Source organism: Rutidosis leptorrhynchoides, chromosome 4, assembly GCF_046630445.1.
Source record: "Rutidosis leptorrhynchoides isolate AG116_Rl617_1_P2 chromosome 4, CSIRO_AGI_Rlap_v1, whole genome shotgun sequence".
Classification (NCBI taxonomy): Eukaryota; Viridiplantae; Streptophyta; class Magnoliopsida; order Asterales; family Asteraceae; genus Rutidosis; species Rutidosis leptorrhynchoides.
Genome location: NC_092336.1, coordinates 246,477,408 through 246,549,496, shown reverse-complemented (window position 1 = coordinate 246,549,496; position 72,089 = coordinate 246,477,408). Strand labels below are relative to the sequence as shown.

Sequence of the window (72,089 nt, the reverse complement as noted above, 5' to 3'; positions counted from 1 at the left end):
TTACGGTTGGAACTAGAATTGAATAATTCCTTGAAGGTTTAGAGGTTACATAAGTATTTCTTCAATAATATTGAAATTATGAATCAATACTTCGTTATTTGTTGAGATGTGATGTTGGTTTTCGTTAAATTCTTGTGAACTTCGCAAAGTACGAATGATGTTATCTGAAAAGTTTCGGTTACATCAATGATGAAGTGTAAAATCAAATATATACTTGATTTATTAGGAATTGGAATTTATTGAATTGAGACAGAGATTGTAGTTAATGATGGTTAAGTCGCGGGTGAGGGACGTACATTATTGCATATTTGTAATATGAATTAACTGAGTAGTTAAGATTCACACACAATAGCTTAGCACGGAAAGATTTATTTTTTATTTCAAAAAAAAAACATATATATATATATATATATATATATATATATATATATATATATATATATATATATATATATATATATATATATATATATATAATATATATATAATTTCTTCAGAGGGAATGAGTTAATTCTTCATAACTTGTTGATACAATATACACGTTATTGATTCGTAATGATGTCCACAGTGATTCTTGAACTGGCGGAGTTTGTGATGTTATAGGTGTTGTTGATTCTGATGTTGACTGTACTGACGATGCTGGTGACGTTGACGGTACTGTTGATGCTGTTGGTAAAACAAGTTTAACTTGTTAATCACACACCATTTTTGTCAGGGTTTCTACTCTTCCTTCTATCATTTTGGTTCGCTTAACTGATTTATGGTTAGGGCTAGATTAGATAATCTCTAAGACTTTAGAGATTATATAATCACCGCGGATTGTTTCTCCAATGAAGTTATTAATTAATACTTCGTCAGTTATTGTTGTTGGTACTCCTTGGTATCTATGGTGCGTATGACGTTGATGCTCGTGGGACAGATTGTGAAGTTTAGGTTTACAACGCGGTTGTGGTTGGAGGTGGTAATGGTACTGTTGGCGTTGATGATGGTGGTACTGGTTATGCTGCTGGTGCTGCTGGTGTTTGTAATCTCTGCACCATATTCTCCAAAGCCACTACCCGAGCGCGAAGTTCGTTGACTTCTTCTATTATTCCAGGATGATTGTCGGTCGGAACAAGCGGATAAATAAAATCTAGAATTTGATGTAGTATATAATCGTGACGAGATACCCTGGAAATGAGAGAGAAAATGGTGTCTCGAACAGGTTCGCCGGTAAGTGCTTCAGGTTCTTCGCCAAGAGGGCAATGTGGTGGATGGAAAGGATCGCCTTCTTCTTGTTTCCAATGATTGAGGAGGCTACGAACCCATCCCCAATTCATCCAGAATAGATGATGACTGATTGGTTGATCCATTCCGGTCACACTGCTTTCGGAGCTTGAGTGAGATTCCATTTCGGAATCTGAGTGACTTGAACTGATGACAAATTCCATTTCGTACGATTGGATAAAGGATTTTCGATATAAAATGATTTTTCGGCTATCGGGTGGTATTCTATTTACATAGGATATCTATATATAGAGATCAAAAGATTTCATAGATTACGGAGGAATTTGCGGCGTATGTCAGGCAAAGTTTAAAGTAACAGATACGATAAGATATGATTTAGCAGATACGCTAAGATATGAAGTTTGTCTATACACTACTCATGCAATTAATGTAGCAAGACGTGTCTAGACTAATAATGATAAGCAGGTAATTTCCTATGGATGATAAGCAGATGATTTCCGACTAGAAATGATAAGCAAAACTTTTGACATGCAGACACGGTCGAAGTCCAGACTCACTAATGCATCCTAACGACTTATCAGTTAGACACACTAATGCAGACCTGGTTCGCTAAGACCACCACTCTGATACCAACTGAAAGGACCCGTTCATATACATTATAAACGATTCACAATAGTTGATTACATTGCGAGGTATTTGACCTCTATATGATACATTTTACAAACATTGCATTCGTTTTTAGAAGACAATATTTCTTTACATCAAAAATTGACAGGCATGCATACCATTTCATAATATCCACTATCCAACTATAAATTGATTTAATAATAATCTTTGATGAACTCAATGACTCGAATGCAACGTTCTTCGAAATATGCTATGAAAGACTCCAAGTAATATCTTTAAAATGAGCAAATGCACAGCGGAAGATTTCTTTAACACCTGAGAATAAACATGCTTTAAAGTGTCAACCAAAAGGTTGGTGAGTTCATTAGTTTATCATAATCATTTATTTTCATCATTTTAATAGACCACAAGAATTTCATTTCCAGTTCTCATAAATATACGTCCCATGCATAGAGACAAAAAATAATCATTCATATGGATTGAACACCTGGTAACCGACATTCACAATACGCATATAGAATATCCCCTATCATTCCGGGATCCTCCTTCGGACATGATATATATTTCGAAGTACTAAAGCATCCGGTACTTTGGATGGGGCTTGTTGGGCCCGATAGATCTATCTTTAGAGTTCGCGTCAATTAGGGTGTCTGTTCCCTAATTCTTAGATTACCAGACTTAATAAAAAAGGGCATATTAGATTTCGATCATTCAACCATATAATGTAGTTTCGATTACTTGTGTCTATTTCATAAAACATTTATAAAAGCACATGCATTCTCAGTCCCAAAAATATATATTGCAAAAGCATTTAAAAGGGGAGTAATGAAACTCACCATACTGTATTTCGTAGTAAAAATACATATAACGTCATTGAACAAATGCAAGGTTGGCCTCGGATTCACGAACCTAAATTAATTATATATATTTATGTGTTGGTCAATATTTGTCTAACAAATTAGGTCAAGTCATAGTGTACCACAATCCTAATGCTCGAGACTAATATGCAAAAGTCAACAAAAGTAAATTTGACTCAAAATAATTTCCTAAAATTTATACATGATTAATATATAGTTTAAATATCGTCGTTTTATATTTTTAAATATTTTTAAAAGATTTATTAGAGTAAATAATATAATTTATTTATTAATAAATAAAATTTTATATTATATTTATATAATAAAATATACTTTTATATATATTAAGTAATAAAATTTATAGGGTTCATTTAATATTATAAAGATAATATGATACGTATTATTAAAGTAAGTTATTACACGTAGTAAAATATGTTTGTATCAAATATTTATTTGATAAAATAATATCTATAATGATAGTAAGTAAAAGTTCTATTATTTTGTAATAATAATTATTATTATAAAAATATCAATATTTATAATTACTAAGATGACATTATGATAAAACGATAATTCTAATTATGATAACTTTAATATTTACGATAATTTTTAATATTATCTTTAAAATAATAATTCTATTTAAAATAATAATAATAATGATATTTTATAGTAACAATGACATTTCTATTAAAATGATAATTTTTGTTTAAATGATAGTTTTAATACTAACGATAATTTTAATAATATTAGTAATGATAAAAATAATAAGAACAATAATTTTATCTAAATCAATATCTTATAATATTTTAATTTCATCATGATACTCTTACCCATTATTTCCTAATCGTTTCGTTTAATAGCTTTTAATCGTCTTTTATATCGTGTTCGTAATAATGATAATAATAGTAATCAAAATAATTAGGTGTTACAAATATTTGTTTTAATTACACTAATATTAATAATGATAGTTACTATAACATTATTAACGATAATACTAATAATTATCTTAATGATAATATAGTAATAATAATAATAACAATAACAATAATCATTTTTAAATAATGATATATATATTAATAATGATAATAATAATAATAATAATACCAATAATAATAATAATAATAATAATAATAATAATAATAATAATAATAATAATAATAATAATAATAATAATAATAATAATAATATTTGGATAATAATAATAATAATACTAATTATAACTTTAACGATAATAACGATAGTAATAATAAAAAAAAAATAACAATTTTTAATGATAAATCCTTTTATTGATAAAGATAATAATAATAATAAGATAAAACTAGAACGACGATAATAACGACGATAATAATAATCATTTTTAATAATAATACAAAAATTCGATGGACTATAACTTCAAATCCGTTTATCGAAATCATTCGATATCTAAATGAAAAGTTCTTAATTTTTCGCTAGCTTTTCAACGACATGCATATCTTATACCTTATCTCAGTTGCATATATAACTAATTCAGGATTCAACATAACCTAACTAAAGGCAATATCAAAAGTACAAACATTGCATAATCCTATATACTCGAGCACTAGTCAGGGATACACTATTAGTATGTAAAAGTGAAATTATGAGTACTCACGTATCAATATTGAGATTCAATATTGCAGGAAAGGTACGTAGAAGCAACAGAGATGATAAACACTATATTGACCTCACGAGTATACCCATGAACCATATCAATCACCTCCATAGCTATAACCCATAATTTCCTTAATCCAATCCCACTCGAAAAACAATTTCGAAATCACTCGGACAGCACTCTAACGTAATATTTTATGTATATTAATAATATCTTGAAATAATACGGAGTAAATATATATATGTAAATCGATTGAGAAAGTTTAGAGAAAAATATTTTCAAGTTTCTATGAAATAATGAAACCTATTGAATTCTATTTATAATAGATTTTTGAATTATTAAAGTGAATTATTAAAGTATGAATTATTAAAGTGAATTATTAAAGTATGAATTATTAAAGTGAATTATTAAAGTATGAATTATTAAAGTGAATTATTAAAGTATGAATTATTAAAGTGAATTATTAAAGTATGAATTATTAAAGTGAATTATTAAAGTTAAAGTAAAGTAAAAATAAAGTAAAGGTAAAGTTTAAGTATAGTAAAAGTATAAAACTATGTACATATAATACGCGTATAAATATATATAATATTAATTTAAATCGTTATATATATTTAATAAAATATAAATATAAATATCGTTATCTTTATCATACTGGTTAAGTAATGAGTTATCAAAAGTGGTTCTAGATATTTATAAAAGTTATATACGTTTTAATAATAAAGTTCTTTTTAAACTGAAAACGTTTTTGTACGTTTGAAACTAAATCAAATAAATATAATAATTTTGTTTTCCAAAACCAAATATATTTTTAAGAATCATTTTGTTTAAAGGTTAAAATAATGGAAATCGTTATATCATAAAATGTTTTAAAAAAATAGAATCATATATATTCATAATAGGTTTCAAGTTTTTAAATTACAGTTTGTTGGTGAAGCATCAGATAAAGTTCAAAGGTTAAATAAACGTATGAAATCATCTTAATGAAAAATGTCGAGTTACTTAACTTGTCGATATCCAACATCTAAGTTATTTACACTTCACGTTCTTACTTATAAACCACTTTACCATTTTTCAAATGTTGTCAAAAAGAATAGATTTCTTAAATCACAGTGGACCTCATAACATAGACCCGTAATCATATCATAATGTATCTGATAAATCAACAATTTGATATTATCTTCTAATTCCATCGATAAACATATTGAAACAAATACGATCATGTAAAGTATTATACGTTTAATACTTTATTAATATTCTCAAGTTATAATATATATATATATACATATACATATATATACATATTTATTTATATATAACGGTTCGTGAATCGTCGGAATTTGGTCGAGGTTATAATGAATGTATGAACACAATTTAAAATTCTTGAGATTTAACTTAACAAACTTTGCTTATCGTGTCGGAATTATATAAAGATAAAGTTTAAATTTGGTTGGAAATTTTCGGGTTATCACAATAAGGGCACGTGAATGTGGTTTTCTCTTGATCTTCGGGTGCTATTGGAATTTGAAAATATCCGAAAAATCCATCTAGAAAACAATAGTAACTATTTCCGGCTAATCTTTCCAACCTTTGATCTATGAAAGGTAAGGGAAAGTGATCTTTTCTGGTGGCGTCATTTAATTTTCTATAATCAATACACACACGCCATCCTGTTACAGTCCTAGTAGGAATAAGCTCATTTTTCTCATTTGTAATGACAGTCATGCCACCCTTCTTAGGCACGCATTGAACTGGGCTTACCCATGGACTATCAGAGATTGGATAAATTAGACCTGCATCTAGCAGTTTAATAATCTCTTTCTTAACTACATCTTGCATATTAGGATTTAGTCTTCGTTGGCGTTGCACATATGTTTTATGACCTTCTTCCATAAGGATTTTATGTGTGCAATACGAAGGACTTATTCCTTTAATATCATGAATTTTCCATGCAATGGCTGGTTTATGAGCTTTCAACACAGAAATGAGTTGTGATTTCTCATTTTCAGTAAGAGAAGATGATATTATTACAGGTAATTCAGATTCACCATGTAAATAAGCGTATTCCAAATGGTTTGGAAGTGGCTTTAACTCTAATTTCGGAGGTTCTTCTATCGATGATTTATATCGATATCTGTCTTCTTCTTTTAGCATTTGAATTTCTTCTGTTGTTGGTTCATATCCATTAGCTATAAGTGTAGCTAACATTTCAGCTTCATCAATTGGTTCATTACCTTCTCCTAAAGAACATTCTCCTGTTCCTTGTAATTCTGGAAATTCTTCTAATAATTCTGCATGTGCATCTATAGTTTGAATATAATAACATGTATCATCTGCAGATTGCGGTTGTTGCATTGCTCTATCAACTGAAAATGTAACACTCTCATCCTCTATACTTAGGGTCAATTTCTTACCGAACACGTCTATCATTGCTTTAGCCGTGTTTAAGAATGGTCTTCCTAATATGAGAGGAACTTGAGAATCTTCTTCCATGTCCAAAACAACAAAATCTACTGGAAATACTAAAGTACCAACTTTAACTAGCATGTTCTCCATTATCCCTCTAGGATATTTTATTGATCTATCGGCTAGTTGTATGCTTATTCTGGTTGGTTTCAATTCTCCAAGGTCTAGTTTAGCGTATAGTGAATACGGCATTAGATTTATACTAGCACCTAAGTCTGCCAATGCTTCTATTGAACTAAGACTACCCAGAAAACATGGAATTGTGAAACTTCCTGGATCAGATAGTTTTTCTGTATCTTATTCAACAGCACTGCTGAACAATTAGCATTCATAGTAACAGCCGAGAGTTCTTCCATTTTCTTTCTATTTGAGATTAGATCTTTCAAGAATTTAGCATATCTAGGCATTCCTAAAATCACATCAATGAAAGGAAGATTTACATTTATTTGTTTAAACATATCCAAGAATTTGGATTGCTCGGCTTCAAGTTTCTCTTTCTTCATTTTACTCGGGTAAGGAAGTGGTGGTTGGTATGATTTAACATAAGGTTTAGCCTTAACTGTGTTATCTTCATTAACCTTTTCAACTACCGGTTCTTTTTCCTTATCTTGATCAGGTTGTGGTTCTTGTGGAGTAGGAATAGTTTCATCAGAAGTTACAGGTATTTCCGGTGGTTTAAGTGTTGTACCACTTCTTGTGGTAATAGCTTTAGCTGTTTCATTCCGGGGGTCAGCATTTGTATCACTAGGTAGACTTCCCGGTTTTCTTTCACCTATTAACCTTGCTAGGTTACTTACTTCTTGTTCCAGATTTTGAATAGAAGCTTGTTGATTTCTAAATGCTTGAGCATTTTGTTCATTGGTTTGTTTCTGAGATGTAAAAAACTGCGTTTGAGTTTCAACTAGCTTCGTCATCATATCTTCTAAATTTGGCTTTTTATCATCGGTTTGTTGTGGTGGTTTGTTTTGAAAATTAGGTCTTTGCTGATTGTAAGTATTATTGGATACTTGTTGATTGCTAGGACCTTGTTGGTTGTTGTATGGAATATTTTGGTTATAATTCTGGTTTTGATTGTAAATTGGTCTTGGCGGTTGATAATTATTCTGATAATTATTTCCAGGCCTTTGGTTTATGTATGAAATATTCTCTCTTTGTTCCATTGTTAATTCAATACTGAGACAATCTTTTGTCAAATGTGGTCCTCCACACTGCTCACAACTAATTCGTATTGAGTGAATATCTTTAGTCATCTTTTCCATTCGTCTTTCCGCAACATCTATCTTTGCGGAAATGGAATCTAAGTCATGGCTAGAATCGGCTCTAGCTGCTTTAGATGATCTAACGATATCTTTTTCTTGGTGCCACTCATGTGAGTGGGAAGCAGTGTTATCAATAATTTTGTAAGCATCAGTTTCGGTTTTCTTCATAATAGAACCACCAGCTGCTATATCTATGTCTTTCCTTGTAGTGATGTCGCATCCTTGGTAGAATATTTGTACTATTTGATAGGTGTCTAAACCATGTTGCGGACATCCTCTTAATAACTTTCCATATCTAGTCCACGCCTCATATAGAGTTTTGGTTTCTGTGTAAACGTAACAATTTCTGCTTGAAGTCTTACGGCTTTAGATGCAGGAAAGAATTGTTTAAGAAATTTGTCAACTAAAACGTCCCATGTATCAATCGCCCCTTCAGGTAACGATTCCAACCAATCTTTGGCTTCTCCCTTTAAAGTCCAGGGAAATAACATGAGATATATCTGTTCATCCTCCACTTCTCGGATTTTAAATAGTGTGCAGATCCTATTAAAGGTACGTAAATGTTCATTTGGATCTTCCTTCGGCGCACCACTAAATTGGCATTGATTAGTCACCATGTGTATAATTTGTCCTTTGATTTCATAATCTGGCGCATTAATGTCTGGATGAGTAATTGCGTGACCTTGGCCAGTGCGTTTAGCTCTCATTCGGTCTTCCATACTTAAAGGTTCCAGATTCTCCATAATTGAATTTGTTGAATCGGAATCACTAGAGGATTCTGATTTAATGGTTCCTTCCTCAACAATCTCTGTTTGAATGATTGGTGGTTCCGGAGGAAAGTTTAGGGGTTCATGATCTACGAACCGTTCCTGAATATTCTCCGGATTCTCAATTATGAGGTCGGGTTCAAAAAATGGGTTATCGGAAATTTGAACTGAAGTACTTGGTCGACTGGATGACGATTCTAAAGAAAAATCAACGGCGGTAATATTTGCTAAATGTCTTGATCTAGTTACAGGTGGTGAACGTACAAAAGGTGGTGAACGTCTTGCTCGGTGCATTCACTGAATATCCTATTAGTTTTTAAAAGGAAAGAAAAATTATAATAAGTTATCCAATTAATAGACTTTTCTGATTTTGCCCACGTTTCGAATAGCCAAAAGATGCAGCAGAGGGGCAGGATTCGTTTGGTCTCAATATAATTGAGGACTGTTTGGCTCCAATAACCCGGTCCACGTACAAATCCAACTATTACTACGAACCAGAAAATTTTGATGTCTATCAATTTAACCACTTAAAATAAATTTTCGTAATTTTAAGAAATTTAGATAAGAAGTAGAATAAAAATCTATGTCCTAAAACTAGAATAGCGAGAAATAAGAAAGAAAAAGAGTTCGTCGAAAAAGGTCGAAAAAGAAAAATGGTTGAAAAATAAAAGGTGACGGAAAAATAAAAGAAACTTATAAAAACTTAAAAATACTTGACTAACCTAACATTATTACTACAACTAACTTAAAATTATAATCGCAAATTGAGATTACTAATTGGAATGATAATTGATACATAGTAAAAGGTGTCTAAAAATATTAAAGCTTATAGGAAAAACTATATCCCAAATGGAAATAACTTAAAAAGAAACTAAAACTTAAAAAGGCGTCGCAAAATTCTAAAGCACCTAAATCTTAGTCTAAAGAAAAAGCACTTAAGGAATTCTACGGCAAAGCCTAAAAATCTAGAAGTAAAAATAACTATGGCAAAAACTAAGTTTAAAACTAAATATGAGCTAAAAATACAAATATTACGTTAAAACGATTGAAAAGGGACAAAATATAAAAATATACAAAAAGTTGTAAAAAGTACAATTTTTATAAAAATATTATTTTTATATTATTTATTTTATTAAACTATTAATTTTACAATTTAATAAAACTAATTTAACTAAATATATAAATTAATTAAAACTTAAATTAAATACTAAATTAATTAAATATTTAACCCTAATTACAAATTAATTAATAATAATTAATAATACTCCGTAATAAATGCAGGATTAGGGCTTCCTGTTGGTGTCAGGTCCCCTCCGCGAGTCGCGGTAATCAATGTAGAAAACCCCACGAGTCGCGGGGTTCAGAAATTCAGATGACAGCTTATTTAAATTCGACGCGTTTTTCTTTATTTATTTATTTATTTTTTTTATTTTCTGTTTTTAATTTTTCTGTTTATAAAAAAAAAATATGTGTATAATAAAAACTTATATTTAAAACTTAAATAAAAATAGAATTACTTTATAATTTTTTAAATAAAAATCTTAAAACTAGATTTATATATATTTTTTTTATATATGTTTTTAAATAAAAACAAAATACTTAAATAAAACTTATATAAAAATAAAGAAACTTTATAAAACTTAAATATTTAACAGAGTCTTAAAAATACATAATTTTTTTTTATATTAGCGTTGCGCTTCCGGCTTTTAAGAGAGTCCCCGGCAGCGGCGCCAAAAACTTGATGTCGTAGCGTGGGGGTACGAAATAGTTTATATTTTTACTAGGAAATACTATTAAATACGATACAATTTTACACAAGATATTTATTTATTTATAGAATGGATATACTTAAACCTTGCTACAACACTTATAGGCAGTGTACCTAATTGTACAGTAGTGTAGTTTTTAGTAAGTCCGGTTCGTTCCACAGGGAATCTTTTTTAAACAAAGCTCAACGCTATATTAGTTTACTTTTATAAAAATATAAATATATATATATAAATAATATTATTATTATAAAGGGGGGTTTTTACCGATTAATGACCGGTTTGTCGATTTTAAAACTTTAGTCGCAGTTAAAACCTAAATGTAAAATGTTAAAAATAAATGCAAGGCTTAAATTAAAGCGTAAAGTAAATAACGATAATGAAATTGCGAATAATAAAAGTGCGATAAAATAAACTTGCGATAATTAAAAAGTACGATAATTAAAATTGCAATTAAATACAATAACAATAAAAATGCGATAATTAGAAGTGCAATTAAATATAAAATAAAGGAAATTAAATATGAAATAAAAGAATTATGCTTATTTAAACTTCCGTAATCATGATGTTTGACGTGTTGATTTTAGTTTTATGCCCATGGGTTAATTGTCCTTTGTCCTGGATAATTTAATATGTCCGTCTGGTTTTTGTCCATAACACTCCATCAGTCATAAATATAAAGTGCGAGTATCCTCGACTAATTATCCTTATACCCGAAGTTAAATATTCCAACTAATTGGGGACTTAAACTGTAACAAGATTTTAATACTTTGTTTAATAATTACACCAGGATGTTGACTAAGTGTAATCCAAGGTTTTAATGTTATGTTATCAATTATACCAAGTGTCCTTGTACATAATTTCACCCCTGTTTTAATTATTCTAGTGGCTATTAATTCATTCCCGTGTCCGGTTAAATGAACGATTATTCGTACATATAAATACCCTGCCCATCGTGTCCGATCGAGTGTATATGGTAATTTATAGGGACGCCCAATTGTAAATCTTTATATTAACATTAACAAACTATCATTTAGTTAAACAAATATAAAGCCCATTAATAGCCCATAGTCTAATTTCCACAAGTGTCGTTCTTTTGGCCAAACCCCAATTATGGTACAAAGCCCAATTACCCAGTTTTAATAATTAGCCCAACATCATGATTACTTCGGATTAAATAAGCATAATAATAACTTAGCTACGAGACATTAATGTAAAAAGGTTGAACATAACTTACAATGATTAAAAATAGCGTAGCGTTACACGGACAGAATTTCGACTTACACCCTTACAATATTCGCTAACATACCCTTATTATTAGAATTATAATTAAAATTAAAATTAAAATATAAATATAAATATTTACGTAGTATTATGAGAGAAGAAGAAAAAGATTGATTATTACGATCAGAATGCGCGAGCTTTATAGGGAGTTTCTGAAATTGGGGTTCCGCGACTCGCGGCCTTTTTGGCCTTCAAACTCCGCGAGTCGTGGAGTTTACTTTTACAGCTCAGAGGAGTTTGGCTCTTTGTTTACCGACGGTTTAAAATAAATATAATATATTAAATAATTATAAGAATTATTTAAATATTATATTATATTTATATGCATAGTTGACTTGTAATTTTTAGTCCGTTGCGTCGAGCGTTGAGAGTTGACTCTGGTCCCGGTTCCGGATTTTCGAACGTCCTTGCGTACAATTTAATATCTTGTACTTTGCGTTTTGAATCTTGTACTCTTGTAATTTCGAGATGTTTCTTATCAATAATTGGAACCTCTTTGATTGTCTTTTGTACTTTTTAGCTTTTTGGTCGTTTGCGTCTTCAATTCGCCGAATCTGTCTTTTGTCTTCACCTTTTATTATTTAAACGAATATCACTTGTAAATAGAACAATTGCAACTAAAAGCTTGTCTTTCTTGAGGAATAATGCTATGAAATATATGTTCGTTTTTAGTATTATCATCTAGACGCATAAGCAATCACCTTCGTTCGTTGCATTAATACACAATTGAGACCTTGCTTTAATGCATCACAATAAATCACAAAATCATCATTCCCTTCAGGAAATGACAATATAGGTGCCGTAGTTAGCTTTTTCTTCAATAACTGAAACGCCTTCTCTTGTTCATCCTTCCATTCAAATTTCTTCCCTTTATGCGTTAATGCAGTCAAGGGTTTTGCTATTTTGGAGAAATCTTGGATGAATCTTCTGTAGTAACCAGCCAATCCTAAAAACTGGCGTATGTGTTTCGGAGTTTTTGGGGTTTCCCACTTTTCAACAGTTTCTATCTTTGCCGGGTCCACCTGGATACCTTCTTTGTTCACTATGTGACCGAGGAATTGAACTTCTTCCAACCAAAATGCACACTTTGAAAACTTAGCGTACAGTTTTTCTTTCCTCAATACTTCTAGCATTTTTCTCAAATGGTCTTCGTGCTTTTGATCATTCTTTGAGTAAATAAGTATGTCATCGATGAAAACAATGACAAACTTGTCAAGATATGGCCCACACACTCGGTTCATAAGGTCCATGAACACAGCTGGTGCGTTAGTCAATCCAAACGGCATAACCATAAACTCGTAATGACCATAACGCGTCCTAAAAGCAGTTTTTGGAATATCATCCTCCTTTACTCGCATTTGATGATATCCAGAACGTAAATCGATCTTCGAATAAACCGACGAGCCTTGTAGTTGATCAAATAAGTCGTCAATTCTCGGCAGTGGATAACGGTTTTTGATGGTAAGTTTGTTCAATTCTCTGTAGTCAATACACAACCTAAATGTACCATCCTTCTTCTTGACAAACAAACCAGGAGCTCCCCATGGTGATGTACTTGGTCAAATGAAACCACGTTCTAATAGTTCTTGCAGTTGGCTTTGCAGTTCTTTCATCTCGCTGGGTGCGAGTCTATAAGGAGCACGAGCTATTGGTGCAGCTCCTGGTACAAGATCTATTTGAAATTTAACAGATCGATGTGGAGGTAGTCCCGGTAATTCTTTCGGAAATACATCGGGAAATTCTTTTGCGAACATCATTGATGCTTTTTTCTTCAGTTTGTACTTTCTCGACGTGTGCTAGAACAGCATAGCAACCTTTTCTTATTAGTTTTTGTGCCTTCAAATTACTAATAAGATGTAGCTTCATGTTGCCCTTTTCTCCGTACACCATTAAGGGTTCTCCTTCTTCTCGTACAATACGAATTTCATTTTTATAACATACGATCTCTGCTTTCACCTTCTTCAGCCAGTCCATGCCAACTATTACATCAAAACTCACTAACTCTACTGGTATCAAATCAATCTTAAATATTTCGCTACCCAGTTTAATTTCTCGATTCCGGCATATATTATCTGCTGAAATTAATTTACCGTTTGCTAATTCGAGTAAAAATTTACTATCCAACGGCATTAATGGACAACTTAATTTAGCACAAAAATCTCTACTCATATAGCTTCTATCCGCACCCGAATCAAATAAAACGTAAGCAGATTTATTGTCAATAAGAAACGTACCCGTAACAAGCTCCGGGTCGTCCTGTGCCTCTGTCGCATTAATATTAAAAACTCTTCCGCGGCCTTGTCCATTCGTGTTCTCCTGGTTCGGGCAATTTCTAATAAGGTCGCCCGGTTTTCCACATTTATAACAAACTACATTGGCATAACTTGCTCCGACATTACTTGCTCCGCCATTACTCGTTCTGACACCATTTGTTCCTTTTGTTCTGTTAACCCCTGGTCCGTAGACCTCACACTTCACCGCGCTATGACCCTTTCTTTTACACTTGTTGCAAAATTTGGTGCAGAACCCCGAGTGATACTTTTCACACCTTTGGCATAGCTGCTTCTGATTGTTGTTGTTGTTGTGGTTGTTATTGTTGTTGGGATGATTGTTGTAGTTGTTGTTGTTGTTGTTGTTGTTGTTGTTGTTGTTGTTGTTGTTGTTGTTGTTGTTGTTGTTGTTGTTGTTGTTGTTGTTGTTGTTGTTGTTGTTGTTGTTGTTGTTGTTGTTGTTGTTGTTGTTGTTGTTGTTGTTGGGCCGTTTGTTGTAGTTACGATTGATGTTGCGATTGTTGGGATAATTGTTGCGATTATTATTGTAATTGCTGTTGTTGTTGTATTGGTGATTCTTATCACCGTTTTCCTCCCACTTTCTTTTGACTTGCTTCACATTGGCCTCTTCAGCCGTCTGTTCTTTAATTCTTTCCTCAATCTGGTTCACTAGTTTGTGAGCCATTCTACATGCCTGTTGTATGGAGGCGGCTCATGTGAACTTATATCTTCTTGGATTCTTTCCGGTAATCCTTTCACAAACGCGTTGATCTTCTCTTCCTCATCTTCGAACGCTCCCGGACACAATAGGCACAATTCTGTGAATCGTCTTTCGTACGTGGTAATATCAAATCCTTGGGTTCGTAACCCTCTAAGTTCGGTCTTGAGCTTATTGACCTCGGTTCTGGGACGGTACTTCTCGTTCATCAAGTGCTTGAATGCTGACCACGGTAGTGCGTACGCATCATCTTGTCCCACTTGCTCTAGATAGGTATTCCACCATGTAAACGCAGAACCTGTGAAGGTATGCGTAGCGTACTTCACTTTGTCCTCTTCAGTACACTTACTTATGGCAAACACCGATTCGACCTTCTCGGTCCACCGTTTCAATCCGATCGGTCCTTCGGTTCCATCAAATTCCAATGGTTTGCAGGCAGTGAATTCTTTGTAGGTGCATCCTACACGATTTCCAGTACTGGTAGATCTAAGGTTATTGTTGGTATGTAGCGCAGCCTGTACTGCAGCTATGTTTGAAGCTAGAAAAGTACGGAATTCCTCTTCATTCATATCCACGGTGTGTCGAGTAGTCGGTGCCATTTCCTTCAAAATAGTCAAATGGAACAAGTTAATCATACAGAATATTAAGAGTAGTCAATAGTATTTTGTAGCATAATATGAACTCATTTATAAAAGTTTTTTCTTCATATTAGCGTTTTATAAGTTTAAATTCGGGTAGTACCTACCCGTTAAGTTCATACTTAGTAGCTAATATACAATTCAACTACTACAATTCTATATGAAAAACTGATTATAATAATATTTCGCGTTCAAACTTTTATACAATATTTTACAAACTTACAATACCGCTTATTTTACATAAAGCATGAAATATAGCACACAATAACTTTGATACAAGATAGTTGTCAAGATAATTCTAGCTAGTACACAAGTCGTTCAGCAAAGGCAATAAAGACACGTAATTCATAAGTCCAGAAACAAGTCATGCATTCTGGTTTTACTAGGACTACTTCCCATCCTTGGTCTTGTGGAACATAACCGTTATGGCTGTTGATAAGACAGCGTGTTGTAACATCGTCAAAGGGACGAGGGTTACGTAATGACCAACAGTCTCGTAATAACCTAAAAACCTCATTTCTTACCCCAATTACTGACTCCGTCACTTGTGGGAACGTTTTGTTTAATAGTTGTAGCCCGATGTTCTTTTTCTCACTTTGGTGAGAAGCGAACATTACTAACCCGTAAGCATAGCATGCTTCTTTATGTTGCATGTTAGCCGCTTTTTCTAAATCATAAAGTCCTATATTCGGATACATTGAGTCAAAATAATTTCTTAACCCGTTGCGTAAAATAGCATTTGGGTTCCCCGCAATATATGCGTCAAAGTAAACACATCGTAACTTATGGGTTTCCCAATGTGATATCCCCCATCTTTCAAACGAAAGTCTCTTATAAACCAAGACATTCTTGGAACGTTCTTCGAATGTCTTACAAACTGATTTCGCCGTAAATAGTTGTGCCGAAGAATTCTGACCGACTCTAGACAAGATTTCATCAATCATGTCTCCGGGTAGGTCTCTTAAAATATTGGGTTATCTATCCATTTTGTGTTTTTATACTGTAAAATAGACAAGAGTTAGATTCATAAAAAAAAAACTTATTAATACAAGCAATTTTTACATATATCATAAAGCATAAGCACACTATATTACATATATTACACCACACGAATACAACTATCTTATTCCGACTCGCTCGTTTCTTCTTCTTCGGTTTTGGTTCGTTTTGCCAAGTTTCTAGGGATATATGATGTTCCCCTAATACGAGCTGTCGTTTTCCACAACGGTTTAGAAAAACCTGGTGGTTTAGAGGTTCCCGGGTCATTGTTACAACTTAAGGGCTTCGGGGGTTGACGATACATATGAAGTTCATCGGGGTTGGAATTAGATTTCTCTATTTTTATGCCCTTTCCCTTATTATTTTCTTTTGCCTTTTTAAATTCAGTTGGGGTAATTTCTATAACATCATCGGAATTCTCGTCGGAATCCGATTCATCGAAGAATTGGTAATCCTCCCAATATTTTGCTTCCTTGGCGGAAACACCATTGACAATAATTAACCTTGGTCGGTTGGTTGAGGATTTTCTTTTACTTAACTGTTTTATTATTTCCCCCACCGGTTCTATTTCCTCCTCCGGTTCCTCCTCTTCCGGTTCTGATTCTTCTTCCGGTTCTGATTCTTCTTCCGGTTCTTCTTCGGGAACTTGTGAATCAGTCCAATATATATTCGACTCTTCGTTATTATTAGGTGAGTCAATGGGATTTGTGCTAGAGGTAGACATCTATCACACAATATCAAACATGTTAAGAGATTAATATATCACATAATATATACATGTTAATAATGTATAGTTTCCAACAAAAATGTTAAGCAATCATTTTTAAAGAAAACACGGTCGAAGTCCAGACTCACTAATGCATCCTAACAAACTCGATAAGACACACTAATACAAATTTTCTGGTTCTCTAAGACCAACGCTTGGATACCAACTGAAATGTCCCGTTCTTATTGATTAAAAACGTTCCATATTAATTGATTTCGTTGCGAGGTTTTGACCTCTATATGAGACGTTTTTCAAAGACTGCATTCATTTTTAAAACAAACCATAACCTTTATTTCATAAATAAAGGTTTAAAAAGCTTTACGTAGATTATCAAATAATGATAATCTAAAATATCATGTTTACACACGACCATTACATAATGGTTTACAATACAAATATGTTACATCGAAATCAGTTTCTTGAATGCAGTTTTTACACTATATCATACAAACATGGACTCCAAATCTTGTCATTATTTTAATATGCAACAGCGGAAACTCTTAGTATTCACCTGAGAATAAACATGCTTTAAACGTCAACAAAAATGTTGGTGAGTTATAGGTTTAACCTATATATATCAAATCGTAACAATAGACCACAAGATTTCATATTTCAATACACATCCCATACATAGAGATAAAAATCATTCATATGGTGAACACCTGGTAACCGACATTAACAAAATGCATATATAAGAATATCCCCATCATTCCGGGACACCCTTCGGATATGATATAAATTTCGAAGTACTAAAGCATCCGGTACTTTGGATGGGGTTTGTTAGGCCCAATAGATCTATCTTTAGGATTCGCGTCAATTAGGGTGTCTGTTCCCTAATTCTTAGATTACCAGACTTAATAAAAAGGGGCATATTCGATTTCGATAATTCAACCATAGAATTTAGTTTCACATACTTGTGTCTATTTTGTAAATCATTTATAAAACCTGCATGTATTCTCATCCCAAAAATATTAGATTTTAAAAGTGGGACTATAACTCACTTTCACAGATTTTTACTTCGTCGGGAAATAAGACTTGACCACTGGTTGATTCACGAACCTATAACAATATATACATGTATATCAAAGTATGTTCAAAATATATTTACAACACTTTTTAATATATTTTGATGTTTTAAGTTTATTAAGTCAGATGTCCTCGTTAGTAACCTACAACTAGTTGTCCACAGTTAGATGTACAGAAATAAATCGATAAATATTATCTTGAATCAATCCATGACCCAGTGTATATGTATCTCAGTATTGATCACAATTCAAACTATATATATTTTGGAATCAACCTCAACCCTGTATAGCTAACTCCAACATTCACATATAGAGTGTCTATGGTTGTTCCGAAATATATATAGATGTGTCAACATGATAGGTCGAAACATTGTATACGTGTCTATGGTATCTCAAGATTACATAATATACAATACAAGTTGATTAAGTTATGGTTGGAATAGATTTGTTACCAATTTTCACGTGGCTAAAATGAGAAAAATTATCCAATCTTGTTTTACCCATAACTTCTTCATTTTAAATCCATTTTGAGTGAATCAAATTGCTATGGTTTCATATTGAACTCTATTTTATGAATCTAAACAGAAAAAGTATAGGTTTATAGTCAGAAAAATAAGTTACAAGTCATTTTTGTAAAGGTAGTCATTTCAGTCGAAAGAACGACGTCTAGATGACCATTTTAGAAAACATACTTCCACTTTGAGTTTAACCATAATTTTTGGATATAGTTTCATGTTCATAATAAAAAACATTTTCCCATAATAACAACTTTTAATTCAAAGTTTATCATAGTTTTTAATTAACGAACCCAAAACAGCCCGCGGTGTTACTACGACGGCATAAATCCGATTTTACGGTGTTTTTCGTGTTTCCAGGTTTTAAATCATTAAGTTAGCATATCATATAGATATAGAACATGTGTTTAATTGATTTTAAAAATCAAGTTAGAAGGATTAACTTTTATTTGCGAACAAGTTTAGAATTAACTAAACTATGTTCTAGTGATTACAAGTTTAAACTTTCGAATAAGATAGCTTTATATGTATGAATCGAATGATGTTATGAACATTATTACTACCTCAAGTTTCTTGGATAAACCTACTGGAAATGAGAAAAATAGATCTAGCTTCAAAGAATCCTTGGATGGCTTGAAAGTTCTTGAAGTAGAATCATGACACGAAAACAATTTCAAGTAAGATTTTCACTCGAAATAAGATTGTTATAGTTATAGAAATTGAATTAAAGTTTGAATATGATTATTACCTTGTATTAGAAATATAACCTACTGTAAGTAACAAAGGTTTCTTAATCTTGGATGATTACTTGGAATGGATTTAGAAAACTTGGAAGTAAACTTGCAATCTTGGAAGTATTCTTGATTTTATGAAACTAGAACTTTTGGAATTTATGAAGAACACTTAGAACTTGAAGATAGAACTTGAGAGAGATCAATTAGATGAAGAAAATTGAAGAATGAAAGTGTTTGTAGGTGTTTTTGGTCGTTGGTGTATGGATTAGATATAAAGGATATGTAATTTTGTTTTCATGTAAATAAGTCATGAATGATTACTCATATTTTTGTAATTTTATGAGATATTTCATGCTATTTGCCAAATGATGGTTCCCACATGTGTTAGGTGACTCACATGGGCTGCTAAGAGCTGATCATTGGAGTGTATATACCAATAGTACATACATCTAAAAGCTGTGTATTGTACGAGTACGAATACGGGTGCATACGAGTAGAATTGTTGATGAAACTGAACGAGGATGTAATTGTAAGCATTTTTGTTAAGTAGAAGTATTTTGATAAGTGTCTTGAAGTCTTTCAAAAGTGTATGAATACATATTAAAACACTACATGTATATACATTTTAACTGAGTCGTTAAGTCATCGTTAGTCGTTACATGTAAATGTTGTTTTGAAACCTTTAGGTTAACGATCTTGTTGAATGTTGTTAACCCATTGTTTATTATAAAAAATGAGATGTTAAATTGTTATATTATCTTGATATTATGATATATAATATATCTTAGTATGATATATATACAGTTAAATGTCGTTACAACGATAATCGTTACATATATGTCTCGTTTCGAAATCATTAAGTTAGTAGTCTTATTTTTACATATGTATTTCATTGTTAATACACTTAATAATATATTTACTTATCATTTAACATAATTAACCAAGTGTATTAATATCTTAATATGATTCATATGTACCTAGTAAGACGTTGTTATAACGATAATCGTTATATATATCGTTTTCGAGTTTCTTAAATTAATAGTCTCATTTTTATGTATATAACTCATTGTTAAAATACCTAATGAGATACATACTTATAATAAAATCATGTTAACTATATATATAACCTAATATATGTCATCGTATAGTTTTTAAAAGTTTTAACGTTCGTGAATCACCGGTCAACTTGGGTGGTCAATTGTCTATATGAAACCTATTTCAATTAATCAAGTCTTAACAAGTTTGATTGCTTAACATGTTGGAAACACTTAATCATGTAAATAACAATTTCATTTAATATATATATAAACATGGAAAAGTTTGGGTCACTACATTATTATTCTAAAACTTGATCGAATTCAGTATTAGGTGATACATTTTGACATATCTTACCAACTACCATCTCCAAATATCCTTTACAACATTCCAAAAATCGAATTCAATCAGGAAAAGGGAAGGAAACAGGAACCGGCCCTGTTCTTGCTCTCATTCTTTAAAAAACGCGACTTCTTAAGAAATTTTAAAATCTTTAAATGCAGTTAAGTTAGGAATCTTCCAAGTAAACTATCTGGAAAGTTTCAAGGTCCAATTTTTTCTATCAAGTTCGAATTTTGAAGTCAAAGGTAATTTTCAAAAAGTCAACAGTTATGTTCATCATAAAATTCGAGTGCAATTCAATGTTTTGAATTCAATTGAGGTTACAGAAAGTTTCTATAAAGGATTTAGAACAAATTTCATTTAGGAATCATAAGCTAAAATGTTGTAAATTTTAAAATCAAAGATCTAGTTGTTCATCGTGTTTTAAACTCACTGTTACTTTCGTTATATTTTTTTTGTTCTGTTAAATCAATTCAAGGAGTAACTAATTGTTTTCTATTGTATTTTCATGTCTTAATTAAACCCTTAAACGAATTACCTTGATTGATAAACGGGTTCTTGATCGATGGTTTTGGGAAAAAGGATAGCAAAAGCACGTGTTAAATATTTTCGGGTTGGATATATATTCAGATAATAGGCTTGCTCAGCTGGTTAGTATGTGTGTTAGTTTACGAGAGGTCATGGGTTCGAGGCTGACTAGTGCCAATTTTTTTTGAAACCTTATTCCTATTGAGGTAGTTACCTAATCCTTATTATTATCATTTCCTTATTATTATTATTATTATTATTATTATTATTATTATTATTATTATTATTATTATTATTATTATTATTATTATTATTATTATTATTATTATTATTATTATTATTATTATTATTATTATTATTATTATTATTATTATTATTATTATTATTATTATTATTATTATTGTTATCTGTTATCATTAATTATTGTTATTATTATGTAACATAAATATTATGGTTAATAATATTAACATTTTTGTTATTAATAAATATCACTAAGTATTATTATTAGCGTAATTATTAGTATTAATATTAATATAATTTTTATTATGAGTAAGATTATTATTATTTTTGTTAGTATGAAACTAATACAAACTAGTATCATTAATAATATTATTTGTATCATTTTTTGAATTATTATTATTATTACTATTAACAAGAGTATTATCATTAAGATTAACATTAGTAATAAGATTGATACAATTATTATTGTTTTTATGGTTAAGTTAAGTATTACTATAACTATCATACTATAAGTTATTATTATAATCATTAAAAATTAATATTAAGATTTCTATTATTATTACCACTAATATAATTATAAGTATCATCATTTATATTATCATGAGTATTAATAATATATATGATAAGTATCAATAACAATAAAATTCATATTTTACAATTATAATTACGATATTCATTGTCATTACCATAACCATTAAAATAATTAGTAACATTATTATCTTTATTAGTAATAATAAGTATTATCATTATTATCATTTCACCATTTCTAACATTATCATAAATACTACATTATTTTTAACAAACAAATTATTTAAAAATATATTCAATACATATAACATAACAAAATTTAATAGTTGTATATACAAAAATGAATATATAAAACATATAAATATATTATTAACATAAAAATGATATAACTAATACACTTATACATATATGTGTTTAATTACAACTATGAATATTAATAAATATACAATTGATATAGGTTCGTGAATCCGAGGCCAACCTTGCATTGTTTAGTTGTTCAATGTCGTTATATGTATTTTTACTACAAAATACAATACGGTGAGTTTCATTTGCTCCCTTTTTAAATGCTTTTGTAATATATATTTTTGGGACTGAGAATACATGCAGTTTTATAAATGTTTGACGCAATAGACACAAGTACCTTAACTGCATTCTATGATAGAATTATCTGGGATTGGGGTTGATTATTATGACTCGCATTAGCCCCCGATTTCCGTTAGAGCGTATGAGCTCCTGAGCCGGGAGGATGGTTTATTATTTATGACGTTTTGGCACCGGTTGTCCTATATTTTATAAACATGTGTTCAGCCGTGGGGTGTAAAGACCGGCACAGAGGTTCTATATTTTGAAGGCACATGTATTCAGCCGTGGGGTGAAAGACCGGCACAGATGGTTACTATTATATTTTGAATCCTCACCAGGTGTTCTTCATATGAAAGATATTTTTTTTGTGCAGTTGGAATGGGATTTCTGCACGTTTTATAATATTTAAAATCTTGTGGTCTATTAAAAATGATAAAAATGAAATGTTTACTATAAACTAATGAACTCACCAACCGTTTGGTTGATACTTGAAAGCATGTTTATTCTCAGGTTTGAAAGAAATCTTCCGCTGTACATTAGCTCATTTTAAGGATATTACTTGGAGTCATTCATGACATATTTCAAAAGACGTTGCATTCGAGTCATTGAAGTTCATTAGAGATTATTAAGTAAATGACGGATTAGGTCATTTATAGTTAGATATTATGAAATGGTATGCATACCTGTCAACTTTCGATGTAATGAAAGTTTGTCTTTTAAAAACGAATGCAATGTTTATAAAATGTATCATTTAGAGGTCAAGTACTTCGCGATGTAATCAACTATTATGAATCGTTTATAATCAATATGGACTTCGTCCGGATGGATTAGAACGGGGCCTTACAGTTGGTATCAGAGCTGGTATAATGCCATCCATGTGTGGCGGGTTAGTCGTAAAGGAGGTTCTTGTTGGGATTTAACAAGTTTGAGAAGTCTTAAAACCTTTTAAGAATCTTAATAAACGGAAGCGTGTAATTATCAAATTTTACTTGTTGAACTTTAAGCCAATTAAAGCTAAATCCCAATAGAATCAAGTTGTGAATATATACTTACAAATTAACAAGAAAGGGAGAGTTATATACCTCCTTAAAACAAGTTTAAGGGCTGTCCAAAATGTTTATAAGATGATGAACAATTATGTGGAACTTCAAGCCTTTGATGCACCAACAACACGCTTTAAGTTAGCTAGACCTTAGAACCTTAACAACCTTGTCTAGCAAGCTTGAAACCCTTTGTAATTTGCTGAAAATCTTGACCAGGGACAGCAGCTATTGATGATGAATATGAATGAATATGGAGCTTCTAACTTGAAGCCTCAAGCAAGTAATACCCCAAGCAATAATCCCAACACCCTTGACTTTGGTTAGGAATTGAATGACACATGAATTAAGCTTGAAAAAAAAACTTAGAACCTTCTTTAGGGTCTCTTAGACCCACGGTTTTTTGGACAGCAGATGGGCTGGAAAATGCAGTTTTTTTCAAGCTTAGAAGTGTAGTCTCACTTGAAAGAATGATTCAAACTTTGGTATATGAGTTATGCATGCATCTTTGGACTTTGTAGTCTTAAAAGTAACAAATGAGACCAAGCATGGGGTGTCTTGGAGACACAAAAAAACTGCCCATTATGTTTAAATTTTATAACAAGAATATTTTATAAAACTTGTTACAAGTTTTATAAAACTTGTATAAAATAAAATGTATTTGTTACTTGCAATAATTTTATAAACCATTTTATAAAATATAACATAACATAATTATTTAAACCTATAAATAATTAATTCCACATCATATATAAATTATCCAAATAATTTATCTCAAGTGATTATAATTTAGAAAACCGTTTTTCTAAAGTTCAAGTGTCGCGTATTTATTTAACAATCCAACCGTTAAAATAAATACATATAAAGTGTTGGTTAGCTTGTTATTGGGTATGACCCGACTTGGATCATAACATAGTGGCCACGTTAATTTAATATGTCTCTCGGGCATACGAAATACCTTCAATCTCCCACTTGCACGAGAAACATAAGAAATTAATGCAAGTGATGGATACCACCTAACGACCGTCCATCACCCCCAATATGTTATGACTTTTGCCATTCAATAACATCATCCCTTTCGAGTTCCCATCTCGAATATGAATAGGTGAATCTTTCATCACATCCTTTCGTCCTAGATGTCATGTTAAATCCAAGAGATACAGAGTGATCACTCTCTTTTAGATTTAACTTTATCAGGCCTTAGACATCTGACTCTCAACGAATAAGAGGGACAAATTCCATCTTGATTACATATGTCCTAGACATATGCTATGCATTATACCTGAGCTCTTCCTTATGAACTACCATATTTCAGAATAGTGAAGGAAAGAATCAAGGCACAATACTTAGTGAATGTCCGAACCCAATATGTATCTCAGGTCAGAGGATACAATGATATTCGCCTTTACTCAAGATTACATGTGATCAACCACAAAGGCTCCATTTAGTAAGTCTTGAGGGCGGGTCTTCCAATATTTGTATCCCACAAATATCTATGAACCTTGGTTGCAACCTTGCACCACATTCATCTCGTGAATGTATACCAATCCGAGTTCATAATAGTCTAAACCTCACATTTGCTCCCACAAACGTGATCGACTACGGAATTTAGAATAATTACTTATTCATGGATAAAATATGCAAAATAGGAACATAACTCAAAATAAATTAATACCATAATTATATTAGTGAGTTTGAACAATTTCGTTCCGTTACAATACTTAAAACAGATCATTACCAATCACTAGAATATCGAAGCCCTAATGCACAAACATGTCCTGCATGTTTTGATCCATGTAAGAGCTTCGTGAGAGGATCCGCTATATTAAGATCTGTGTGAACTTTGCGAATACATATCTTTCCCTTTTCAACTTCATCCCTTATGTAGTTGAATCTCCGCTCAATGTGACGGGTCTTTTGATGAGCACGAGGTTCCTTGATTTGAGCAATCGCACCCTCGTTGTCACAAAAGATCTCAAGAGGGTCCTGAATGGAAGGGACTACTCCTAAGTCATCGATGAATTTCTTCATCCATGCAGCTTCCTAAGCTGCCAATGATGCGGCGATGTACTCCGACTCTGTAGTGGATAGAGCAACAACATCCTGTTTTGAACTCTTCCAAGAGACCGCACCTCCATTTAATGTGAAGACATAACCGGATTGTGATCGAGAATCATCTCGATCAGTTTGGAAACTCGCGTCTACGTAACCCTTTACAGCGAGTTCCTCCTCACCAGACCCATATATCAGAAACATATCCTTAGTCCTCCTAAGGTATTTCAATATACTTTTAACAGCAATCCAATGACTGTTTCCTGGGTTATTCTGGTATCTACTTGTCAGGCTAAGAGCGCATGACACATCCGGTCTAGTGCATATCATTGCATACATGATTGACCCAATGGCAGAAGCATATGGGACCTTTTTCATTCTCTCCTGTTCATCTTTCGTGGTGGGGCACTGAGATGAACTGAGAAATGTTCCCTTTTGAATAGGTACCAAACCTTTCTTAGAGTTCTCCATCTTGAACCTTTTCAAGATCTTTTCAATGTATGCACTTTGATTTAAACCTATCAGTTTCTTGGATCTATCCCTGTAGATCCCAATCCCCAAAACGTATTGTGCTTCTCCAAGATCCTTAATGGAGAAGCATTTGCTTAACCAAGTTTTAACACCTTGCATTGCCGGAATATCATTTCCAAATAACAATATATCATCCACATATAGTACAAGGAACATGATAGTGCTCCCACTAGATTTCTTGTATACACAAGCTTCATCACCATTTTTAATGAAGCCAAATTTCTTGGCCTCCTCATTAAAACGATGATTCCACATTCTAGATGCTTGTTTCAATCTGTAGATTGACTTCTTTAACTTGCATACCTTTTTAGGATATTTCGGATCAACAAAACCCTCGGGCTGAACCATATAGACATCTTCCTCAAGATGTCCGTTTAGGAAAGCGATCTTGACATCCATCTGCCATATTTCATAATCATAATGAGCAGCAATGGCAAGTAATATCCTAATAGACTTTAGCATCGCCACAGGCGAAAAAGTTTCATCATAGTCAACCCCTTGAGTTTGAGTAAAACCTTTTGCTACAAGTCTAGCTTTATATGTATCCAAGTTTCCATGTATGTCGGTTTTCATTTTGAATAGCCATTTACAATCAACTAGCCTAGAGCCAGGAGGTTGCGCAACAAGTTCCCAAACTTGGTTGTCATACATGGATTGCATCTCAGCGTTCATGGCTTCCTGCCATTTATCTTTATCAATCCTTGATAAAGCATCTTGGTAGTTTATTGGTTCATCCAAATCAACCACATAGCAACCATCCATGAGAAACCCATATCTCTCAGGAGGATTACTAATCCTACCAGATCTACGAATGTCTTGTGTATTTTGATCATCCATCTGATCACTCTCAACATTTTCATGTTGAGTGCTAGTGTCAGCCAATTGTGTATCATCTACTTGATCTTAAACCTCTTCAAGATCTATCTTCCTTTCACTTTTGCCTTCCATTAGGAACTTAGTTTCAAGGAATTCAGCCTTCCGAGCAACAAATACATTCTGCTCGGAAGGGTCATAAAAATAATATCCCATATCATCCTTGGGATATCCTATGAAGATACACTTCGTGGATCAAGCATTCAGCTTATTAGGGACGTAACGCTTAGGGTAAGCTTCACATCCCCATACCTTTAAGTATGATAGAGATGGAGGTTTTCCAAACCACATCTCATGAGGTGTTCGTTCCACTTTCTTGGTTGGGGCCATATTTAAAATACGAGCCGCTGAGCATAGACAATAACCCCAGAATGATAGAGGTAGCGAGCTTCTAGCCATCATAGATCGAACCATATCCATTAGGGTTCGGTTCCTACTTTCGGACACACCATTAAGCTGTGGTGTCCCGGGTGGAGTAAGTTGCGAGATAATCCCACAACTTCTAAGATGATCTTGGAAGGCATCGCTTAGGTATTCACCTCCTCTATCGGTTTGAAGTACCTTAATTGTCTTATTGAGTTGATTTTGTACTTCGTTTTGATACTCTTTGAATGCTTCAAAAGTTTCGTCCTTATGTTTTAACAAGTAGACATATCCGAAACGACTGAAGTCATCAATGAAAGTAACGAAGTATCTTTCACCATTCCTAGCTATGGGCTTAAAGGGTCCACATACATCCGATTGTATTAATCCCAATAAGTCCTTAGCCCTTTCGTAGGTCCCTTTGAAAGGTGCTTTAGTCATTTTGCCTTGTAAACAAGATTCACATACATCAAACGAGTCTAGTTCATTTGATTTCAAAAGGCCATTCTTTTGGAGTGTATGCATTCGATTCTTTTTTATGTGACCAAGGCGACAATGCCATAAGTAGGAATCACTCAAATCCCTTTTGAGTTTCTTGGTGCTAGTATGGTATATTGAGCTACTAGATGATGTGTCATCATGAACCAATTCATAAATTCCATTTGAAGGCGAAGCCTAAAAATAAAATACATTATCTAAATAAACGTGGATATCATCATTAACAAAATTAAGATAAAAACCACATTGTTTTAAACGGGAAACTGAAATAATGTTTCGACATAAATCCGGTGCATACAAAACATTGTTCAAAATAAGTTCCAAACCACTTGGAAGTATTAATACAAAGTCTCCTTGAGCCTTCACTTGCACTTTGGCTCCATTACCCATAAAGAGACTTGATGTTCCCGTTTGCTTGCTACTTCTTTTGAACCCCTGCAAAGAATTGCAAATGTGAGTTCCACATCCAGTGTCTAATACCCATGTATTAGAAGAAGTAATACTAAGCTCTATATATACCATATATATGTCACCTGAGGATTGCCCCGCATCCCTCTTTTCCTTCAACTCCTTAAGGTAGACCGGGCAATTGCGTTTCCAGTGACCCATTTCACCGCAACCGAAGCACGGGTCTTCCTTGGGGTTTGCTTGTCCGACAACCTTTTGCTTCTTGTTCTTGTTTTTGGTTGGGGTAACCATCCTCCCCTTTCCCTTGAATTGATTGGCGGGTCCTTTCCTCTTAGCCGCCTTTGGCTTAGAGGTGTTATTACCCTTAGACCCACCATCATTGATCATTAGCACGGGTGAAGCCCTCTTACCCATGCTAGTTTCGGCCGTCCTTAACATGCCATGAAGTTCACCAATGGTCTTATCCATCCCATTCATATTGTAATTAATTACAAATTGGTCAAACCTCTTTGACAGGGAGTTTAGGATAAGATCAGTGGCTAGCTCATTAGATATGTTGAGATTAAGACGGTTTGCGCGATCAATAAGGCTTTTCATTTTGAGGACATAAGAGGATACGGATTGGGTGCCATCCATACGACATGCATGTAATGCTCGAACCGTTTCGAAGCGCTCGACACGTGCTTGTTGAAGGAACATCTCCTTCAATTGCGTAATCATGTCATATGCACTATGATGTTCGAAATCCTTTTGGAGTTCAGGTATCATAGTCCCAAGCATTAGGCAAGCGACTTGCACCGAATCGGCGCAATACTTATCCCAATAAGCCATGCCTTCCGTATCATCCTCGTCGGGTTGATCGGGAATGGGGTCTTCCAACACATACGCCTTATCCTCAAGTTTGAGGACAATTCTAAGATTACGGAACCAATCCATAAAGTTCGTATGGTTGAGTTTGTCTTTCTCGAGGAGAGACCTTAATGATAGGTTGTTTAGGTTAAGTGGTGCATTTTGCATGTTGTTGTTATTTGCGGCCATCTACAAAATTAACAAAGTTCATTTAAGTATCGATTTTAAATTTAATAAATAATACCCTTTTATATATAATTGTTTTATTAAATATTAGAATCCAACGGTAAATCAAATTTCGGTTAGGTGACCTTTATCCCGTTATTTGATTTAGCTAGGTAGTCATTTATATGACAATTGCAATCCTTTTGCAACTTCTATATTATGGGATCATGCAATCCTTTTGCATGGCATATTTATCCCATCAACGCCTATTTGTTCCTCATGCTTCGGTGACCCTAAGTTCATGATTCCCAAATCAAGTCTTCCTACTTGTGTAAACATGTAAAATTAACATACAAGTGGTTAGGTGACCTTTATCCCACAAGCATGCGAATTTTACCTTAACCATATTAGTTAGCTCATAACGGTTAGGTGACCTTTATCCCATTATGAGTTACCTACTATGTTTAAGTGTCCCACAAAAGGATGGCGTTAAACTTGTTTACCTTGTCGATTAAGGGATTTTAAGTTTTCGTTAATTCTAGTTTAAGAAAACATTTATGCCATACACCAACATGCATTTAGTGTATGGTTCATTTGAAATCCATTTTCAAGTCTTGTAATTTACCAATTACTTGATATAAACCATTTTATATATATGTGATCCTTTTCTTGTTCTTAATAACCATTTATTTAGGTCTTTAGTTGCTTTTAATTTAACCAATTAAATTGTCGTCTTGCATGTTATTAATACGTCTAATTTAACCAATTAAATTGTCGTTTTGCTTGTTGTTATCTTGTGATTAATTGTATCAACCAAACATACAATACAATAAACAAACAAACAACCACACATGCAAAACAAGTATGTTCACAATCTAGCCATTTTGGTGGACATTTGTTTAGCCGAAAACAAATGTCACCGGGTTAAGGGGTAATAATACAAAGTAGGAGATTTCAAATCTCCCACTTAACCTTGCATCCATATGTTCCTTGTGTTCTTCAAGTCTTCATCATCTTGTATCTTCATTTTACAAAATATGTATCCTAATACATTTTTATCTAGAAAATGAAAATACAACCTATTCTATTTAACATACCAAATGCAAAACAAATTACATAGCCAAAATAAATATTACATCCAATTGAATGAATTAATATTACATACCAAATGAATATTACAAATTAACCAAACATACAACCATAACATGCATTCAACACAAGGTCAAGGCTATGATTGTGAACATGAACATGCAACCAAATATGACCAAATGAAAGAGCCCAAAACCCACTTTTGGAACCCAAACAATTCGGCCTAACACATAAACCCACCCAAACCCATTGATTTTTGCAATCTACATTCATGCATGTTCATAGATTGCAAATATAGTGGGTTTAAAACAACATTACGAAGCATATTTCAACAACCTCGGCTCTAGATACCATTGTTGGGATTTAACAAGTTTGAGAAGTCTTAAAACCTTTTAAGAATCTTAATAAACGGAAGCGTGTAATTATCAAATTTTACTTGTTGAACTTTAAGCCAATTAAAGCTAAATCCCAATAGGATCAAGTTGTGAATATATACTTACAAATTAACAAGAAAGGGAGAGTTATATACCTCCTTAAAACAAGTTTAAGGGCTGTCCAAAATGTTTATAAGATGATGAACAATTATGTGGAACTTCAAGCCTTTGATGCACCAACAACACGCTTTAAGTTAGCTAGACCTTAGAACCTTAACAACCTTGTCTAGCAAGCTTGAAACCCTTTGTAATTTGCTGAAAATCTTGACCAGGGACAGCAGCTATTGATGATGAATATGAATGAATATGGAGCTTCTAACTTGAAGCCTCAAGCAAGTAATACCCCAAGCAATAATCCCAACACCCTTGACTTTGGTTAGGAATTGAATGACACTTGAATTAAGCTTGAAAAAAAAACTTAGAACCTTCTTTAGGGTCTCTTAGACCCACGGTTTTTTGGACAGCAGATGGGCTGGAAAATGCAGTTTTTTTCAAGCTTAGAAGTGTAGTCTCACTTGAAAGAATGATTCAAACTTTAGTATATGAGTTATGCATGCATCTTTGGACTTTGTAGTCTTAAAAGTAAAAAATGAGACCAAGCATGGGGTGTCTTGGAGACACAAAAAAATTGCCCATTATGTTTAAATTTTATAACAAGAATATGTTATAAAACTTGTTACAAGTTTTATAAAACTTGTATAAAATAAAATGTATTTGTTACTTGCAATAATTTTATAAACCATTTTATAAAATATAACATAACATAATTATTTAAACCTATAAATAATTAATTCCACATCATATATAAATTATCCAAATAATTTATCTCAAGTGATTATAATTTAGAAAACCGTTTTTCTAAAGTTCAAGTGTAGCGTATTTATTTAACAATCCAACCGTTAAAATAAATACATATAAAGTGTTGGTTAGCTTGTTATTGGGTATGACCCGACTTGGATCATAACATAGTGGCCACGTTAATTTAATATGTCTCTCGGGCATACGAAATACCTTCAGTTCTCACAGTGTTACCTGTGAAGAAGCATTGGCTCTTACTCCTTGCGATCCCTTACGAGGGTTGGCAGTAGCCGAGAGGCAGGCCCTAAAATCAGTAACTGAGGTACACTCAGTGGTCACCAGGCAGTTAGCTGGGAAGGCACTGGGTGGGACGGTGGTTGTCCCCAACTGTGTTATAGTTGGTATTAGAGCGGCGGTCTTAGCGAACCAGGTCAACATTAGTGTGTCTAACAGGTAGTTATTAGGATGCATTAGTGAAGTCTGGACTTCGACCTAGTAGTTTTTAGGTTATATTAATGAGTCTGGACTTAAACCTGGTCTGCATATCAAAAGTTTTGCTCATCATTTCGTGTCGAAAATTACCTGCTTATCATTCTTAGTCTAAACACATCTTATCGCATTGATTGCATGAATAGTGTATAGACAAATTCATATCTTAGCATATCTGCTAATACATTTCATAGCCTATCTGTTACTGTAAGCTTTGCCTGACAGCTTCTGAAAATTCCTCTGTAATCTACGAAATCTTCTGTACTATGTATAGGTATTCTATGTAATTAGAATATCATCCGATATCTGAAAATCATTTCATATCGAAAAATCCTTTATTCAATCATACGCAATGGAACTCACCACTAGTTCAAGTCCCTTGGATTCCGACATGGAGTCCCACTCTAGCTCCGAAAGCAGTGTCACCAGAATGAATCAATCAATCAGCCATCCCCAATTCATCTGATGGGTTCGTAGTCTATTCAATCAGTGGAGACAAGAAGAAGGAAATCCTTTCCACCAACCAAATTTCCCTCTTGACGATGAACCTGAAGCACTCGCCGGTGAACTAATTTGAAACACCATTTTCACCCTCATTTTCCGAATATCTCGCTATGATTATATACTATCTCAAATTCAAAACCTTATTCACTCGCTCGTTCCTACCGACAATCATCCCGGAGTAATAAGTCAACGAGCTTCGCACCCGAGTTGTAGCATTGAAAAAATATGGTGCAAAATGTACCAGCTTCAGCAACAGTACCGGCATCAACCGTATCACCAACAGCAACATCCGCATCCCACACCTCAACATAACAATCTGTTTCACGAACATCAACATCATACGTACCATAGATACCAAGGAGTACCAACAGCAATTAACGATGAAGTATTGATCCATAACTTCATTAATATTCTGCGAAGAATATGTGGATCCTAATAGTTTTAAAGATTACTTATTCTAGCTCCAATCGAAAAATAAATGAGTCTAATATTATATTGACTCATTAAATCCACAATTACATCTGAAGAAAATATATATGTATATATATTTTCATAAAGATTGTGATTAAAAATTATTTCATACAAACTGTTAATGATGAAAATATTTTAACGGGTAGGTAATACCCGAGGAATATTTAAGATTTCACATTAATAAGTTACATTGTACATTCTTCAAATCTGATTCAACAGTCATTTCCTATCCTACTTACATCCACAGATAAATGAATCCATTCACCACAGAATAACCTTTTTCATTCAAATTTCATATTTGGATTTTGACCTATCAGAATCCAACAAGTGGCATAATGAAGAAAATATTTGACGGAATAAAATTTGTTAGAAACAAACAAATTAACTATGAGAAATTTGGTTAAGAATCCACGCTAACAAAATCCTAGCTAACTGTTCCTAGCTAACTGTGGACTAATTAACTGAGGACTACCAACCGTGGACAATTAAAATGAATTAAAATATTGATTATAACATATGAAACTAAACAATTCTTCAAGTTTGCCACTTGATTTTCATCTTAAACCTTATTTGTATCTTGACGATTACAATCTGCGTTCAAACCTTTCATAATTCTTGAAAACACCTCAATCGGGAGGATGAACCAACCGCACATCATCTACGGAAGGAAATATTGATGTGTATAGTTATGCACCTGAAAACTCTCGGAAACTGAGAAAACGTTTAACGCGTAGCTGTGCTAATCCCTTTAGAGTTATTATTACCGAAGATAACTTTTCAATCTCTTTCCAAATTAGCCAATTTTGTCACAGCTCCAACAAGTCAACTTCGACTTTTCGTTCGAAACAGCCTTATTATAACTTTGATATATATGTGTGCTCTTTTATTGTTATCGGGAAACCTTTTATATTTTACCATAATACCATCAGCGTTTAATCATCTAAAAACACATTTCTCCTGAAACCACCTCGGATTGATAACCAATGATTCAGATATCATAGCATTGAATGCAGAGGAAACAGAAAAATTGTAGATGGTCTAAACGGCCAAAATTTTGATGATAAGGAAAGGAGTGTTAGGAATGCTCGATAGAAAATTTGGTACTGAAAAATAGATTGAGCAAACCATGAAGGAGACCAAGGCCAAATACTAGGACCATATCGTATATTCAAAGAAACCAGGTAATTCTGGATCCGGTGAAACCTTCAATGAATATCTAGCTCTGTACTCATGTTAAAATCTTGGGGAAAATCTTTCTTCATCAACCATCGAACTTAGAATTCCAAAATATCATCATAAATATCTTCGATATTTCTGAGGATATTTTCATAAATATTCTCGTCCGATATTAATTATCTCTCCGCGCTATCTGTGTTATCTCATAAAAGGAAACTGTTTTGGTTTCTATATTCTGTAAATTTTCGAATTTAAAATATGAATGGTTTGAAGTAGTGTTGGAAACTGATGCATGAGTTAGTATAATATAATGACACTTGATCAACGTGATTATATTACAGTAATTCATGCTGTGTTTCTAATGGAACGTGATGATTCACAGAACATACTGTCATCATGTGCCATTTACACGACTCTTACATTCTACCCAATTTCCAAACATATTAAGAAAATATTTTCTTGATAGTTCTATCTTTCTGGATATTCTGGTAATTAGCCAAATCAAGATCGTGCCATTACGATTTCTTTCTTAGAACATTAACTATATTCATTTCAAAATCCATACCTACGAATTTCGGACCATTATTCGCTTGATTCGAGGACGGGAAGAGAAAACGAAAGCATGAGGCTCCGAGATATAATGGAGAATATAAAGCCCAATGACAACACCAAAATTACAAACTGTGCATATCAATACGTATTGTCACGTAAAGGCACGAGAGAATTAAAATTAGTATAACCCCAAGGTAATAGTAAAAATAAATAAAATCCTCCGGTGGTAAATGAAAAAGAAGAATGACAGATATGAAAGTTAGGAGTATATCAAGAATCAGAACTGGATGGAGTTTATTGACGAATGCTTTAAAGTACGAATTAAAGGAGAAAGAATAGAAGGTGTGAGTTATAAGGAAACGAATGGGTGGATTTATAGTAAGATATCCGACAGAGCAATCAAAACAGATGATCGCATTTAAAACGGATCCTAATTTCCTTGATTACCGAAGAATCAAATCTTATTACGGAGATTTTTTTCAAATCTCTTGAACTTGGAAATCAATCCTATCTACGTCAAAAGTTATGACGAATCTATACCTACTCATTTCACCCTTTGGTGATAGCTTCAATTATACTCTTCACAAAATTAAATGGTTTTATCCATATTACTCAATGATGATAAAACTCTATTTATCAACTTATATTTGTCATGAAAACATTCTTATTGTTATCCATGACGACCTCAATCAAATTTTGGGAAGAAATTTCTTTAACGGGTAGGTACTGTGATGACCCAGAAATTTCTGATCAAATTTAAACCTTAATCTTTATATGTTTCCGACACGATCAGCAAAATCTGTAATGTTGAGTCTCGAAATTTTGAAATCTATATTCATGTAATCAATTACCCTTTGACTAATCCCGACGATTCATGAACAATTTATATATATATATATATATATATATATATATATATATATATATATATATATATATATATATATATATATATATATATATATATATATATATATATATAAATGTAAGTATATATAATAAATTGAAATTTTAACATATAATTAAGTATGTAAAATAAAATACAAAATAATTAAGTGTAATTTAATCTATATTTATAATTTCTATAATTATTATGAAATGTATATTATAATAAAATTTATAAATAATAAATACTCAACAAAAGTTAATATATTATATAACCATTAATTACTGCATACTTACTAAATTGAAATATAAATGTATTAAATGTAATTTCAAGTTTAGTATAGTTGATACATTATTATTACATTCATTATTTTTATTAATATTAATATTTATACTTAAAAGTTATTTGATGCAACTTGATACATAAGAATTGTTATGTTATTATTATTATCATTATCATTAATAATTATTATTATAGTTACATTTAATTATGACCTATGAATAAATATATATACATATAAAAGATATACAAAAACAGATATAATTAGGGATATATAGATATATATATATACATGTTAGGAAATCAGTATTAATGTTATAGAGATAATTATTGATAGTATTATTATTACTATTAATATTATATATTGATAATACAAATTATTAATATTATTATTAATAATATCATTAAGAACAATTTTATAACTATTGGTGTTATTACTCTAAAACTTTTATTGTTAAGATAATTATTATTAATATTAGTATTATGTTATTTTTATTAATAATAATCATTATTTTTATTATTTAATAATAATAGATCTATTCTTATAAAAATTAAGTTATAAATGGAGCCGTATAAAAAAATAGGAGATTAGAATCAGTTGAACATCGTTATCTATATCTGTTACTGATTGAAATTACTCGTACAAATCAGAATCTTTATCACAGAATAATCCAAAATCTGTTACCCGTTTCAATCTCCCTTTTAATTGTTTTTATTATTTTTGGTACCTAAATTAGCTTTCTGTCTAATCTTATTATTCTAAAACTTGATCGAATTCAGTATTAGGTGATACATTTCGACATATCTTACAACTACCATCTCCAAATATCCTTTACAACATTCCAAAAATCGAATTCAATCAGGAAAAGGGAAGGAAACAGGAACCGGCCCTGTTCTTGCTCCCATTCTTCAAAAAATGCGACTTCTTAAGAAATTTTAAAATCTTGAAGTCAAAGGTAATTTTAAAATCTTCAAGGTCCAATTTTTTCTATCAAGTTCGAATTTTGAAGTCAAAGGTAATTTTCAAAAAGTCAACAGTTATGTTCATCATAAAATTCGAGTGCAATTCAATGTTTTGGATTCAATTGAGGTTACAGAAAGTTTCTATAAAGGATTTAGAACAAATTTAATTTAGGAATCATAAGCTAAAATGTTGTAAATTTTAAAATCAAAGATCTAGTTGGTCATCGTGTTTTAAACTCACTGTTACTTTCGTTATATTTTTTTTGTTCTGTTAAATCAATTCAAGGAGTAACTAATTGTTTTCTGTTGTATTTTCACGTCTTAATTCAACCCTTAAATGAATTACCTTGATTGATAAACGGGTTCTTGATCGATGGTTTTGGGAAAAAGGATAGCAAAAGCACGTGTTAAATATTTTCGGGTTGGATATATATTCAGATTATAGGCATGCTCAGCTGGTTAGTATGTGTGTTAGTTTACGAGAGGTCATGGATTCGAGGCTGACTGGTGCCAAATTTTTTTTTGAAACCTTATTCCTATTGATGTAGTTACCTGATCCTTATTATTATCATTTCCTTATTATTATTATTATTATTATATTTATTATTATTGTTATCCGTTATCATTAATTATTGTTATTATTATGTAACATAAATATTATGGTTAATAATATTAACATTTTTGTTATTAATAAATATCACTAAGTATTATTATTAGCGTAATTATTAGTATTAATATTAATATAATTATTATTATGAGTAAGATTATTATTATTGTTGTTAGTATGAAACTAATACAAACTAGTATCATTAATAATATTATTTGTATCATTTTTTGAATTATTATTATTATTACTATTAACAAGAGTATTATCATTAAGATTAACATTAGTAATAAGTTAGATACAATTATTATTGTTTTTATGGTTAAGTTAAGTATTACTATAACTATCATACTATAAGTTATTATTATAATCATTAAAAATTAATATTAAGATTTCTATTACTATTACCAATAATATAATTATAAGTATCATCATTTATATTAACATGAGTATTAATAATATATCATAAGTATCATTAACAATAAAATTCATATTTTACAATTATAATTACGATATTCATTGTCATTACCATAACCATTAAAATAATTAGTAATATTATTATCTTTATTAGTAATAATAAGTATTATCATTATTATCATTTCACCATTTCTAACATTATCATAAATACTACATTATTTTTAACAAACAAATTATATAAAAATATATTCAATACATATAACATAACAAAATTTAATAGTTGTATATACAAAAATGAACATATAAAACATATATATATTATTAACATAAAAATGATATAACTAATACACTTATACATATATGTGTTCAATTACAACTATGAATATTAATAAATATACAATTGATATAGGTTCGTGAATCCGAGGCCAACCTTGCATTGTTTAGTTGTTCAATGTCGTTATATGTATTTTTACTACAAAATACAATACGGTGAGTTTCATTTGCTCCCTTTTTAAATGCTTTTGCAATATATATTTTTGGGACTGAGAATACATGCGCTTTTATAAATGTTTGACGCAATAGACACAAGTACCTTAACTGCATTCTATGATAGAATTATCTGGGATTGGGGTTGATTATTATGACACGCATTAGCCCCCGGTTTCCTTAGAGCGTATGAGCTCCCGAGCCGAGTGGATGGTTTATTATTTATGACATTTTGGCACCAGTTGTCCTATATTTTATAAACATGTGTTCAGCCGTGTGGTGTAAAGACCGACACAGAGGTTCTATATTTTGAAGGCACATGTATTCAGCCGTGGGGTGAAAGACCGGCACAGATGGTTACTATTATATTTTGAATCCTCACCAGGTGTTCTTCATATGAAAGATATTTTTTTGTGCAGTTGGAATGGGACTTCTGCACGTTTTATAATATTTAAAATCTTGTGCTCTATTAAAAATGATAAAAATGAAATGTTTACTATAAACTAATGAACTCACCAACCTTTTGGTTGACACTTGAAAGCATGTTTATTCTCAGGTTTGAAAGAAATCTTCCGCTGTGCATTAGCTCATTTTAAGGATATTACTTGGAGTCATTCATGACATATTTCAAAAGACGTTGCATTCGAGTCATTGAAGTTCATTAGAGATTATTAAGTAAATGACGGATTAGGTCATTTATAGTTGGATATTATGAAATGGTATGCATACCTGTCAACTTTCGATGTAATGAAAGTTTGTCTTTTAAAAACGAATGCAATGTTTGTAAAATGTATCATTTAGAGGTCAAGTAATTCGCGATGTAATTAACTATTATGAATCGTTTATAATCAATATGGACTTCGTCCGGATGGATTAGGACGGGGCCTTACATTATTAATCACTACTATACAAATTTTATAGTAAAAATTCAATTTATATATAAAATTATGGTAAAAAAAAAAATTTGGGAGGGCCTTGGCCCACCCCTCCCCCCTATAATCCGCCCTTGATTGGATCTGAGACAAAATAGATTCCGTTATCCTCATTTGAACCAAACCCATACTTAGTTAGTGTAGGAGTTGCCAATAGAGGTGTTGCACGAAGCAACGAAATGCCAAAGATATCATTCATATTCATTTCTTCTTTACTATGAGGAAGCTTCCAATCAAAATGATACACAAATGATGCGACCATTAAACTCACAACCCTATATGCCAAGGGTATTCCAGGACACATCTTTCGACCCGATCCGAATGGTAGAAACTCGAAATCTTGACCCATATACTCAATCTTACTTTCCAAGAACTTCTCTGGATTGAACCTCAACGGGTCTTCCCAATACCTTGAGTCCCGGGCTATGGCCCACGTGTTAACTAAAAGTTGTGTATTTTTTGGGACAATATATTCACCTAGTTTCACTTCAATTTCGATTTTGTGAGGTACAAGTAAAGGAACAACTATATGAAGCCGCATCGTTTCTTTGATTACGGCATGCAAAAACCGCAATTCTAAGATTTTAGCTTCTTGTATTTTCTTATCTTTACCGACTGTTGTGCAAACTTCTTCGCGAACTTTCGAAAATATAGAAGGATTAAGGAATAGTTCAGTCATTGTCCATTCTATTGTATTTGACTCGTCTCAGTCCCGCCTATAAAAAGATCCTACAATTCAATGCAATATATATAGTTAATTGAAGTTTCCCATTAAAATCATCATTTCACATATAATAATATAATAATATTATCTCCATTTTACTATAAATGTCTATCATTAATTTTTCAAAATCTTTCTTTATTAACTTTGACCGTATATATTTTACATGTGCTACATAATATTTTATGAAATTAAATGAATAAATTGAGTTTTAAATGTGTTTTCAGATTATAAATTTTTATAAAGTATTATATAACACAAATAAAAATATTTACGTTAAAACTTAATATAAAAACACTTTGAAAAGTGAATAGCGAGCATTTAACCGGGACACGGTTATACATTTGAGTCAGAGAAAGACTCAAACGATCCGAGATAACCATAAAGGGGGGAAAATACTTAAATGTTTAATTCGTCAAATCAAAATCTTACCATAATTAAGGTCGTGATGTGCTTGAGTTGAAAGTAACCATCATTTTCTTGACTGTAATCTAACAGTGAATCCAACATATCACCAAACCTCGGATTTTTCATATCTCTATGCTTTATTCTCTGGTTTACGAAGCTTAGAATCACCTTACCTAGCCAATCATAAGCCACTTTTGCCTAACCCCGTATGTTCTGTGGGTCCCACGGCTTCAACACGGGAAATACATCGGCTATGTTAAACTTCCCATCGACCTCCAACACCTTCTTCACGGCCGTCTTAAACCCCCAATTTCATCACACTCGTAACTTGTCACGTTTTGGGAATAACAAGTGTTCGACATCATGTTAAGCGCCACCTCAAAAGCCAACTTTCCTATATTCACATATTCCTTTTTGCGCGAGGACTCCTTAAGAAACTCGAGCATATCATCATCTATGTGTTGTCGTAGATCACGAAGGTTGTCAAGTTTTTGTTTGTTAGTGAGGTACATATTGAGTGCTTTTCTAATGGTCCTCCATAAATCATTGGTTGGGATCCATGTTATGGCCGCATCATAGTTGCTTAAAATGGTGACAGCGTCTGGGATAGGACGACCAGAGCATGACATGTCGTTACGTTGGAGGATTTCTCGAGCAGCGTCAGGAGTGGATGCTACCACAGTCGTGATGCTACCTAGTCGGATAGTCATGAGTGGACCGTGTTTCTTGGAGAGGTTGGCTAGGGCCTAGGGACTTGTGTGGTTTTCGACCAATGTCCAGTAAGTTTCCGATGATCTGGAGGCGGATTGGACCAGGTGTAGTGACCCGAACTTTTCCATGTTTATATATATTAAATGAAATTGATATTTACATGATTAAGTGTTTCCAACATGTTAAGCAATCAAACTTATTAAGACTTGATTAATTGGAATAGGTTTCATATAGACAAATGACCACCCAAGTTGACCGGTGATTCACGAACGTTAAAACTTGTAAAAACTATACGATGACATATATATGGTTATATATATAGTTAACATGATTTTATTATAAGTATGTATCTCATTAGGTATTTTAACAATGAGTTATATACATAAAAATGAGACTATTAAATTAAGAAACTCGAAAACGATATATATAACGATTATCGTTATAACGTCTTACTAGGTACATATGAATCATATTAAGATATTGATACACTTGATTAATTATGTTAAATGATAAGTAAATATATCATTAAGTGTATTAACAATGAACTACATATGTAAAAATAAGACTACTAACTTAATGATTTTGAAACGAGACATATATGTAACGATTATCGTTGTAACGACATTTAATGTATATAGATCATATTAAGATATATTCGTACATCATAATATCATGATAATATAATAATTTAAAATCTCATTTGATATTATAAACATTGGGTTAACAACATTTAACAAGATCGTTAACCTAAAGGTTTCAAAACAACATTTACATGTAACGACTAACGATGACTTAACGACTCAGTTAAAATGTATATACATGTGGTGTTTTAATATGTATTCATACACTTTTTAAAGACTTCAAGACACTTATCAAAATACTTCTACTTAACAAAAATGCTTACAATTACATCCTCGTTCAGTTTCATCAACAAATCTACTCGTATGCACCCGTATTCGTACTCGTACAATACACAGCTTTTAGATGTATGTACTATTGGTATATACACTCCAATGATCAGCTCTTAGCAGCCCATGTGAGTCACCTAACACATGTGGGAACCATCATTTGGTAACTAGCATGAAATATCTCATAAAATTACAAAAATATGAGTAATCATTCATGACTTATTTACATGAAAACAAAATTACATATCCTTTATATCTAATCCATACACCAACGACCAAAAACACCTACAAACACTTTCATTCTTCAATTTTCTTCATCTAATTGATCTCTCTCAAGTTCTATCTTCAAGTTCTAAGTGTTCTTCATAAATTCCAAAAGTTCTAGTTTCATAAAATCAAGAATACTTCCAAGATTGCAAGTTTACTTCCAAGTTTTCTAATCCATTCCAAGTAATCATCCAAGATCAAGAAACCTTTGTTACTTACAGTAGGTTATCTTTCTAATACAAGGTAATAATCATATTCAAACTTTAAGTCAATTTCAATAACTATAACAATCTTATTTCTAGTGGAAATCTTACTTGAAATTGTTTTCGTGTCATGATTCTGCTTCAAGAACTTTCAAGCCATCCAAGGATCCTTTGAAGCTAGATCCATTTTTCTCATTTCCAATAGGTTTATCCAAGGAACTTGAGGTAGTAATGATGTTCATAACATCATTCGATTCATACATAAAAAGCTGTCTTATTCAACGTTATAAACTTGTAATCACTAGAACATAGTTTAGTTAATTCTAAACTTGTTATAAACTTCTATATCTATATGATATGCTAACTTAATGATTTAAAACCCGGAAACATGATAAACACCATAAAACTGGATATACGCCGTCGTAGTAAAACCGGGGGCTGTTTTGGTTGGGATAATTAAAAGCTAAGAAGAACTTTGATTTAAAATCTATACTTTTGGAAAAATGATTTTTCTTAAGAGCATGAAACTATATCCAAAAATCATGGTTAAACTCAAAGTGAAAGTATGTTTTTCAAAATGGTCATCAAGATGTCGTTCTTTCGACGGAAATGACTACCTCTTTCAAAAACGAATTGTAACTTGTATTTCTGACTATAAACTTATACTTTTTCTATTTATATTCATAAAGTTAAGTTCAATACAAAACCGTGGCCACTGGAATCACTCAAAACGGATTAGAAACGAAGAAATGGCGAGTAAAACAAGATTGATAAAAACTACTCATTTTACCTACGTGAAAGTTAGTAATAAATCTATTCCAACCATAACCTAAATAACTTATATTGTATATTATGTAATCTTGAGATACCATAGATACGTATACAATGTTTCGACCTATCATGTCGACCCATCTATATATATATATATATATATTGCGGAACAACCATAGACACTCTATATGTGAATGTTGGAGTTAGCTATACAGGGTTGAGGTTGATTCCAAAATATATATATAGTTTGAGTTGTGATCAATACTGAGATACGTATACACTAGGTCGTGGATTGATTCAAGATAATATTTATCGATTTATTTCTGTACATCTAACTGTGGACAACTAGTTGTAGGTTACTAACGAGGACAACTGACTTAATAAACTTAAAACATCAAAATGTATTAAAAGTATTGTAAATATATTTTGAACATACTTTGATATATATGTATATATTGTTATAGGTTCGTGAATCAACCAGTGGCCAAGTCTTACTTCCCGACGAAGTAAAAAATCTGTGAAACTGAGTTATAGTCCCACTTTTAAAATCTAATATTTTTGGGATGAGAATACATGCAGGTTTTATAAATGATTTACAAAATAGACACAAGTACGTGAAACTACATTCTATGGTTGAATTATCGAAATCGAATATGCCCCTTTTTATTAAGTCTGGTAATCTAAGAATTAGGGAACAGACACCCTAATTGATGCGAATCCTAAAGATAGATCTATTAGGCCTAACAAACCCCATCCAAAGTACCGGATGCTTTAGTACTTCAAAATTTATATCATATCCGAAGGGTGTCCCGGAATGATGGGGATATTCTTAAATATGCATCTTGTTAATATCGGTTACCAGGTATTCACCATATGAATGATTTTTATTCTATGTATGGGATGTGTATTGAAATATGAAATCTTGTGGTCTATTGTTACGATTTGATATATATAGGTTAAACCTATAACTCACCAACATTTTTGTTGACATTTAAAGAATGTTTATTCTCAGGTGAATACTAAGAGCTTCCGCTGTTGCATACTAAAATAAGGACAAGATTTGGAGTCCATGTTTGTATGATATTGTGTAAAAACTGCATTCAAGAAACTGATTTCGATGTAACATATTTGTATTGTAAACCATTATGTAATGGTAGTGTGTAAACAGGATATTTTAGATTATCATTATTTGATAATCTACGTAAAGCTTTTTAAACCTTTATTTATGAAATAAAGGTTATGGTTTGTTTTAAAAATGAATGCAGTCTTTGAAAAAATGTCTCATATACAGGTCAAAACCTCGCAACGAAATCAATTAATATGGAACGTTTTTAATCAATAAGAACGGGACATTTCAGTTGGTATCCTAGCGTTGGTCTTAGAGAACCAGAATTTTGCATTAATGTGTCTTATCAAGTTTGTTAGGATGCATTAGTGAGTCTGGACTTCGACCGTGTTTACTTGAAAAATGATTGCTTAACAAATTTTGTTGGAAACTATATATTTTTAACATGTGAATATTATGTGATATATTAATCTCTTAACGTGTTTGATATTATGTGATAGATGTCTACCTCTAGAACAAGTCCCATTGACTCACCTAATAATAATGAAGAGTCAAATGTAAATTGGAATGATTTGTGGACTGATTCACAAGTTCCCAAAGAGGAACCAGAAGAAGAGTCGGAACCGAAAGAAGAATCGGAACCGGAAGAAGAATCAGAACCGGAGGAGGGGGAACCGGAAGAAGATATAGAACCGGTGGGGGAAATAATAAAACGGTTAAGTAAAATAAAATCCTCAACCAACCGACCAAGGTTAATTATGGTCAACGGTGTTTCCGCCAAGGAAGAAAAATATTGGGAGGATTACCAATTCTCCGATGAATCGGATCCTGACGAGGATTCCGATGATGTTATAGAAATTACCCCAACTGAATTTAAAAAGGCAAAAGAGAACAATAAGGGAAAGGGCATAAAAATAGAGAAATCTGATTCCAACCCCGATGAACTTTATATGTATCGTCAACACCCGTATTTCTTAAGTTGTAACAATAACCCGGGAACCTCTAAACCACCAGGTTTTTCTAGACCAATGTGGAAAACGTCGGCTCGTATTAGGGGAACATCATATATCCCTAAAAACTTAGCAAAAAGAACCAAGTTCTAAAAAGAAGAAACGAGTGAGTCGGAATAAGATAGTTGTATTTGTGCGGTGTAATATATGTAATATAGTGTGCTTATGCTTTACAATATATGTAAAAATTGCTTGTATTAATAAGTATCTTTTATGAATCTAACTCTTGTTTATTTTACAGTATAAAAACACAAAATGGATAGACAACCCAATATTTTAGAAGACTTACCCGGAGACATGATTGATGAAATCTTGTCTAGAGTCGGTCAGAATTCCTCGGCACAACTATTTATGGCAAAATCAGTTTGTAAGACATTCGAAGAACGTTCCAAGAATGCCTTGGTTTATGAAAGGCTTTCGTTTGAAAGATGGGGGATATCACATTGGGAAACCTATAAGTTACGATGTGTTTACTTTGACGCATATATTGTGGGGAACTCAAATGCTATTTTACGCAACGGGTTAAGAAATTATTTTGACTCAATGTATCCGAATATAGGACTTCATGATTTAGAAAAAGCGGCTAACATGCAACATAAAGAAGCATGTTATGCTTACGGGTTAGTAATGTTCGCTTCTCACCAAAGTGAGAAAAAGAACATCGGGCTACAACTATTAAACAAAACGTTCCCACAAGTGACGGAGTCGGTAATTGGGGTAAGAAATGAGGTTTTTAAGTTATTACGAGACTGTTGGTCATTACGTAACCTTCGTCCTTTTGACGACGTTACAACACGTTGTCATACTATCGGTCACAACGGTTACGTTCCACAAGACTAAGGATGGGAAGTGGTATTAGTAAAACCAGAATGCATGACTTGTTTCTGGACGTATGAATTACGTGTCTTTGTTGCCTTTGCTGAACGCCTTATTTATTAACTAGAATTATCTTTGCAACTACTTTGTATCAAAGTTTTATGTGCTATATTTCATGCTATATGTAAAATAGCGGTATTGTAAGTTTGCAAGTTATTGTATAAAGGTTTGAATATGATATATATTTTTTTGTGATTAGTTTTTCATATAGAATTGTAGTAGTTGAAATGGTATGTTAGCTACGAAGTATGAACTTAACGGGTAGGTACTACCCGAATTAAAGAGTATAAAACGCTAATATGAAAAAAGAGCTTTTATAAATAAGTTCATATTACGCTACGAAATACTATTGACTACTCTTGATATTCTATATGATTAACTCGTTTCATTTGACTATTTTGAAGGAAATGGCACCGACTAATCGACACACCTTGAATATGAGTGAAGAGGAATTTCGTGCCTTTCTTGCTTCAAACATAGCCGTAGTACAGGTCGCGCTACATACCAACAATAACATTGGATCTAGCAGTACAGGAAATCGTGTAGGATGCACCTACAAAGAATTCACTGCCTGCAAACCTTTGGAATTTGAAGGAACTGAAGGATCGATCGGATTGAAACGGTGGACCGAGAAGGTCGAATCGGTGTTTGCCATAAGTAAGTGTACTGAAGAGGACAAAGTGAAGTATGCTACACATACCTTCACAGGTTCTGCGTTAACATGGTGGAATACCTATCTAGAGCAAGTGGGACAAGATGATGCTTACGCACTACCGTGGTCAGCATTCAAGCACTTGATGAACGAGAAGTACCGTCCTAGAACCGAGGTCAATAAGCTCAAGAAAGAACTTAGAGGGTTACGAACCCAAGGATTTGATATTACCACGTACGAAAGACGATTCACAGAATTATGCCTATTGTGTCCAGGAGCGTTCGAAGATGAGGAAGAGAAGATCGACGCGTTTGTGAAAGGATTAACGGAAAGAATCCAAGAAGATATAAGTTCACACGAGCCCGCCTCCATACAACAGGCATGTAGAATGGCTCACAAACTAGTGAACCAGATTGAAGAAAGAATTAAAGAACAGACTGCTGAAGAGGCCAATGTGAAGCAAGTCAAAAGAAAGTGGGAGGAAAACGGTGATAAGAATCACCAATACAACAACAACAGCAATTACAACAATAATCGCAACAACTATCCTAACAATCGCAACATCAATCGCAACTACAACAAACGGCCCAACAACAACAACAACAACAACAACAACAACTACAACAATCATCTTAACAACAATAATAACCGCAACAACAACAACAATCAGAAGCAGCTATGCCAAAGGTGTGAAAAGTATCACTCGGGGTTCTGCACCAAATTTTGCAACAAGTGTAAAAGAAATGGTCATAGCGCGGCGAAGTGTGAGGTCTACGGACCAGGGGTTAACAGAATGAAAGGAACAAATGGTGTCGAAACAAGTAATTGCGGAGCAAGTAGTGTCGGAGCAAGTTATACTAATGTAGTTTGTTATAAATGTGGAAAACGGGGCCACATTATTAGAAATTTCCCGAACCAGGAGAACACGAATGGACAAGGCCGCGGAAGAGTTTTCAATATTAATGTGGCAGAGGCACAGGAAGACCCGGAGCTTGTTACGGGTACGTTTCTTATTGACAATAAATCTGCTTACGTTTTATTTGATTCGGGTGCGGATAGAAGCTATATGAGTAGAGATTTTTGTGCTAAATTAAGTTGTCCATTGACGCCTTTAGATAGTTAATTTTTACTCGAATTAGCAAATGGTAAATTAATTTCAGCAGATAATATATGTCGGAATCGAGAAATTAAACTGGTTAGCGAAACATTTAAGATTGACTTGATACTCGTAGAGTTAGGGAGTTTTGATGTGATAATCGGTATGGACTGGTTGAAAGAAGTGAAAGCAGAGATCGTTTGTTACAAAAATGCAATTCGCATTATACGAGAAAAAGGAAAACCCTTAATGGTGTACGGAGAAAAGGGCAACACGAAGCTACATCTTATTAGTAATTTGAAGGCACAAAAACTAATAAGAAAAGGTTGCTATGCTGTTCTAGCACACGTCGAGAAAGTACAAACTGAAGAAAAGAGCATCAATGATGTTCCCGTCGCAAAATAATTTCCCGATGTATTTCCGAAAGAATTACCGGGATTACCCCCACATCGATCCGTTGAATTTCAAATAGATCTTGTACCAGGAGCTGCACCAATAGCTCGTGCTCCTTACAGACTCGCACCCAGCGAGATGAAAGAACTGCAAAGCCAATTACAAGAACTTTTAGAGAGTGGTTTCATTCGACCAAGCACATCACCGTGGGGAGCTCCTGTTTTGTATGTCAAGAAGAAAGATGGTACATTCAGGTTGTGTATCGACTACCGAGAGTTGAACAAACTTACCATCAAGAACCGCTACCCACTACCGAGAATCGACAACTTATTTGATCAACTACAAGGCTCGTCTGTTTATTCAAAGATTGACTTACATTCCGAGTATCATCAAATGCGGGTGAAAGAAGATGATATTCCAAAGACTGCTTTCAGAACACGTTACGGTCATTACGAGTTTATGGTCATGCCATTTGGTTTAACTAATGCACCAGCTGTGTTCATGGACCTTATGAACCGAGTGTGTGGACCATACCTTGACAAGTTTGTCATTGTTTTCATTGATGACATACTTATTTACTCAAAGAATGACCAAGAACACGGTGAACATTTGAGAAAGGTGTTAGAAGTATTGAGGAAGGAAGAATTGTACGCTAAATTTTCAAAGTGTGCATTTTGGTTGGAAGAAGTTCAATTTCTCGGTCACATAGTGAACAAAGAAGGTATTAAGGTGGATCCGGCAAAGATAGAAACTGTTGAAAAGTGGAAAACCCCGAAAACTCTGAAACACATACGCCAGTTTTTAGGACTAGCTGGTTACTACAGAAGGTTCATCCAAGACTTTTCCAGAATAGCAAAACCCTTGACTGCATTAACACATAAAGGGAAAAAATTTGAATGGAAGGATGAACAAGAGAAAGCATTTCAGTTATTGAAGAAAAAGCTAACTACGGCACCTATATTGTCATTGCCTGAAGGGAATGATGATTTTGTGATTTATTGTGACGCATCAAAGCAAGGTCTCGGTTGTGTATTAATGCAACGAACGAAGGTGATTGCTTATGCATCTAGACAATTGAAGATTCACGAACAAAATTATACAACACATGATTTGGAATTAGGCGCGGTTTTTTTTGCATTAAAGACTTGGAGGCACTACTTATATGGTGTCAAAAGTATTATATATACTGACCACAAAAGTCTTCAACACATATTTAATCAGAAACAACTGAATATGAGGCAGCGTAGGTGGATTGAATTGTTGAATGATTACGACTTTGAGATTCGTTACCACCCGGGGAAGACAAATGTGGTAGCCGACGCCTTGAGCAGGAAGGACAGAGAACCCATTCTAGTAAAATCTATGAATATAATGATTCACAATAACCTTACTACTCAAATAAAAGAGGCGCAACAAGGAGTTTTAAAAGAGGGAAATTTAAAGGATGAAATACCCAAAGGATCGGAGAAGCATCTTAATATTCGGGAAGACAGAACCCGGTATAGGGCTGAAAGGATTTAGGTACCAAAATTTGGAGATATGAGAGAAATGGTACTTAGAGAAGCTCATAAAACCAGATAATCAATACATCCTGGAACGGGGAAGATGTACAAGGATCTCAAGAAATGTTTTTGGTGGCCGGGTATGAAAGCCGATGTTGCTAAATACGTAGGAGAATGTTTGACGTGTTCTAAGGTCAAAGCTGAGCATCAGAAACCATCAGGTCTACTTCAACAACCTGAAATCCCGGAATGGAAATGGGAAAACATTACCATGGATTTCATCACTAAATTGCCAAGGACTGCAAGTGGTTTTGATACTATTTGGGTAATAGTTGATCATCTTACCAAATCAGCACACTTCCTGCCAATAAGAGAAGATGACAAGATGGATAAGTTAGCACGACTGTATTTGAAGGAAGTCGTCTCCAGACATGGAATACCAATCTCTATTATCTCTGATAGGGATGGCAGATTTATTTCAAGATTCTGGCACACATTACAGCAAGCATTAGGAACTCGTCTAGACATGAGTACTACCTATCATCCACAAACTGATGGGCAGAGCGAAAGGACGATACAAACTCTTGAAGACATGCTACGAGCATGTGTTATTGATTTCGAAAACAGTTGGGATCGACACCTACCATTAGCAGAATTTTCCTACAACAACAGTTATCATTCTAGAATTGAGATGGCGCCGTTTGAAGCACTTTATGGTAGAAAGTGCAGGTCTCCGATTTGTTGGAGTGAAGTGGGGGGATAGACAGATTACGGGTCCGGAGATAATACAAGAAACTACTGAGAAGATCATCCAAATTCAACAACTATTGAAAACCGCCCAAAGTCGACAACAGAGCTACGCCGACATTAAAAGAAAAGATATAGAATTTGAAATTGGAGAGATGGTCATGCTTAAGGTTGCACCTTGGAAAGGTGTTGTTCGATTTGGTAAACGAGGGAAATTAAATCCAAGGTATATTGGACCATTCAAGATTATTGATCGTGTCAGACCAGTAGCTTACCGACTTGAGTTACCTCAACAACTCGCGGCTGTACATAACATTTTTCACGTCTCAAATTTGAGAAAATGTTTTGCTAACGAAGATCTCACTATTCCGTTGGACGAAATCCAAATCAATGAAAAACTTCAATTCATTGAAAAACCCATCGAAATAATGGATCGTGAGGTTAAGAGACTTAAACAAAACAAGATACCGATTGTTAAGGTTCGATGGAATGCTCGTAGAGGACCCGAGTTCACCTGGGAGCGTGAAGATCAGATGAAGAACAAATACCCGCATCTATTTCTATAAGATTCGTCAACACTTTCAACAGCTTAAAATTTCGGGACGAAATTTATTTAACGGGTAGGTACTGTAGTGACCCGAACTTTTCCATGTTTATATATATTAAATGAAATTGATATTTACATGATTAAGTGTTTCCAACATGTTAAGCAATCAAACTTATTAAGACTTGATTAATTGGAATAGGTTTCATATAGACAAATGACCACCCAAGTTGACCGGTGATTCACGAACGTTAAAACTTGTAAAAACTATACGATGACATATATATGGTTATATATATAGTTAACATGATTTTATTATAAGTATGTATCTCATTAGGTATTTTAACAATGAGTTATATACATAAAAATGAGACTATTAAATTAAGAAACTCGAAAACGATATATATAACGATTATCGTTATAACGTCTTACTAGGTACATATGAATCATATTAAGATATTGATACACTTGATTAATTATGTTAAATGATAAGTAAATATATCATTCAGTGTATTAACAATGAACTACATATGTAAAAATAAGACTACTAACTTAATGATTTTGAAGCGAGACATATATGTAACGATTATCGTTGTAACGACATTTAATGTATATAGATCATATTAAGAGATATTCGTACATCATAATATCATGATAATATAATAATTTAAAATCTCATTTGATATTATAAACATTGGTTTAACAACATTTAACAAGATCGTTAACCTAAAGGTTTCAAAACAACATTTACATGTAACGACTAACGATGACTTAACGACTCAGTTAAAATGTATATACATGTAGTGTTTTAATATGTATTCATACACTTTTGAAAGACTTCAACACACTTATCAAAATACTTCTACTTAACAAAAATTCTTACAATTACATCCTCGTTCAGTTTCATCAACAAATCTACTCGTATGCACCCGAATTCGTACTCGTACAATACACAGCTTTTAGATGTATATACTATTGGTATATACACTCCAATGATCAGCTATTAGCAGCCCATTTGAGTCACCTAACACATGTGGGAACCATCATTTGGCAACTAGCATGAAATATCTCATAAAATTACAAAAATGTGAGTAATCATTCATGACTTATTTACATGAAAACAAAATTACATATCCTTTATATCTAATCCATACACCAACGACCAAAAACACCTACAAACACTTTCATTCTTCAATTTTCTTCATCTAATTGATCTCTCTCAAGTTCTATCTTCAAGTTCAAAGTGTTCTTCATAAATTCCAAAAGTTCTAGTTTCATAAAATCAAGAATACTTCCAAGATTGCAAGATTACTTCCAAGTTTTCTAAATCCATTCCAAGTAATCATCCAAGATCAAGAAACCTTTGTTACTTACAGTAGGTTATCTTTCTAATACAAGGTAATAATCATATTCAAATTTTAAGTCAATTTCTATAACTATAACAATCTTATTTCGAGTGAAAATCTTACTTGAAATTGTTTTCGTGTCATGATTCTGCTTCAAGAACTTTCAAGCCATCCAAGGATCCTTTGAAGCTAGATCCATTTTTTTCATTTCCAGTAGGTTTATCCAAGGAACTTGAGGTAGTAATGATGTTCATAACATCATTCGATTCATACATAAAAAGCTGTCTTATTCAACGTTATAAACTTGTAATCACTAGAACATAGTTTAGTTAATTCTAAACTTGTTCGCAAATAAAGTTAATCCTTCTAACTAGACTTTTAAAATCAACTAAACACATCTTCTATATCTATATTATATGTTAACTTAATGATTTAAAACCCGGAAACATGATAAACACCATAAAACTGGATATACGCCGTCGTAGTAAAACCGGTGGCTGTTTTGGTTGGGATAATTAAAAGCTAAGAAGAACTTTGATTTAAAAGCTATACTTCTGGAAAAATGATTTTTCTTAAGAACATGAAACTATATCCAAAAATCATGGTTAAACTCAAAGTGAAAGTATGTTTTTCAAAATGGTCATCAAGATGTCGTTCTTTCGACGGAAATGACTACCTCTTTAAAAAACGACTTGTAACTTGTATTTCTGACTATAAACTTATACCTTTTCTATTTAGATTCATAAAGTTAAGTTCATTACAAAACCGTGGCCACTGAAATCACTTAAAACAGATTAGAAACGAAGAAATGGCGAGTAAAACAAGATTGATAAAAACTACTCATTTTACCTACGTGAAAGTTAGTAATAAATCTATTCCAACCATAACCTAATCAACTTATATTGTATATTATGTAATCTTGAGATACCATAGACACGTATACAATGTTTCGACCTATCATGTCGACCCATCTATATATATATTGCGGAACAACCATAGACACTTTATATGTGAATGTTGGAGTTAGCTATACAGGGTTGAGGTTGATTCCAAAATATATATATAGTTTGAGTTGTGATCAATACAGAGATACGTATACACTGGGTCGTGGATTGATTCAAGATAATATTTATCGATTTATTTCTGTACATCTAACTGTGGACAACTAGTTGTAGGTTACTAACGAGGACAGCTGACTTAATAAACTTAAAACATCAAAATGTATTAAAAGTGTTGTAAATATATTTTGAACATATACTTTGATATATATGTATATATTGTTATAGGTTCGTGAATCAACCAGTGGCCAAGTCTTACTTCCCGACGAAGTAAAAAATCTGTGAAAGTGAGTTATAGTCCCACTTTTAAAATCTAATATTTTTGGGATGAGAATACATGCAGGTTTTATAAATGATTTATAAAATAGACACAAGTACGTGAAACTACATTCTATGGTTGAATTATCGAAATCGAATATGCCCCTTTTTATTAAGTCTGGTAATCTAAGAATTAGGGAACAGACACCCTAATTGACGCGAATCCTAAAGATAGATCTATTGGGCCTAACAAACCCCATCCAAAGTACCGGATGCTTTAGTACTTTGAAATTTATATCATATCCGAAGGGTGTCCCGGAATGATGGGGATATTTCTTAAATATGCAACTTGTTAATGTCGGTTACCAGGTGTTGACCATATGAATGATTTTTATCTCTATGTATGGGATGTGTATTGAAATATGAAATCGTGTGGTCTATTGTTACGATTTGATATATATAGGTTAAACCTATAACTCACCAACATTTTTGTTGACGTTTAAAGCATGTTTATTCTCAGGTGAATACTAAGAGCTTCCGCTGTTGCATACTAAAATAAGGACAAGATTTGGAGTCCATGTTTGTATGATATTGTGTAAAAACTACATTCAAGAAACTGATTTCGATGTAACATATTTGTATTGTAAACCATTATGTAATGGTCGTGTGTAAACAGGATATTTTAGATTATCATTATTTGATAATCTACGTAAAGCTTTTTAAACCTTTATTTATGAAATAAAGGTTATGGTTTGTTTTAAAAATGAATGCAGTCTTTGAAAAAACGTCTCATATAGAGGTCAAAACCTCGCAACGAAATCAATTAATATGGAACGTTTTTAATCAATAAGAATGGGATATTTCACCAGGTGGCATTCGTCTTAGACGGTAAAGGTCGAGACCATGGAGGAAGAAAATGATGCAAATAATGGAGGTGAAAATTAGAAATATAAGCTCCATTGTTAATTAGTTGTTGTCACGTAGGTGATAGATAACATCTATATGTGAAATGATTATCTATTTATAGAAGATGCATGGTAATGAGATTAAAATTGTTACTACGTCATTAATTGTCCTTTGTTAAATTACTTTCTTTTATCTATATTACATCGTACATACATAAAAAAGGTAATATATATATATATATATATATATATATATATATATATATATATATATATATATATATATATATATATATATATATATATATATATATATATATATATATATATATACATGTACAAAAGCCTACAGACATCATTATCTACATAAATCTCATACTTAAATCAGACACGTGTCAACACCAGATTCATCCTCAATAATCCTAATTTTCTCATATTTTTGAATTAAAAAATTCGCTAATTACCTACATCTGACGCGTGTCATGGAAACATTCAAATTTTGGTTTTAAGGTTAATTACACCCTTTTCATTCTCCTCATCCAATTGAATAGCAATTCACCTCCGATTGATTAATCCCCATTTTTCTCTCTCTCTCTACAAACCGTCGCTCTAGATTCACCCTAAATCAGGGTTACCTTCGATTGCATACACCATCGATCATATCCCATACAAAAAGATCAATAACATCTTCCTGGTGAAATGTATTTCCGATTCAATTTTGGTTACAATATTAATAAATTCATGATGAATCCAACCTCAGATGCACCGATTATGGTTTACAACCCATATAATCAGGGTTTGTTGAATACAACCTCAAAGACATCGCTTTTTTGGTTGCAATCGCAAGAATTTCATGATGAATACAACCTTAGAGGTACCGTTATGGCTGACAAACTATATATTCAGGGTTTGTTGAATACAACCCCAGTTTATTATTTTTTGTGTTTTTGTGTGGTTTGATTGATTCATTTGTATAAACTCTAGGGTATTTTTGAATTGGTTGATGTTTGATTGTATTTGTAACCTATTGTTTATGTATTCATAAATTGATTTGGTGAAATGATGAGTTTTGAGTTTATGGCATAGGTTTGATTCATATACTCTATCTCTTCATGTTAATGCCTTAATTATATAATTTTAGTTGATGTATATTGTTGTACGCACATCTTGATCAACTACTGACTTTTTATGTTCTATGTCAGAGACCAATGACTACTGAATTCATGCTATTGAACCAGCCTCTTTTACTCAAGTATTTCAATTATCACATCAAGTATTTTTGGTAGTAGAACAGCAACGTTGAAGTTTATAAACGTGATGACGATGATAAACAAGAAAAGTAAAACTGAATCCATTTTGTATTTTGACATGGTTTGTTACACTTGCTCACAATTCACACAGATTCTTGAACATGTATTAAAATACTAATTATTTGGTTGTGGTAATGGTTTGTTCTTGAGAGAAACTAGGTGTGAATCAAAGTGTTTGTATGTGTGAGAAATGGTCTTAGTGTATTCAAACTGGAGATGGGATCAAATTCTTACATTTTGGTTTAGACTACGAATCCCAGTTATATTTTTGTTTCTAACAATGATAGAAATGTTGGGTAAAAAGGTTGTACGCGTTACAAATGAGCCGTGGGTAAGTTTCAGCATGCTAGATTATTATATTTATCCTATTTGATTAGACAAATGCCAACTCGACCAGTTGTACAAAAGTTGAATCTAACTTGTAACTTTTAGTTTATTTATAATCTTAATTTGGTGAGATGTTTTCACTTATGGTTTGTTAAATATGATATGATGCTATGTTATATCGTTTAGTACAACTAACTTATTTATAGAAATTTCCAGCACGTGGTTAAATATAACAAATGGTAGACACTTTTCTTTGCAACTATCACCAACGTCACAATTGATTGTCGAGGTAATAGCTACTCTTATCTTTATTTATTGAGAATAGGCTTGAAAATTGACTTTTGATGTGCGTTTTGTTACAGATATACGATTTACCTTACGAAAAAGCAAATTTTATTCTTTGGAATAATCGTATTGTGATTGAGAAGACTGTTGAGGAATTGCTTGAGTTTGATGGGTAGACGGGCTCTGACTGATAAATAAAATTAAGACGGGCAGGTCGCGGATATAAGGGATCTGTGCTCGTCATCTTCAGGTTGATGTATGTCGTTAATCGAGTAAGCGGTGACTGGATGTTGGCCCCTATGCCTTTGGGAAGGTATGACTTCTTATCAATAGTAACATTTTCAATATGATATAAGGATTATAATCCCTCCCTTTAAAGTATTATTATTCTCTGCAAATCAACGACATACATCAACTGAATGTTGTAGGTAGCTAATAATGACCTACTCTTCGCAGCTGTATATCTGCTTGCAGAAGCTTCTTTGGATAAAACATGAGTTGGATTCATGTAATTCATTAGTTATCATAAGTACTATCAGCTAGATAAAATGTTTGTTTGTGAAACCCAACCCATCCCATTTAGACCTTTGATGGAAGTAGTGTCATTTCCTAACCTGCGTTACTCGCCCATCTTGCTACCTTCACGTCTCTGAGTGTATCTTGAACGGAAAGCTTGAAGTTCCTGCTTTGTTTGTTCTTAAGTGCTTAGCACAATACAACTTTTTACCGATTTCTTTTTAATAAACGTTCAACGCACCAAGAGTTGATCGTATTACTCTGACCCGTAAATAGTCAAATCATGCTTTGTTTGTCCTTCATTTCTTTTTTCATTGCCATGAATACTCATATTTCTTTGATAAATGATTAATATTTTTTTATTTTATTAATTCGTTCCTTTTTGGTTTTCAGAAAGTTAAACTATGATGGACATGGAGAAGTATCTCGGAATTTACAGTCATCTTGTGTTTCAGATATCAGAAATGGTGACACAGAGATACATGCACAATGCCTGAAGTAAAAAAATACATGGGAGGTAAATAAGTTATAATCCCTCCCGTTGAACATGTCAAATGGGTCGATTTTGTATGATTAAGAGGTTAGTTCAGGATATAACATTTTATGTTTCCATGTATGATTAAGAGTCCCCGTGCATGTATGATTGGTACACAGATGTTCTTTGATGAGAACTATAACATTTTTAATTCTTATGATTTATATACTTTTGATACTGTAATTATCATTCTGTAACATGATATAACCTTTGACAATTTAGATTTATTTAACTGAGGAGTACCCGTGCAACGCACGGGCTCTTAAATCTAGTGTAGTATACATCATAAACCTATTACCGTAATTCATTGTAGTTTTTATCATACTCATCCGAAAACGGCTGTGGAGCGCTTTTGACCAAAATCACCAAATTTGTAGCCCGCCTCCAATAATTCATATATATATATATATATATATATATATATATATATATATATATATATATATATATATATATATATATATATATATATATATATATATATATATATATATATATATATATTGAAATGTCCCGTTCATATTGATTATAAACGTTCCATATTAATTGATTTCGTTGCGAGGTTTTGACCTCTATATGAGACATTTTTCAAATGTTGCATTCGATTTTAAAACAAACCATAACATTTAAAATATTACGACGATTATCAAATAATGATAATCTAAAATATAGCATTTTCACACGAACATTACATAATGGTTTACAATAATATTACACATCAATATATGCCTTCGAATGCAGTTTTTAAACAATATTATACAAGCATGGACTCCAAATCTTGTCCTTAATTTAGTATGCAGCAGCGGAAGCTCTTAACAATTACCTGAGAATAAACATGTTTAAAACGTCAACAAAAAATGTTGGTGAGTTATAGGTTTAACCTATATATTATCAAATTGTAATAATAGACCACAAGATTTCATTTCTCATAAATACACATCTCACATCAGGCATTTCGCAAACTGCATAGAGATAAAAATCATTCATATGGTGAACACCTGGTAACCGACCTTAACAAGATGCATATAGAATATCCCCTATCATTCAGGGACTCCTTTCGGACATGATAAATTCGAAGTACTAAAGCATCCGGTACTTTGGATGGGGTTTGTTGAGCCCAATAGATCTATCTTTAGGATTCGCGTCAATTAGGGTGTCTGTTCCCTAATTCTTAGATTACCAGACTAAAAAGGGGCATATTCGTTTTAATAATTCAACCATAGAATTTAGTTTCACGTACTTGTGTCTATTTTGTAAAACATTTATAAAACTGCATGTATTCTCATCCCAAAAATATTAAATTTAAAAAGTGGGACTATAACTCACTTTCACAGATTTTTCCTTCATCGGAAATAATACTTGGCCACTGGTCAATTCACGAACCTATAACAAATATGTACATAATTATCAAAGTATGATTGAAATATATTCACAACATTTTTTATTACATTTTTATGATTTAAGTTTGTTAAGTTAGCAGTCCTTGTTAGTAACCTACAACTAGTTGTCCATAGTTAGATTGTACAGAAATAAATCAATATATATTATCTCGAATCAATCCACGACCCAGTGTATACAAACCTCAGGCTAGATCACAACTCAAAGTATATATATTTTTGGAATCAACCTCAACCCTATATAGCAAACTCGAGCACTACAGCATATATATAGTGTCTATGGTTGTTCCAAATAATATATATAGATGGGTCGATATTGTAGTGACCCGAACTTTTCCATGTTTATATATATTAATTGAGATTGATATTTACATGATTAAATGTTTCCAACATGTTAAGCAATCAAACTTGTTAAGACTTGATTAATTGAAATATGTTTCATATAGACAATTGACCACCCAAGTTGACCGGTGATTCACGAACGTTAAAACTTGTAAAAATTATATGATGACATATATATGGATATATATATAGTTAACATGATACTATGATAAGTAAACATATCATTAAGTATATTAACAATGAACTACATATGTAAAAACAAGACTACTAACTTAATGATTTTTAAACGAGACATATATGTAACGATTATCATTGTAAAGACATTTAATGTATATATATCATATTAAGAGATATTCATACATGATAATATCATGATAATATAATAATTTAAAATCTCATTTGATATTATAAACATTGGGTTAACAACATTTAACAAGATCGTTAACCTAAAGGTTTCAAAACAACACTTACATGTAACGACTAACGATGACTTAACGACTCAGTTAAAATGTATATACATGTAGTGTTTTAATATGTATTTATACACTTTTGAAAGACTTCAATACACTTATCAAAATACTTCTACTTAACAAAAATGCTTACAATTACATCCTCGTTCAGTTTCATCAACAATTCTACTCGTATGCACCCGTATTCGTACTCGTACAATACACAGCTTTTAGATGTATGTACTATTGGTATATACACTCCAATGATCAGCTTTTAGCAGCCCATGTGATTCACCTAACACATGTGGGAACCATCATTTGGCAACTAGCATGAAATATCTCATAAAATTACAAAAATATGAGTAATCATTCATGACTTATTTACATGAAAACAAAATTACATATCCTTTATATCTAATCCATACACCAACGACCAAAAACACCTACAAACACTTTCATTCTTCAATTTTCTTCATCTAATTGATCTCTCTCAAGTTCTATCTTCAAGTTCTAAGTGTTCTTCATATATTCTACAAGTTCTAGTTACATAAAAGCAAGAATACTTTCAAGTTTGCTAGCTCACTTCCAATCTTGTAAGGTGATCATCCAACCTCAAGAAATCTTTGTTTCTTACAGTAGGTTATCATTCTAATACAAGGTAATAATCATATTCAAACTTTGGTTCAATTTCTATAACTATAACAATCTTATTTCAAGTGATGATCTTACTTGAACTTGTTTTCGTGTCATGATTCTGCTTCAAGAACTTCGAGCCATCTAAGGATCCGTTGAAGCTAGATCCATTTTTCTCTTTTCTAGTAGGTTTATCCAAGGAACTTAAGGTAGTAATGATGTTCATAACATCATTCGATTCATACATATAAAGCTATCTTATTCGAAGTTTTAAACTTGTAATCACTAGAACATAGTTTAGTTAATTCTAAACTTGTTCGCAAACAAAAGTTAATCCTTCTAACTTGACTTTTAAAATCAACTAAACACATGTTCTATATCTATATGATATGCTAACTTAATGATTTAAAACCTGGAAACACAAAAAACACCGTAAAACCGGATTTACGCCGTCGTAGTAACATCGCGGGCTGTTTTGGGTTAGTTAATTAAAAACTATGATAAACTTTGATTTAAAAGTTGTTATTCTGAGAAAATGATTTTTATTATGAACATGAAACCATATCCAAAAATTATGGTTAAACTCAAAGTGGAAGTATGTTTTATAAAATGGTCATCTAGACGTCGTTCTTTCGACTGAAATGACTACCTTTAGAAAAACGACTTGTAACTTATTTTTCCGACGATAAACCTATACTTTTTCTGTTTAGATTCATAAAATAGAGTTCAATATGAAACCATAGCAATTTGATTCACTTAAAACGGATTTAAAATGAAGAAGTTATGGGTAAAACAAGATTGGATAATTTTTCTCATTTTAGCTACGTGAAAATTGGTAACAAATCTATTCCAACCATAACTTAATCAAGTTGTATTGTATATTATGTAATCTTGAGATACCATAGACACGTATACAATGTTTCGACCTATCATGTCGACACATCTATATATATTTCGGAACAACCATAGACACTCTATATGTGAATGTTGGAGTTAGCTATACAGGGTTGAGGTTGATTCCAAAATATATATAGTTTGAGTTGTGATCAATACTGAGATACGTATACACTGGGTCGTGGATTGATTCAAGATAATATTTATCGATTTATTTCTGTACATCTAACTGTGGACAACTAGTTGTAGGTTACTAACGAGGACAGCTGACTTAATAAACTTAAAACATCAAAATATATTAAAAGTGTTGTAAATATATTTTGAACATACTTTGATATATATGTATATATTGTTATAGGTTCGTGAATTAACCAGTGGCCAAGTCTTACTTCCCGACGAAGTAAAAATCTGTGAATGTGAGTTATAGTCCCACTTTTAAAATCTAATATTTTTGGGATGAGAATACATGCAGGTTTTATAAATGATTTACAAAATAGACACAAGTACGTGAAACTACATTCTATGGTTGAATTATCGAAATCGAATATGCCCCTTTTTATTAAGTCTGGTAATCTAAGAATTAGGGAACAGACACCCTAATTGACGCGAATTCTAAAGATAGATCTATTGGGCCTAACAAACCCCCATCCAAAGTACCGGATGCTTTAGTACTTCGAAATTTATATCATATCCGAAGGGTGTCCCGGAATGATGGGGATATTCTTATATATGCATCTTGTTAATGTCGGTTACCAGGTGTTCACCATATGAATGACTTTTATCTCTATGTATGGGATGTGTATTGAATTATGAAATCTTGTGGTCTATTATTATGATTTGATATATATAGGTTAAACCTATAACTCACCAACATTTTTGTTGACGTTTTAAGCATGTTTATTCTCAGGTGATTATTAAGAGCTTCCGCTGTCGCATACTTAAATAAGGACGAGATTTGGAGTCCATGCTTGTATGATATTGTGTAAAAACTGCATTCAAGAAACTTATTTTGTTGTAACATATTTGTATTGTAAACTATTATGTAATGGTCGTGTGTAAACAGGATATTTTAGATTATCATTATTTGATAATCTACGTAAAGCTTTTTAAACCTTTATTGATGAAATAAAGGTTATGGTTTGTTTTAAAATGAATGCAGTCTTTGAAAAACTTCTCATATAGAGGTCAAAACCTCGCAACGAAATCAATTAATATGGAACGTTTTTAATCAATAAGAACGGGACATTTCAGTTGGTATCCGAGCGTTGGTCTTAAAGAACCAGAATTTTGCATTAGTGAGTCTTATCGAGTTTGTTAGGATGCATTAGTGAGTCTGGACTTCGACCGTGTTTACTTGAAAAATGATTGCTTAACAAATTTTGTTGGAAACTATATATTTTTAACATGTGAATATTATGTGATATATTAATCTCTTAACGTGTTTGATATTATGTGATAGATGTCTACCTCTAGAACAAGTCCCATTGACTCCCCTAATAATAATGAAGAGTCAAATGTAAATTGGAATGATTCATGGACTGATTCACAAGTTCCCGAAGAGGAACCGGAAGAAAAGTCGGAATCGGAAGAAGAATCAGAACCGGAAGAAGAGGAACCGGAGGAGGAAATAGAACCGGTGGGGGAAATAATAAAACGGTTAAGTAAAAGAAAATCCTCAACCAACCGACCAAGGTTAATTATGGTCAATGGTGTTTCCGCCAAGGAAGCAAAATATTGGGAGGATTACCAATTCTCCGATGAATCGGATTCCGACGAGAATTCCGATGATGTTATAGAAATTACCCCAACTGAATTTAAAAAGGCAAAAGAAAATAATAAGGGAAAGGGCATAAAAATAGAGAAATCTAATTCCAACCCCGATGAACTTTATATGTATCGTCAACCCCCGAAGTCCTTAAGTTCTAACAATGACCCAGGAACCTCTAAACCACCAGGTTTTTCTAAACCAATGTGGACAACGACGGCTCGTATTAGGGGAACATCATATATCCCTAGAAACTTGGCAAAACGAACCAAAACCGAAGAAGAAGAAACGAGCGAGTCGGAATAATATAGTTGTATTCGTGTGGTGTAATATATGTAATATAGTGTGCTTATGCTTTATGATATATGTAAAAATTGCTTGTATTAATAAGTATTTTTTTATGAATCTAACTCTTGTCTATTTTACAGTTTAAAAACACAAAATGGATAGACAACCCAATATTTTAAGAGACCTACCCGGAGACATAATTGATGAAATCTTTTCTAGAGTCGGTCAGAATTCCTCGGCACAACTATTTAAGGCGAGATCAGTTTGTAAGACATTCGAAGAACGTTCCAAGAATGTCTTGGTTTATAAGAGACTTTCGTTTGAAAGATGGGGGATATCACATTGGGAAACCCATAAGTTACGATGTGTTTACTTTGACGCATATATTGCAGGGAACCCAAATGCTATTTTACGCAACGGGTTAAGAAATTATTTTGACTCAATATATCCGAATATTGGACTTCGTGATTTAGAAAAAGCAGCTAACATACAACATAAAGAAGCATGTTATGCTTACGGATTAGTAATGTTCGCTTCTCACCAAAGTGAGAACAAGAACATCGGGCTACAACTATTAAACAAAACGTTTCCACAAGTGACGGAGTCGGTAATTGGGGTAAGAAATGAGGTTTTTAGATTGTTACGGGACTGTTGGACATTACGTAACCCTCGTCCCTTTGACGACATTACAACACGCTGTCTTATCAACGGCCATAACGGTTATGTTCCACAAGACCAAGGATGGGAAGTAGTCCTAGTAAAACCAGAATGCATGACTTGTTTCTGGACGTATGAATTACGTGTCTTTATTGCCTTTGCTGAACAACTTGTGTACTAGCTAGAATTATCTTCACAACTATCTTGTATCAAAGTTATTGTGTGCTATATTTCATGCTTTATGTAAAATAAGCGGTATTGTAAGTTTGTAAAATATTGTATAAAAGTTTGAACGCGAAATATTATTATAATCAGTTTTTCATATAGAATTGTAGTAGTTGAATTGTATATTAGCTACTAAGTATGAACTTAACGGGTAGGTACTACCCGAATTTAAACTTATAAAACGCTAATATGAAGAAAAAGCTTTTATAAATGAGTTCATATTATGCTACGAAATACTATTAACTACTCTTAATATTCTGTATGATTAACTTGTTCCATTTGATAATTTTGAAGGAAATGGCACCGACTACTCGACACACCGTGAATATGAATGAAGAGGAATTTCGTACTTTGCTAGCTTCAGACATAGCCGCAGTACAGGCTGCGCTACATACCAACAATAACCTTGGATCTAGCAGTACAGGAAATCGTGTAGGATGCACCTACAAAGAATTCACTGCCTGCAAACCTTTGGAATTTGATGGAACCGAAGGACCGATCTGATTGAAACGGTGGACCGAGAAGGTCGAATCGGTGTTTGCCATAAGTAAGTGTACTAAAGAGGACAAAGTAAAGTACGCTACGCATACCTTCACAGGTTCTGCGTTAACATGGTGGAATACCTATCTAGAGCAAGTGGGACAAGATGATGCGTACGCACTACCGTGGTCATCATTCAAGCACTTGATGAACGAGAAGTACCGTCCCAGAACCGAGGTCAATAAGCTCAAGACAGAACTTAGAGGGTTATGAACCCAAGGATTTGATATTACCACGTACGAAAGACGATTCACAGAATTGTGCCTATTGTGTCCGGGAGCGTTCGAAGATGAGGAAGAGAAGATCGACGCGTTTGTGAAAGGATTACCGGAAAGAATCCAAGAAGATATAAGTTCACACGAGCCCGCCTCCATACAACAGGCATGTAGAATGGCTCACAAACTAGTGAACCAGATTGAAGAAAGAATTAAAGAACAGACTACTGAAGAGGCCAATGTGAAGCAAGTCAAAAGAAAGTGGGAGGAAAACGGTGATAAGAATCACCAATACAACAACAACAATAATCGCAACAATTATCCCAACAATCGTAACATCAATCGTAACTACAACAAACGGCCCAACAACAACAACAACAACAACAACAACAGTAACTACAACAATCATCCCAACAACAATAATAACTGCAACAACAACAACAATCAGAAGCAGCTATGCCAAAGGTGTGAAAAGTATCACTCGGGGTTCTGCACCAAATTTTGCAACAAGTGTAAAAGAAATGGTCATAGCGCGGCGAAGTGTGATGTCTATGGACCAGGGGTTAATAGAACGAAAGGAACAAATGGTGTCGGAACGAGTAATGGCGGAGCAAGTAGTGTCGGAGCAAGTTATGCCAATGTAGTTTATTATAAATGTGGAAAACCGAGCCACATTATTAGAAATTGCCCGAACCAGGAGAACACGAATGGACAAGGCCGCGGAAGAGTTTTCAATATTAATGCGGCAGAGGCACAGGAAGACCCGGAGCTTGTTACGGGTACGTTTCTTATTGACAATAAATCTGCTTATGTTTTATTTGATTCGGGTGCGGATAGAAGCTATATGAGTAGAGATTTTTGTGCTAAATTAAGTTGTCCATTGACGCCTTTGGATAGTAAATTTTTACTCGAATTAGCAAATGGTAAATTAATTTCAGCAGATAATATATGTCGGAATCGAGAAATTAAACTAGTTAGCAAAACATTTAAGATTGACTTGATACCAGTAGAGTTAGGGAGTTTTGATGTGATAATCTGTATGGACTGGTTGAAAGAAGTGAAAGCAGAGATTGTTTGTTATAAAAATGCAATTCGCATTATACGAGAAAAAGGAAAACCCTTAATGGTGTACGGAGAAAAGGGCAACACGAAGCTACATCTTATTAGTAATTTGAAGGCACAAAAACTAATAAGAAAAGGTTGCTATGCTGTTCTAGCACACGTCGAGAAAGTACAAACTGAAGAAAAGAGCATCAATGATGTTCCCGTCGCAAAAGAATTTCCCGATGTATTTCCGAAAGAATTACCGGGATTACCCCCACATCGATCCGTTGAATTTCAAATAGATCTTGTACCAGGAGCTGTACCAATAGCTCGTGCTCTTTACAGACTCGCACCCAGCGAGATAAAAGAACTGCAAAGCCAATTACAAGAACTTTTAGAGCATGGTTTCATTCGACCAAGCACATCACCGTGGGGAGCTCCTGTTTTGTTTGTCAAGAAGAAAGATGGTACATTCAGGTTGTGTATCGACTACCGAGAGTTGAACAAACTTACCATCAAGAACCGCTACCCACTACCGAGAATCGACGACTTATTTGATCAACTACAAGGCTCGTCTGTTTATTCAAAGATTGACTTACATTCCGGGTATCATCAAATGCGGGTGAAAGAAGATGATATTCCAAAGACTGCTTTCAGAACACGTTACGGTCATTACGAGTTTATGGTCATGCCGTTTGGTTTAACTAATGCACCAGTTGTGTTCATGGACCTTATGAACCGAGTGTGTGGACCATACCTTGACAAGTTTGTCATTGTTTTCATTGATGGCATACTTATTTACTCAAAGAATGACCAAGAACACGGTGAACATTTGAGAAAGGTGTTAGAAGTATTGAGGAAGGAAGAATTATACGCTAAGTTTTCAAAGTGTGCATTTTGGTTGGAAGAAGTTCAATTCCTCGGTCACATAGTGAACAAAGAAGGTATTAAGGTGGATCCGGCAAAGATAGAAACTGTTGAAAAGTGGGAAACCCCGAAAACTCCGAAACACATACGCCAGTTTTTAGGACTAGCTGGTTACTACAGAAGGTTCATCCAAGACTTTTCCAGAATAGCAAAACCCTTGACTGCATTAACGCATAAAGGGAAGAAATTTGAATGGAAGGATGAACAAGAGAAAGCGTTCCAGTTATTGAAGAAAAAGCTAACTACGGCACCTATATTGTCATTGCCTGAAGGGAATGATGATTTTGTGATTTATTGTGACGCATCAAAGCAAGGTCTCGGTTGTGTATTAATGCAACGAACAAAGGTGATTGCTTATGCGTCTAGACAATTGAAGATTCACGAACAAAATTATACGACGCATGATTTGGAATTAGGCGCGGTTGTTTTTGCATTAAAGACTTGGAGGCACTACTTATATGGGGTCAAAAGTATTATATATATACCGACCACAAAAGTCTTCAACACATATTTAATCAGAAACAACTGAATATGAGGCAGCGTAGGTGGATTGAATTGTTGAATGATTACGACTTTGAGATTCCTTACCACCCAGGGAAGGCAAATGTGGTAGCCGATGCCTTGAGCAGGAAGGACAGAGAACCCATTCGAGTAAAATCTATGAATATAATGATTCATAATAACCTTACTACTCAAATAAAGGAGGCGCAACAAGGAGTTTTAAAAGAGGGAAATTTAAAGGATGAAATACCCAAAGGATTGGAGAAGCATCTTAATATTCGGGAAGACGGAACCCGGTATAGGGCTGAAAGGATTTGGGTACCAAAATTTGGAGATATGAGAGAAATGGTACTTAGAGAAGCTCATAAAACCAGATACTCAATACATCCTGGAACGGGGAAGATGTACAAGGATCTCAAGAAACATTTTTGGTGGCCGGGTGTCATAACCCGTACTTAACCATAAGAACGAGTTAGATAACGTATAATTTCATTGCGAGGTATTGACCTCTATATGCGACATTTTTAAAAGAACAACTGCATTTATTTTACATTACAAACCATAACTCTTATCTTAATACAAGCTTTAGACAATAAAAAGATGATTATCGTTTAACGATAATCTTAGACTTACAAACTTTACATGTGATGATAACAATACGATTTCTAGCATATTTTACATTACAATTCCTCGGATATGCAGTTTTATTTTTGACACAAATATGCATACTCAAGATCTTGCTTAAATTCAACATGTTGCAGCGGAAGCTTTTAGTTATCACCTGAGAATAGACATGTTTAAAACGTCAACATAAAGTTGGTGAGATATAGGTTTAATGCCGGCAGCGGTATAAATATAGACCACAAGATTTCATATGTAAACATTTTAATAAAAATATTCTAAGTGGTTGAGCACTTGATAACCATACTTAACATTTAATCATGTCGCATATTCCCTTTATTATGAAATCTTACTACACCGTACCAAGTGTAGTCATGAAACGAAGTACTGTGCAACCGTTGAATACTGATCGTCCAGTCCGGTTGGAGTTGTCCGGCCCGATAGATCTATCAACAGGATTCGCGTTTACAATACCGCTGTAAATAATAGTTACCAAGCTACAGGGAAGTATGCCAGTGGTACAACTCAACGTAGAATATATTTTTCAGTTACTTGTGTCCATAACGTAAAACATAAAATACATGTATTCTCATCCCGAAATACTTAGAGTTTAAAAGTGGGACTATATACTCACTTTCGTCTTGAAGATATGTAATTTTGACTTGGTCTCCGATTGATATCACGAACCTATCCATATATAATATATCAATACCTTTTCTTTTTAAACAAACGTCACATATATATACTTATAATACTTTTAATACTTTTAATAATTCCTTAGTCCGTAGTTAGCAATCCGATGTTAGTAATTCAATTTTAATGGTTCATTTTTAGGTGTTTAATAAACCCCCAATGAAATAAATAAAAACCCCCATCGTATATGTATTGGTCGAGATTAATCTTGACCCACGGTACCGGTGTTGTCAAATGACGTGTTGCGTACATAAAGTACCGGTGTTGTCAAATGACGTGTTGCGTACAATCATGGGATCTTATGATTAATCTTCTCGTATTGTTTACGGGTGATCCTGAACCATATAAAATTAAATTATGAGTACATATATATAAAATATCATGTTATTTTAAAAAGATGTGATTTATTTAATTTTCTCCAATTATTTTCGTAGCTAAACTAGTCTTGGATATCCGATTTTGTTTTGGTCGTAGTTTCTTCGTTACAACTCCGTTTTCGTTGGTTCAACTTGCCACTTCCTTGGATCGAGTCCCTATTTAAGACTATGAACTGTAAATACCTTAGTTTGTATTCGAAATCACAGGTCATAGGTCAAACTTTAGTGAAACTTATGAAGTTAATCATTTTCCATCATGTAAACAACCTTAAATGATTATTTTTCTAAAAATACTTATACTTTGAGTTAAATCATGAAATTTTTATGTGTTATCATATTCATAGTAAAAATCATTTTTCCAGAAAATAAACCTCCAATTCAAAGTTTAAGATGGTTTTTAATTATCCAACCCAAAACAGCCCCCGGTTGCACTCCGACGTCGTAAATTCAGTTTTTAAGGTGTTCTTTGAAAAACCAAGTTATACCTTGTTAAATTAGCATATATTTAAGTTATATTACAGGTCTTGAAGTATTTTAAAAGTTAAGTTAGAAGGATCTATTTAGTTTGCAAACAAGTTTGAAAACATTCAAACTATGTTCTTGTTGTTAAAATTTTATACCACAAAATAAGATAGCTATATATATATGAATAGAATAAGGTTATGAACAAAGTTACTACCTCAAGTTACTTGGACAAGATTGCTGTAAAAGAGGAGTAAGAACCTAGAACCAAAAGGGTGATGGAATTGGATGAAAGATTGGAAGTAAACTTGTGTTCTTGGAAGGATTCTTGAAGTGTTTTTGTAAGGTTTTTCTTATGGTGTTTAAGTGATGTTTTTATGGCTAGATCTTCATGGATACTAGCTGAATGGTTATGGAGTTTCTTAAGAGTGTGTTTTAGTTAAAGGAAATGTGTAGTAAAATGAAAATGGAATGGAGTATAAATGGTGGTGTAAAAGGTGTATAAGTTTGTAATTTTGTGAAAAAATCTTTTAATCATGTGAAATTGTCATACTAGATAACAAAAGTAGTTACCTTATACATAAGGCATTGAACAAGGGCTGGTTGGTGGTGATTTGATGTGTATATACCAATAGTAAATACGTATAGAAGCTAGGTATGATACGAGTATATGTACTCTAGATATACGTATAGAAATCTTGTGAAAAATGGAATGAGAATTCAAATATAGCTATCTTTTGTGAATATACTTATATTGTTTTATGTATTTAAGTCTTTAAAAGTGATTAAATACATTACATATACGATATATGTATAAACATTATAGGTTATAAGTATTTATGTCAAATAACGTTACGTATGGTTATTGTTTTGAAAACTTAAGTTAGTAGTTTCAAAATATACTTATAACTTATTGTTATTAATACAAAATGAGATATTAAAACATCCTTAGATCATGTTAAATATGTATATATACATATATATACACAAACGTATAATTATCATATATTGTATAGTTCGTGATATCATCGGTCAAACTAGACGGTCAAACGTTGTGTAAAACTCTTTTCGAAGGCATAAGTCTCAACAATTTGGATTGCTTGTCATGTTGGTAAGGTTTAATTTATGTAAATATTAATCTTATAAGTATAGAATGATCGAAAAAGTGCGGGTCATTACAGTACCTACCCGTTAAATAAATTTCGTCCCGAAATTTTAAAATTGTACCTATTTTGCGTCATCGGGAAACAAGTGTGGATACTTTTGTTTCATTTGATCCTCTCGTTCCCAAGTAAACTCGGGACCCCTTCGAGCATTCCAACGAACCTTAACGATCGGTATGTTGCTCTGCTTGAGCCGTTTAACTTCACGATCCATGATTTCGATTGGTTCTTCGATGAATTGTAGTTTCTCGTCGACATGGATTTCTTCAAGAGGAATGGTGAGGTCTTCCTTTGCAAGACACTTCTTAAGGTTTGAGACGTGAAAGGTATTATGTACTCCGGCGAGTTGTTGCGGTAACTCGAGTCGATAAGCTACCGGTCCAATGCGTTCGATGATCTTGAACGGGCCTACATATCTTGGGTTCAGTTTACCCCTTTTTCCGAAGCGTATTACACCTTTCCATGGTGACACCTTTAACATAACCATGTCACCGATCTGAAACTCTAATGGTTTCCTTCGGACATCGGCGTAGCTCTTTTGGCGACTACGGGCTTTTTTCAATCTCTCCTTAATTTGTACTATCTTCTCAGTCGTTTCGTGTATGATCTCGGGACCAGTTAATTGTCGATCTCCTACTTCATTCCAACAAATAGGAGATCTACACTTCCTTCCATACAGTGCTTCGAATGGTGCAGCTTTAATGCTCGCATGATAACTATTATTATACGAGAATTCTGCTAATGGTAAATACTTATCCCATCCGTTTCCAAAATCGATCACACATGCCCTGAGCATGTCTTCAAGAGTCTGAATTGTTC

The 72,089-nt window shown here is 32.9% G+C and overlaps 1 pseudogene; it reads right to left on the bottom strand.

Annotated features, from left to right (window-relative positions):
* Positions 1–39,723: 39,723 nt before the first annotated feature.
* On the bottom strand, positions 39,724–55,758 carry LOC139841532 (geraniol 8-hydroxylase-like; annotated as a pseudogene).
* Between the last annotated feature and the right edge of the window lie 16,331 nt (positions 55,759–72,089).